This window comes from Mustela putorius, unplaced genomic scaffold (assembly GCF_011764305.1).
Source record: "Mustela putorius furo isolate JIRA1106 unplaced genomic scaffold, ASM1176430v1.1 tig00000450_pilon_pilon_pilon, whole genome shotgun sequence".
NCBI lineage: Eukaryota > Metazoa > Chordata > Mammalia > Carnivora > Mustelidae > Mustela > Mustela putorius.
The window spans coordinates 845,688-915,220 of NW_025421385.1; the positions used below are offsets into that span (position 1 = coordinate 845,688).

The 69,533-nt window shown below is 59.0% G+C and overlaps 1 protein-coding gene across 1 annotated transcript; it reads left to right on the forward strand.

The window, feature by feature from the left end:
• The first annotated feature begins 10,399 nt into the window (after positions 1–10,399).
• On the forward strand, positions 10,400–36,079 carry THBS2 (thrombospondin 2). Its single transcript, XM_004769620.3, has 22 exons — positions 10,400–10,853; positions 13,323–13,395; positions 14,822–15,378; positions 16,580–16,664; positions 19,194–19,390; positions 20,962–21,102; positions 21,595–21,691; positions 23,587–23,757; positions 23,963–24,139; positions 24,828–25,001; positions 25,409–25,536; positions 25,607–25,759; positions 26,165–26,383; positions 27,125–27,232; positions 27,847–28,006; positions 29,172–29,290; positions 29,888–30,122; positions 31,381–31,608; positions 32,022–32,293; positions 32,910–33,007; positions 34,145–34,284; positions 35,096–36,079. The coding sequence occupies exons 2-22, from the start codon at positions 13,344–13,346 to the stop codon at positions 35,101–35,103; spliced, it is 3,519 nt and encodes a 1,172-aa protein (XP_004769677.1). The 5' UTR covers positions 10,400–10,853; positions 13,323–13,343; the 3' UTR covers positions 35,104–36,079.
• The last annotated feature ends 33,454 nt before the right edge of the window (positions 36,080–69,533 follow it).

The window sequence follows — 69,533 nt, forward strand, 5'->3', positions numbered from 1 at the left end:
TTTTTATTTGGCCGTAGATGTGTATACTAGATAGAATAAATCTAAAGGAAGGTAAATACCTAAATATGAGCTAAATTGTAACATTTTTGTATAATGCTTGGTTTGGGTCTTGGATAGCCCAATACTTCCTTTGTTTTGCCCAATTTTCCTTTGACTTTGGAGCAGTGGCTTCATTTTTGAATAGGCAATTTCAGTTAAAAATATGTGTATTAGGACATCTGGGTGGCTCAGTGGGTTAAGCCTCTGCCTTCGGCTCAGGTCATGATCTCAGGGTCCTGGGATCGAGCCCCGCATCGGGCTCTCTGCTCAGTGGGGAGCCTGCTTCTTCCTCTCTCTCTGCCTCTCTGCCTACTTGTGATCTCTGTCTGTCAAAAATATAAACAAAAAATCTTAAAAAAAATATGTGTATTCATCCTAGGTTCTTTTTTAAAAAGCATTTATTTAAATTCATTTTATCTATTTATTCTTATTTAAATCCAGCCAGCCGACATACAGTACACCGTTAGCTTCAGACGTAGCATTCACTGACTCATGGTTGTCAGCCTGTAGCAGTACGGGCTCCGGGGCAGGGTTTCGTGACTTGTCCGTGGATTCACAGCCCTCGCCCGTTCTGTCCAGTACCATCCTTCATGCCCGTCACCCGACTACCCCATTGCTTTACCAAGTAAATTAATAGACCTCTAAAAATAAATTAATTAAGAATACCTCATGCGGATTTTCTCATGGCTCTTCAGAATGAATACAAAAAAACACTTTATAAAACTTTATAATTACAGAAATTTTCTATTATTTTTTTCTGTTTTGCAGTAGCTTGGAAACCAGACGGACCGTGTTTCCTTTTACAGCGTCAGTGACACCAGCTCTGTAGACCCATCTGTTGACCGAGTAAAACGGTGCCCTCCTTGCCATGGGTGGGCCGCATCCGGTCCGTCGAAGGCTCGAGCACATCAAAGGCAGGCCCTCCACGGAGTGACAGAGCACTCTTCTTGCCTGACTGTCCTTGAGCTGGGGCTTGGGCTTTTTTTCTCCTTCTGAACTTTGACAGAAACACAGGCTCTTTCTGGGTCTTGAGCTGCGAGTCTTGGTCTGGTCGCGAGACAGGAAAGACACCGGTCCTCCTGCTCCTCAGTCTGTGTAGACGGCTGGACCCGAGCTACCGGCTCTCCCAGCTTCCGCGGGGAGTCTGCAGACCCCGAGCCTGGCCGGCCTCCTCGCCGCGTGAGGGGCTTCCATGCAACAAATCTCACTCGGTGGTGGGTTCTGTTTCTCTGGGGAACCCTGGCTAACACACGAGGTCTGCCAAGTACTTTGGAAAATAATCCAAAACTGAGAAGAAAATAAGGCCCGTGAGCCTTTGGAGCGAGGTGGTGCGCGTCAGGACGTCTTGCAGAGCCAGGCCTCGCCCCTCCCTCGCGCCGGCATCGGACAGAGAGAAGGGACTGTCGGACCCTTCCTCGGGATTGCACTTTGCAAGCTTTCTCTTGCCCAATCCTGGGAGGCGCGTTTACATCTGTCTTGCTAGCTGGGGCGGTTTATAATTACTGGAATTCTTCTGCCCTTTTGGACTAAGCACTGAATTCCGTAATAGCACGGCGCACACATGCGGACGCCGGCTGAGCGCGGCACAGAGCCTCTTGGCCCGAGCGCTGCTCCTTTGTCTCCGCGCTCAGATTCCTGCCTAATTACAAAAAGATGCTGCAAATGTCAGTCACATGAATCTGTTTGTAAAGCCCCACGGCCACGTGTGCTCTCCCAGGACAGCCCACTGGTGATCCAGCACCACGCCGATTCCCTCCCGAAAGACACGATTTGGGGCAAGTGTGGGCGACCTGCTGCCATGAGGCCTCCCCGGCCGTGGTGCTTCTGGATCTCTCGGGCTGCGCCGGCAGCGTCCGCAGCGCTTGCGTCCTGCTGGGGCCCTGCCGGTTCCGGAAGGCCCGGCGGCTCTGTGGGGTGAGCATGAGAGCACGGCGGTGTGACGGTGTGACGGTGTGACGGTGTGCGGCCAGTAGGAGCCCTGGCCATCAGCGTCGCGCCCAACCACGCAGACGTACCAGAATCTCCCTCGAGAGGCGCGGAGCCCTTCGTTCTCGTTCTCGCGGCCCCACCGGACGCGCAGTCGTCCTGACCTTCGAGAAGGCGCACGGCTCTCCCCGCGCGTGGACTCCCAGACGGCTTCTGCGGGGGGCCACGTGTATGGCCCCCGCACGGAGGCCTCGCTCCCAGGGCTCTGGACGACCTGGGGGAGAGGAGCCCAGACGCCGCGGCTTCCCGGGGCGACCAGCCGGCTGTGCCCCTGCTCCCGTGGCGCGTCCTCCTCTTCATCTCTCTGCGTCTGCGTTCGCGTGCCAGCCTGGCTCCCGAGGAGCTTCCGGGGCGGGGGGCTGCTCAAAGCCGGGGCCTCCCCTGCAGCCGGAGGCCACCGTGATGCAGCAGGCCGAGGCGGGCAGCCCCCACGCGGCCGGGTCGCGTCCCCGATCCTTCCGGCGGCAGCCCCGGGGCCCCGCTGACAGGCCCACGTGCGAGTGCAGCATCTCCCGGGGGTTCTCTTGACTCCGCCGTCTGGTTGAGCTCACAGGAATCCCTCCTGCGGGCTCCTGGCTTCCACGGGGCCTCACACGCGCCGAGCTCTGTTCACTCCTTCCCCGGGGGGCCCCGCACCGTGTCCGAGCCTCTCCCGGCACGTGGCTGCGGCTGCCCTGCCTCCCTCCGCCGCACATCACGCCGCGTTCCCGCCGGGCGCTGCTCGGGCTCAGGAGGCTGTGTGCTTCGGGCCCCGGGATGGCGGGCCGGGCCCGGCCCATCCTCCCCAGACGGTTTCCTCCCGCTGCTGCCTCTCCTTCCAGCGCCCAGTTCTGTGGACGCCTCCGGGCGCCTTCTCTTGAGCCTCCCTGCTCTGCTGTGACCTGGGGATGACCGGCTGGAGGCGGGGTCCCCGGGGAGCCGCGAGGCCCGTGGAGATGGAGGTCACGCTCAGACGCCGGCGAAGACTTAGTCCTTCCTAAGGGCACCAGCTGTGTCCTTCCTTCCAGGAGGCGGGCCTGCACATGAGCGCGGGTCTGCTCCCTTGCTCCCGCCTGTGGCCGGCCTGAGGAGACCGGCTGTCTCCCACACGGGCCGCACTGCCGGCCTCGCCGTGGGCCGCAGCCGCCGTTTGGGCTGTCAGCCTTCCTTCAGAGACTTTCAGATCCACCTGAATCGCGTCCCAAAGCCCAGGGAGCGACCCCCACTGCTGAGCAGGAGGCGTTGGGCCTTGGTTCTGGTTCCCACAGGGGACTCGAAGGGGCTCTCTTGGCTCCTGGCTTTCCCTCGTGGTCTGTAAACTCAGCACCTTTCCGTCTGTCTGTCGGTCAGCGATCCTGGAGCCTTCCCCTGGGTGGTAGCTTCTGGGGGGAGGAGTGTTAAAAAGACAAACTTTTGCCCTCGGGGATCTTACACACGTACCTTGGAGGACACTTACTGTTTATTCGCGGCCCCAACATTTCTGCGAAGATGCTCTGTCTTCCCAGGGCTGCTGGACATCCTCAGGTCGTCTCCAGTATGTCCGAGAACCCCACCCGCCCCAGAAGTGGGACGCCTTCCTTCGAGACACGGCTGGGGAGACACAGCCGGGCAGGGAGGGCCGCAGGCGTGGTGCGGGCTGACCTAGGTGTGGCCAGTGCTGTCAACACCGACAAGTGACTGAACGTTTGACCCTTAGTTTCTGTAAAATATGGCTGGTCACACCCGTGCGAGGTTGTGTCGTGAGGTCTGAGAGCATGTACCTCCGGGACAAGGCAGGGGGCCGGCACACAGTAGGCACTTAATACAAAAGGACGAAACCTTTTTCTAGCCCCGACCCGCCGGCCCGCAGCTGTTCCGAGCCACACCGACCCGTCCGCCTCCCCCAGCTCACCTGGATCCAACGGGTTCCCTCACTGTCCCTTCAGAGCGGGCCGTCCCCCGGATGGTCCTCGAGCCCCGTCTGTCTTTACCTGGCCGTGTGCCTGCGGGTCCGGAGGCCCCGCTGAGGGAGGGACGCCGACAGTCCGTCTCCACCACCAGCAGCGGTGGAGGCAGCCCTTCCGCTGCTCCGGGGCCTCCGGTCCTGGCAGGTGGCTCCTGTCACCTGTCCTTATGCTCGCTACCGACGTCCCCCAGGCTACGTTACTGAGTCCTGTAAGAAGTCGTCCTCAGGAGGCCAGGGCTCCTTCCGTTGTCAGCCTCACCACTCCGTGAACACCTCGGTGGTTTCAGGCACGTGCTGTTCGTTCCTTCTACACTGATTGACTTAGCGAAAGAACAAGGGTACTAATTAATGATTGTCAGACACTCCCCTCTGACAGCACAACTCCAGGATAATCTGGATTCTGGATGAAACCAGCAGGGGACCGTCCACCTCTCCCCAGCTCACTGCGCCCCATGTCACAGCTGAGAGCGGGGACATCTGCACGGCCACTCGCTCCATCGCCTAATCGTCCGGTCTTCCCCCGAGCACGTCCTCCAGGTCGGGCTGCAGCAGAGCCCAGGCGGACGAGGCCTCGCCCTGATCCCCATAGACACCTGCTCACCTGAGAAAGGTGGGGAACGGCCCTCCTGCTTGCGGGTTGGGAAGGGGGTAGCAGGGCCTCCTTTGTGGACATGGGTCTACAACACGGCACCGCCTTTTTAAAAAAGATTTTATTTATTTATTTGACAGAGAGAGCGATCACAAGTAGGCAGAGAAGCAGGCAGTGGGAGAGGAGAAAGCAGGCTCCCTGCTGAGCAGAGAGCCCGATGCGGGGCTTGATCTCAGGACCCTGAGATCATCACCTGAGCAAAGGCAGACACTTAACCCACTGAGCCCCTGGCGCCCCAACACGGCACCTTGAATGGAGTCGGGGAATGGGTCTGAGCCACGTGAGCCATGGGCTGCAGGGGTGAGGCGGCCATCAGCACCCTCTGGGAGGGCCCCTCAGGGCAAGCAGGGCACCCCACGCTCACCGACTCGGTCGGAGGGCGGGCAACCCCTGCCGAGGGATCTGGTCCTTCCAGAGCCTCTCAGAGCGTCCAGAAGGAACAAGCACCTGAGCAGAGGGCCGGTGCCCCTGCATTTCATCACCCAGACGGCTGACCTGGAGGCAAGGGCACAGGTCCGGGAGACCCGTGGCCTCAGTCCTTGCTCCTGGCAGTGCCTCCTGACGGGGGTTTTTCCAGGTTGCTGCTGCCTGCTCTGCCCGGTCCCTGCCTCCAGAGCAGCCCGAGAGGTGCCCCCCCACCCCCCACCAAGAGGCCAGGGAGCTCTTGGGCTTGCTGCTGTTTTGGAAGAGCAGAGGGAGGGCAGGCAGGGTGGGCTTCTCCAGTGGTGGCGTCACACGGGGCACCTGGGCCTGCCTCGGGAGGAGGCTCTGACTCCGCGTGTTCTGTGGCTGTGCCCATTTTACAGGGCAGAAAGCCAAGGCCCAGAAGGAGACTCAGCAGCCTCCCGTCACGGGGTCGGGGCTGGAACCGGGCTCTCTGCCCATCCGGTCCATCCGATCACCTCTTCCAGGAAACGGGGTCTCCCCACAGCTGCCCCACTGCCTGCGTGCCCAGCGGGCCCATCCACCGGACCCCCAGCCCCCCATCCAGCATGTTTGTGTGAGTGAGTGCTCAGTACACGCCAAGAATCTAAATAGCCTGTGACCTCATCCTGCCGGCCTCTATCCACATGAGCTTTTTTTTCAGGAATTTTATCCTCCTGCTACCAACCCCGGGCGCACTCACACAGAACTCACATTCTGTGGTTTCTCCTGCTTCCCGGAACCCGCTCCCCCAGAGGAGGGCAGGAAAGCCCTCTGCTTACTCACGGTCCAAGGAGGGACTAAGAGAGAACAGATGCCTGGATCCGCGAGCTCTCACGCAGCCAGCAGCTTCCCGCCCCGCGTGTCACAGAGACCCGGCTGCTCTGGGACCTCGGTGCGCCCCCTCCCCAGAGCCCAGAGCCAGCACGGGAAGGCCAAGTGGTTCCCCCGCTCCCAGCCCTCGGCCCCAGACCCCCAGCTTCCCAGCGACCCAGGGTCCTCTCCGGGGTGGCCTGGAGCCCCCCGACAGTCACCAGCGTTGGCCCACCCCTCTCCTCCAGTTCCATCAGAATGGCCCGCTCTGACCTTCGGTGCGGAAAGGACGCTAGAGGCCACTTCATTCATTCATCTGTCAGTGCAGTCGCTCAAAGATATTTACTGAGCATCTAGTGTGCACCAGACCCTGTCCTGAGGTACTGGGCCGACGGTGACCAGCCTGCCGGGACGCGCCCTGCCTTGCATTGACTCCCATGTGTGGACTGACACCCCTACCCAGCCCCAACCCATGGGCCCCCCTGCCGTGTGGACCCCCCACTGCATGGACCCCCCTCTCCCCAACCTCCGGCTGCCATGTGGGCCCTGCGTGGACCCCCGCCATGTCTCCTGGGGGCGGGCTGGTGCTCAGAGGTCCCTGGTTGGAGCACTGCTTCCTCCTTGCAGTGCTCATTCCCCAGCGCCACGGCCACCTCTGTCCTCAGCCCCCACACTGGACCCGAGCCCGGGCCCAGGGCAGCCAGGTCCCTTGGGGACGGTGTTCCCGTCGTCTGAGCATGTGCTGCGGGAGCACAGCCCCTGGGCAGGTCTGGGGGTCAGGCCCCCACCCCTCTGTGGAGGGCGCCCCGGGTGAGGCCATGCCGGGTCTGCGTGCCTTCATCGTTTTATGCTTCATAATGAGCTTCATAATGAGCTCACGTCTCTGAGCTCATGTCCACGAGCTGGCCTGTCCCCACTCAGGAGTGTCCATCAGCCTGAGGCAGGCTAAGAAACCTCACTTTTGGCCAGTCTGGTGCTGGTCAATCTGGCCTGGGGCCCGATTCCAGAGCCGGCTCTCTCACTGGGCTCTGGTGCTCGGAGGCCTGTGGACTCCTGTCTCTCCTCTGCTGTCCCCGTGCTCCGTGACAGGACCTGATGACAGGTCACATTCACATACATCTTGAGGCAGACACCCACGGCTCAGACTTCCACCGTGACCAAGGTGTCTAGTCTTGAGGGAGGTGTGCGCGGCCGATGACCAGCTGCGGGACCTGGCCCGGGCCGGCCGCTAGGTGGGACATCTGTTCCCTTCTGCTTGCTGGCAGGGCGGCTGTGCACCTGGCTGTTGTTCCCGAGAGGTCCAGGCTCTGCAGTCCCCTGGGTGAGGCTGGACTCTGCCAGGTGTCCCTCCCTGGTCCATGAATCCTCTGGAGGGCAACCAGCCCCATCCCCTGCCCAGCGCCCGCGTCACGGGGGAAGCTCAGGAGACGGATCAGACTCGAGCTCTTAACCAGGCGACGCCACTTCTGTCAGCTGGTTTTCTGCCCTAGGCTGGGTCCTTTCCTCTTGCTCCTTTCTGTGCTCCCAGGCCTGAGGTCCTGCCTGGTCGGGTCCAGGTTGCTCAGACCTCTCGGGCCTCTCCTGGCTCCTCTGCATCATCTGATTCTCCAGGACAGGCTCTTTCTCCGAGCCTGCCCCCTGCACCTGCCCCTGCACCTGTGTCTCTTGACTCATTCATGTCATTTTCCCACCAAGCAGGGCATTCTAGAAACTTAGGCCTGGCCCCACCCAGTGTCCACAGAGAACCAGTGACCTCTCATTCTGACAACTCTGATGGTCATCGTAGACTCATTTTTTTAGCCCGTTGAGATCTTTTGCTCCATCTTCTGAAGCTTTAACCTTCCTGCTTTCCCGCAGTGGGAGTCTGCTTGCTACTCCCTCTGGGTGTTCACTGGGCACTGGACAGGCATGTTTGCAGGCCAGACCTGGAGGAGTGCCCTGCATGGTCCCAACCATGCTATTCTCAGATCAGCCTCCATGCTGTGTTCTCAACGTCAGATGTCAGCCTCCACTGAGCTTGTCTTACTGACGCAGACCAGAAGACCTATCTATCATAGGATGTCCACTGGCCGGGGGGAGGGGGTCCATGGCACCATAGTGAGACTTGGAAAATAATGACCATCATGATGGAAGTTTCTAGAGCCTGGCAAGGAATCTGGATTAGTTTCCTAGGGCTGCCTTAATGAAGCACAGGATGCTGGGGCTTAAAAATGACAAAAAATGTGTTGTCTCACCCTCTGGAGGCCAGAAGGCTGAGATCCAGGCAGGGCAGGACAAATCCTGCCTCCTCTAGCTTCTGACCCCACAGCAATCATGGGTGCTCTTTGGCCACATCTCTCTGTCTCTGCCTTTGTGCTTGCATGGTTCTCTCTGTGTCCCAATGTTCCTTTTCTTATAAGGACACAAATTATTGGCCTATAAGGCCTGCCCTACTCCAGTAGGGCCTCCTCTTAACTTGGCCAAATCTGCCAAGACCCTATTTTCAGTAAGTTCCTGTTCACAGCTTCCAGGTAGACACGATTCAGCCTCGTCTGGGCAGCTTTGGTTCCCCCCCACACTTCCTTAGATATACACTTTCCCCTATCCTCCCAAACTGATATTTTACCCAAGTCTCTATGGGGCTTCCAAGAACTCTTGGGCAGTCCTACCATGCCACCCACTTTGCTCTGGGGCTTCCCTGACACAAGTCCTCTTTGTCCTGTGAAGGCTGGCCAGGACCCTCCCTCCATGCACAGTGGGGCCATGGGGTCTAGCTTCATCCTGTCCCCAGCACCTCCATCACTTCCATCATCCATGGAAACATTCCCAGGACCTGGCGCTGGATTCTGCTCCAGCTCTGAGCTGCCTCTGCCCTATTTGTGCCAACTTGTTTTTCTCTTGCACACAATCAGTTCTCCCTACATGACCGGTCAGCTTGTGTCGTCTCCCCGAGAAGTCCGCTCGGATCGTCCCCTTTGGAAGATACCAAGGAAGAAACATTTTCTCTGTCCTCTCCTCTGAACATGCATCACTGTGTACGGGTTATTCCTCCTAATCAGATCTGAAGGTAGTCTTGCTGTCTCCTTTGCCCTGCATACTCCTGAAATGCTAAGAGGGCCGCTCAGTGAATGTGTGCCAAGTGAACAAATGGAAGAAGAAATGCATTCGAAGCATCGTTTGCTGACACAGCGGAGTGAGGTGTCTAAACCTGCGCTTTCTGGCCACAGATATGACCAAGCAGTAAGCAGAGTAAGATAAACCAGTAAATGGACAAGTATCCACCACAGATTCTTTAAGGGAAACCTGGTTATACATTCTTCTTTGGAATTTCAGATAACATTAATTTAGTGATGTAGTCTAGGTATTTTTTATTCAAATGATGACTTCAGTACCAACTAACTGGCCACAAGAAGATATGTCATCTTAAGACATACACATTCTGGGTACATCAGGTAAAAAGACCTTCAAAAAGTGAGGGATGCCTGGGTGGCTCAGTGGGTTAAGCATCTGCCTTCAGCTCAGGTCACGATCCCAGGGTTCGAGCCCCGGGTTGGGCTTCCTGCTCAGCAGGGAGCCCGCGTCTCCCTCTCTGTCTGCCTCTGCTCCCTGTTTGTGCTCTCTCTCCCTCCCTCTGTGCTCTCTCTATCAAATAAGTAAATAAAGTCTTTAAAACAATGCCGTGAGCAAGGATCATCATCATTCAGTTCCAATCTCCATCTCTACCTGCCCCATCCTGAAACACCACAAGAAGCTCCAGGAGCTGAGGCACAGCAGCCTGCTGTCTCTGGCCCCTCTGTGGCCCCAATCTGACTCCCTTAAACCTAGTGGGGACCCAGGTGAAGTGAATGTCGGGTCCCTCTTGATCTTATCTTGCTAATTTATATCTACGATGGCTTAGAGATAACCCCACACAGTCTCTTTAACATTCTTCAGTGGAAGCTTGACCTGTCCACTGCTGGGCACATTGATGCCCAGTCAGCATGACGGCTGTCTTCCCAGGACCAGCCCATGCGGCTGACCCCCCGTCACTGTTTCTGTCCCCTGTCCACGCTGCCTGGGGTCCACCTCTCCCTCCTCTGTCTGCCTCCCCCTCCTCTGTTATCACCTCCTTGGGACCACTGTCTACACTGCTGTGGGAGAAGTTGCTCTCTGGGGAGGGGCAGGGTGTCTGACGGCTGCCCCATTGTTATTCTTGAGTCTTTCCTCTGCGGGCTGTCCCGTAAGGGAGCCCATGGAAGCTGACGAGGATTTGTCTTGTCACTGGGGATAACGTGTCAGAGGGCTGTGGCCCCGTCCTGGGCGCTCGCAGGGGAGGCTTCCCGTGGGGTCCAGACAGCACACGGGGCAGGGTTTGGATGAAATGAATCCCCCCTCTCCTCTCTCTCAGTCATCGAGCTGCAGAAAATAAAAGTTTCCAACTTCTTGGGCCAAATTCCTATTTTGCACATGATAAATTAATTCAGCCATAGAATAACCTCACCCATACATCGACTCCTCCCCCCAGCACGCCGCTCTGAACCTTACTGACGGGGACCCGTCTGCTTACACAGCCCTTCTCCGTCTGGCTGATGTGAAGCTTACTTAAAACCCCAGAACTTGCAGACTTTCTCTTAAGCGAAAAGGGGAGTTCCAGCCAATCTTGCTGGTTGTATTTATAGCTTTTTATTTCCTGAGAGAAGACAGGAAAAGCGAGAGCTTGCTTTCCCCTGGCGAGGCTCCTCCTCTGTGGTCCCCAGCTGGAGGGCCGGCCGGGGCGGGGCGGCACCAGCACCCGTGTGCCAGGTGCTCGGAGCGAGTGTGGGATCGGAGGAGGATTAGGTCACTCCTTCGAAGGATGAATTGAACGTGCTTCCTCCCGTGTCGGACTGACAGCACCACCCAGAAGCCCGGAGCGTATAAAGCAGCGGCTGCCTCCGGGCGGCCAGTGCGGCGCCGACCCCGGCTCGTGTGCGGCGAGCGCTGAGTCTCCGGCTCGCCGCAGACCCCGGCCTCGGCCTCAGCGCCCGCCTCCAGCCTCGCCACAGCTGCCTCGCGGGCCACGTAAGAGCTTCACACAATTACTGAAAAATCATTGCATTGTCTTTACTTTTTGGAAATGGCTGTTTTGATTTCTAAGAAGAGAGAAGGGAAAAGCGCCTCCTAGATTGGCAGGGGGAGGTCCCCCCGCGAGCAGGGCTGCCGGGAGCAAGTCCCCGGAGCGTCCTGTCCGCCTCCTTGGAGGGCGTTGGGGCTGACGGTCCTTGCGGCACTCACTCGCGTGCCTGCCTGTGAGTCTGCCGCAGGCCCGTGTTTTCAGCTTCAGAGTAAGCGGCCCCCAGAGTTCGTTGTGGATGTGGGGGCCGTGCGGGAGGTGTTCGAGAAAAGTCCTCCTCAGCAGCAAGAGCACAGGGAGATCCTAGAGTCTGCGATTCTAAACATTACTAACTCAGAAGTGTCTTTGAATGTCACTAATGGGTCACGTACAAGCGCGTGAGGACCCTGGAATCCAGCTGTGATGCCAGCGGGGCCGATCCACACAGGAAAGTCTGCACCGTGGTCCCCGGAGGGGGCTGCTGTGTGGCCGGCGGGGAGGCTGTGGCGGGGGGAGGGGGCTCCTAGGTGATCGTGTCCCTCTGATGGAGGGAACTAGGATTCGCTCAGGAAAGTTATTGCTGCTTGGATTGCTGATGTAAAAGAATTTTAAAAGGTTTTTATGCGTTCTAATTACATTCTGTTGCAGAAAGTCTTTGAAGTCTTTCTTTGGAAAAATGAGAGCCCAAACCCAGTGAGTGTGTGGAAGTCAAGGGCCCGGAGAGGGCAGCGTGCGGCTGTGTCCGTGCTGCGTGTTGTTCGGGCCACAGCGCGCAGTCCGTGCGGCGGCTGTCCCTGCGCTCCTGCTCCTGGCTCGACCTCGTGAGATGAGATGCGACCCCCTCAGTCCTTTGGCCAGAGTCCCGATTCCGGCGACACTCCTTTTTTGGGGACCAGGCAGTTTGGTTTTGTTAGCAACAGAGTACAAACTGCTGACACCCAGGAAGCTGGGCCTCTAGAGCTTGAAAAAAGTGCCTTTTGGGGGGATCATACTTTGCCAGAGTCAGCCATCCACCTTGGTCTGCAGGGGACAGACAGCACACATCTGGTCGAGGGGACACGGGGGCCTTCTGGATGCACTCACTGCCGTTCACACTCGGTGGCAGGGGTCACTCTGGGTTGTCTAGAGTGCTTCCTTGTGACCTCGGTCCTTGGAGAACCCAGATAGCAGGTCCGGGCACAGCCGTCCAGGGCATTCAGCACACGCCCGTGCCTGCCGTGCCCGCCACGCCGCGTGCGCCCTTTACCGGGTGCACTCGCTCAGCTCGTTTCTCACAGTGACCCTGTCTGTGGAAGCTTCAAAGAACTGCTCTTCATTTGACAGGGGGCCTCAGTGGGGTAGGAGGGTGAGCAGGCCGCCCCCGGGGGCACGGCGTTGAGCCTGCCCACGAGGGCCCGCCGCCTTGCAGTGTGCGGCTGGAAAACAAGCCGGCCCACGGACTTGTTTGTGGAGAGGCTGCGTGCAGTAGAGTCAGACTCGAGAGGGGCCCCGCTCCCGGGGAACCATCCTCCACCCCAGGAACCTCAGCTTCCAGGTCACCAGATCCTTCTGGCGAGGGACGCTGGTTGGCTTTCTGCAGCCCTGAGAAGCTCATGAGCTTTGCTCTCCTCCTGGAGGAGACACTGGGGGCTCAGCGGGAAGCAGCCTGCTGCTGGGAGGGACCTCCGGGCCCCCTGTGCCGGGCAGGATGCTGGCGCGGGAGCACCAAGGCAGGGAGGGCAAGGGTTAAGCGCAGAGCAGGCTGCGGTCCAGCACTCCTGAGTTCTGGCCCAGCGTCTGCTGGCCTGAACCATGCCAGCTGAAAATCCTCAAGGATGGAAAAACAGGCCTGCAAGAAAATAGAACAGCCGAATAAAAGCGATTGCTAAGTGGAATGCTATTTGTGTGTGTGTGTGTGTGATTAGGATACACCAAATTAAATTTACTTCTCCTGCATGGAGTTAATATTTATTTTGCTTAAGTTATGGACTTATTTTTTTCTTGACTATTTACTCAAAGAGGTCTTCATAGATGATTTTCTAAATAATGCTGATACTTTCCTAAATTCATGCTTCCTGGGTTTAAGTCTCGGCTACACTTCTCACCAACAACATTGCTCTGGGCAAGCACTTAACTCTTTGGGGCGTTCATTTACCCATCTGTAAAATGGGCATGGTAATAACAGTATTTGCTGCTCAGGTCAGTATGAGGATCAAATAATATGAACATTGAGATGTGATTAGTTCAGTGCTTTGTCAGCACATGCTGGTCCAGTAGAAACCAGCTGCAGTCAGAAGTTCCCCTTCAGAAAAGCCAACTTCTTATCAAGCGTTTACTTTCCACAAATCCACTTGTTTTTGATTCTGATGCACAAACTGTCCATGTGAGTGAAAATCCCAGGCAACACGGAGAGTTGCCGCCGTGTATGCCTGTGTGACCAGGGTCTGCTTCCTCCGTAGGGCTCAGCTGCAGACGGCAGCATGACCTGGACGCTGGTGCTGCTCGCCCTCTGGGTCTCATCTAGCGCTCAAGGTGAGTGCAGACAGTGTCCCTGGTCGTCCGGGGCTGTTGAGTGCCAGCAGCTGACGTGACTGCCATTCCTTAGAACATCTGGAACCTCCTTCTCAATAAATATTTACTTACTTTTGAGGCCACATAATAGGAAATTACTTATTTTTGGAGAATCTAAGTATTAGAGAAAAATACTTTCTCCTTGACACACAGCATTGGCTGTGCACACTGAGCCTTTTCCCCCCACCTGCTGAATTTGTAACTGGAAGTGGCTGGTGCTTGAGAACTCTCTGCTTCCCACTTTTTCCCCACTTGAAAATGTATCATAAGTATTTCCCCACGTGTGTATTTTCTTACCACATGGTTTTGTGTAGTACGCTGTCGGGAGAGAACCCGGATATTTTTAAGGCCAATCTCCATCGGCATCATAAGTTTATTATCGTGAGTATAAATGACGCTGCCGGAAGTCCTTTTGTTAATAAATCTCTACTCACATTTGTGATTCTATCTTTAGAAAAAGGTCCAAAAGTAAAATTGCTGAGTCAAAGTTTTAAACTACTGTAAGAATTGTTGTCACGTTGCCCAATGGCTGTAGTAAGGGTCGTGGAATTCACAGTCGGATCAGCAACACTGTAAATGTAACGTTTGAACTTGCCACGTACGTAGGAGATGGAAAGCTATGCTTCCCCTAATATTTCTATTCAATTACTTTGAATTATTTAACCCATTTTATTTTGGGACGGTCTGATCACTTTTCTTTCCAGTCATTTGCATGGTGACTTAAAACTATTGACCTGCAGACTGGAGACCCGCCACTGTCTCAGAGCCATACCCAGAGCATTCAGTAAGACTCTCAAAACTACATCTGTGAAATAAATGATACAATGTAACTTGTGTAATCACAGAATATGCTTCTGCAAAGTAAAGAGATACAATGTAACTTGTATAAGTCACACGCTCTCTATAGGAAAGCAACATGTAATGTAATCCTAACAAGACAGAGGCCCTTTCCTTTGCAGGATTGTTTTCCTGGGCAATCACATGGTAGACACAGGGCCACACCTAAGCCTCCGATCCGGGGGTGGGAGAACAGGAGACAGATTCCAGAAGGTTGTGTGGAGCCTGACTTGGGGCAGTGCATCCTCCCCTGAAAAAGTCTGGCTGCGGAGCGTGCCAGCTAATCTAGACAAAGTGCTCGGCTTTCCTTCTGGCATGGGCTCCCGCTGTCTTGGGGCCTCGCTTTGGGAAGCAGCCCAGAGACAGAGGATAACGGTTTTACGTGAGAGCTGTCATTAAAGCCCTAGGAGAAAGGGGGGATCCGGGGACACTGAGGCTGCAGTGGCTCCGTCACACGTGACATCACGGTTTGCTCCCTGCCAGTAAAATGCCCTCTGGGCTTGTGCTCGTCCTGTTTGCTGGCAATCACTCTGCTCTGTCCCCACTGCAGCCGGTGCCCAGGACGAGGACATGGCCTTCGACCTTTTCAGCATCAGCAACATCAACCGGAAGACCATTGGGGCCAAGCAGTTCCGGGGCCCGGACCCCAGTGTGCCTGCCTACCGCTTCGTCCGCTTTGACTACATACCACCAGTGAACGCAGATTACCTCAGCAAAATCGCCAAAATCATGAGGCAAAAGGAGGGGTTCTTCCTCACGGCCAGCCTGAAGCAGGACCCCAAGTCCCGGGGCACGCTCCTGGCTCTGGAGGGCCCCGGCGCTTCCCAGAGGCAATTCGAAATCGTCTCCAATGGCCCAGCAGACACGCTGGACCTTACCTACTGGACAGATGGTACCCAGCACGTCATTTCCCTGGAGGACGTGGGCCTGGCTGACTCCCAGTGGAAGAACATCACCGTGCAGGTGACGGGGGAGACCTACAGCTTGTATGTGGGCTGTGACCTGATCGACAGCTTCACGCTGGACGAGCCATTCTATGAGCAGCTGCGGACAGAGAAGAGCCGGATGTACGTGGCCAAGGGCTCTGCGCGAGAAAGTCATTTCCGGGTACGTGTGGCAGGGTCACGGCAGCTGCGTGAGGCGGGTTGAGGGAGCTGGGAGCGGACCAGCAAGGGCCTCTCTTAACCTGATGCCTGTGCTGGCGCAGGTCAGGCCTGGCCTGGGAGACACACGCCACCGTGCGTGGACACACAGAGACATGCACATGCAAACGTCACCTGTGTATATGCACACGCACAGACCTACACACTCACGTGCACAATCACACGCATGCACGCACGCCACTGCACACGTACACATACACACACTCGTGCACACTCCTTTCTCAACCGCAGATAAGCAGAGGTGTGCTTTCTCACCTGTGCAAACGGTCACGGGTTTCCAGACGGAAGACTGATTTGATGACCGAGACATCAGTCCCCTTCGAACGTTCTGGAAATCCCAGGCTCTGCATGTGGAGTCTGCTGCCCGCTCCCCGTTTAGCACTGAGATGCTAGGAGATCTGATTTACAGCCGTGCTTTTTAAGTAAAGGGCTGTGGATTTATGAGGGGCTAGCTGCACGTTCGTCTTAAAATACATTCACGCTGAAGTAGATTTTGGAAGCTCTCTCTGTGTCCACAAGCGTCTAGAACCCGCAGTGGGGTCAGTGCTTTGCTCGCCTCCAGATCTGCCTTCTTGGGAAATCAAGGTGCTATTGAATTCAGTTTTTGGAGGAGAAGGCGAGCATCCTCACCGGTCATCGAACTAAGCCCTGGTGGCCGTCAGGGAGGTTCTGTGGGCCCCGCCAAACAAGCCGCTGACCCCTCACAGGGTGGAAGGCTCTCTCCCCTGAGAGAGTCCACATCTGTGAGTAGAGCACGGGGCTTGTGAGACCATTAGCCAGGCGCCGGCAGCCAGCAGAGTCCCCTGCAAAGGACGTGCAGCCCAGAGTGTCCGAGCGGACGTGTTTGGAAGACAGAATCACACACGCGTCTTGGGGCCACCCTCACGGCCTTCCCATGCGATCCCTGGTCTGTGCCGCGCTGAGAGCAGAGCCTCAGTGGTAACGGACACGGGACGACCCACGCCAGCACGCGCCAGCAAGCGGAAGCATGGAGAGAAACGTTCTCGCTTTTCCTTACATGTTTGTACATTATGGATTCATATTCTATGTCTTTTATATATTATGTAAATACCTTATGTGTTTAAAATGTCACCCAGCCCAGTGTCAAACGTTTGATGTCTGTCCGCTGCTCTCTTTCTCTCCAGGGCTTGCTGCAGAACGTCTACTTAGTGTTCGAGAATTCAGCGGAAGACGTCCTGAGCCAGAAGGGCTGTCAGCAAAGTCAGGGAGGTAGGTGTGTTTGAGCACCGCACTCCGCGTCTCCTTTCTTGTCTTGGATGGATTTCTACCATGAGGTGTGTGCATGTCTGTGTGTGCATGCGCGTGAGCGTGTGTGAGTGTGTCTGTGCATGTGCATGTGTGCACATGTGCATGCGTCTATGTGGGGGGCACTCGTGGGGATTTAAGAAAAATATTCTAATAAAGGGATTACTGTCTTTGAGTGAGTTTGCTGGTCAACTTAGACATGTTGACATCTGAAAATTTATAAACTGCCTGAAAGATTAATTTTGAATATATTTTAATAATCTAAAATAATCCATTTTATGTGCCAAAAAGCTGATCCATGCATTTTAACATGAATCCATGCAAACTTTCCAGTCTGTTAGTGGTGAAGACCACCTCTGCAAGCCAGCAGCTCTGGTGGCCGTGGTTAGCGGGGGCTTCTCACGCTCCTCACAGCTGCGGACAAAGCCCGAGGGAAACCTCCACACTGTGGGACCCACTGACATGATCTCACATCGTCTGTTCATGCCTGGTTGCATTTGCCTCCGGCCGTAACCGGACAGCCTGTTCCCGAGCATTTGCTTTATGAAGCTCATCCCGCTGGGGTCCGTAAACTCAGCATCAGTAAATCTTCAAAGTACCTCTGGGATGGGGTAGAGGCGCTGGGGCTCTGGGTGCATGGTGGACGGAATGACTCCCTGTAGGCTGGCCGCCCGCCCGGTCCCCCTTGTGGCTCCTTCTGTGAGTTCCTCTCACTGAGACCCTTCTTCGCGTCAGACGGTGCCGTCGAGGTGAATACCGATCACTCGCTCACGCTCGGTGGGTGGCATCTGTAGGGCAGGACGGCGGCTCTGAGACCCACGCTCCCCCGCGCTGGGGCTGGACCCGGCCTGCGTGGAGCTGGGACCCTCATGTCCGCCCTGCCGGAGCTGGACGTGCCGCTCCGCCCTGCCGCTCGGAGGCCGCGCCTCTACCGTCTGCACCTGCTCCCGGCTGGGCCGTTCACCTCGGTGCAGGAAGGGAATCCCGAGAGCCATGTTTGGCGGACGGTGAGGGGGGAGAGGCTTGCAGTGCCTGCTCCCGCCACACAGGCTCCCACGATAAGCCCCTCGTGCGTGGTACCTGCTGGGGCTCTGGCCTCATCCCGTGTCTCCAGCCTGGCTAACAGGCCAACTACCGGTCCCTGTGATTTAAGCCACTGCCTTTTGGGGAGGAACGTGCTTTTTCAGAAAAGACTAGGATAGGAAACAGACGTCTGATGCCAACTGCTCAGGAAGGTTCCACAGAGAAAGCAGAGTGGCTCTTGGGGTGTCCTGACATGGGAGCTGTGCCATGTGACGGGAAAGCTGAGCCCCACCTGGGTGTTGAGTTCCTGGAGACCCTGCAGCCTCCACAGCAGAACAAGAGGCTCCCGTCTGGGTCCAGGTCTAACCACAGGCAAGACTGCCGCATGTCTAGTCAGAGGGGGATGGACGCCGTGACTGTGGGGCATCCCGTCCTAGGGAGGTGCTCTGTGGCCTGTCCGAAATCAGGCGGCGGTGGGCCATGGGGTGCATTCCTGGACGCAGTATTGTTTTTAATCTGATACCCGGGAGCACTGGCTGACGTGTTTATGTTTTGGGGTATGTGCCCCTATCCAACCAACAAGCCGGGGGAGCTCCCAAGGTCAGGATTGTGGCAAGGATTTATCACAGCAATAAAATCTCAGCAGTGGGAGGCCCTGCAGGGCGACAGTGTCCATGAGGTGTAACTCAGCAGTGAGATGCTGAGATCACAGGGCAATTTACTCCTGTGACAGTCCTGTGCTGGGGGCCATGGTCGTGTCCAGGCTGGCCCGGCTCCTGCGAGGGAGAGCCCCCTCTCTGGACTGGCCCAAGCCTGTTTCCAGTTTGTGTCCCCACCACGTATGTCCTGTGGTGAGGACCCCAGAGGGTTTGTGTGGCTTCAGGGACAGCGAGGGGGTCCCCTGGTCGAGCGTCTGAGGGGTCTGCCCTTCCCTCCAGGGCATGGTGCGGGGCCCACAGAGAGAGGACGTGAGTGCGAGAGAGGCCTGGTGAGGTCCTGACCAGTAGGAGGACTGTTGCATCTGCCTCGATGCGGAGCAGGCGGCCCCAGTAAAGGGGGTTTGGGCTAGAGAAACGGGCTAGTGAGGTTGGGGAGCCGTGGATTTACCCAGAGCACGTGGTCGGAGGCCGGTCCGGCTGGGAATGGAAGAGACAGGCTGTCCCGGGAGATCGTCTCCTCCTGTCGGTCTGAGTCACTCGCGGGCCCGACTCCGCCAGGCGCAGACCGTCTCTGACCGTCTCCAGGCTTCCGCCTTCCGCTGCCACCCTGCTGCTGAGCGCCACGGTCGCGTGGCCGGTGGCCGTCTGTGGTGCTGCTGGCAGCTGTCCCCGAACGGGCAGAGTGCTGTTGGACCAGCAGGGCCGTGACGGATGCCGTGCTGTCATGTGTCGTTCTCGGGTGGACCTTATGCCGATGGCACCCCCTCCCCGTGGTCAGGCCACACTCACCGCCATCCCTGTGCTTCCGCAGCTGAAGCCAACGCCATCAGTGAGACCACAGAGACGCTGCACCTGAGCCCTCAGGTGGCGCCCGAGTACGCGGGCCCCGGCGCGCCCCGGAAGCCGGAGGTGTGCGAGCAATCCTGCGAGGAGCTGGGCACCATGATGGCCGAGCTGGCGGGGCTGCGCGTCGTCGTCAACGAGCTGCACGAGAACCTGCGGAAGGTGGTGGGTGCCGGCCAGCCGCGGCAGGGCCAGGGGGCAGGTGGGGGGCAGGGACCTCGGAATCCCAAAGGCCCACGGGCTCCACGTGCTCAGGACGGTTCTCAGCCAAGGGACACGCGTGTCCCCAGCAGACACAAGTTCCGAGGGCAGGGAGGCGCTTCTGTGGGAAGGGTGGGTGCAGTGGGGAGGGACCACAGAGGTCTGGGGAGTTAGGGTGTGGCCAGGACAGGAGCAGCGGGTGACCAGCACATCAGGGAGGAGACAGTGACTCGGGTGACAGCAGCCGGCTTCTCTGGGGACGTACCCTCTACTGGCTTAGGGGACGGGAAGAGGGTGGCGCCCGTGAGAAGGGAGGGAGCACTGGGGACGGTGCCGAGAGTCTGCCCGTCTGGGGGTGCCCGTGTCCACCCTCTGCCCCATAGGAAAGGGCCTGGGGCTGGGTCTGACTGTGGCCCAGGATGGGTGGGACCAGCTCCGTGTCCACTCCATGGGGAGGCAGAGGCAGTGGGCACGGTGAGGGCAGCTCACGGCAAAGGCTTAGCGCCTTCTGGAACCTTCCAGTGAGTCTGTGGCTCTGGAGTAGGAATGGAAGCAGGAGCGCCAACCGTAGCCCCACTGCCCCCCGTGTGTGGGGCCACAAGTCAGGGATTGGAGGCAGGAGCGTCTGCTTTGTGGGCCTCTCACCCAGCGAGGGGAGGGTCTTCTTGGGAGACGTGGGTGGCCTCGCTGCCACCGACCCTGCATCCAGGGCTGTCACACAAGCAGAAGGAGATGAAAAGGGCTTTGGGACAAGTTTGCTTAGCTTGGAGTTGGGGACAGGGACATGGATGACCTCCCAGAAACCTCCTGGATAGTGTGTTTCTGTGCGTTTTGGGGCAAGAGTGGACCCATGCCTTTCTTGTGATTCTCTTGGGGACTGTGACCCACGCTCCTACATGGGGGGGAGACACCCACAGCCCGTTGGCCGGAGGAGCACTAGAAACACCTATTGGGGGCGGCCCATGTCATTTTCACATACTTGATTCTGTCTAAAGCCTGTGGTCTTCCCCTCCAGTCTGTAATCCCCGAGACAGCAAGAATTAGGTGTGTCCTTGCCACTGGGCTTCAGACCAGGCCTGTCGCTTCTGCAAGAATGGGTGAATCCACATATTGACTGTCAGTTTTCAGTGGTGCTTGGCCGGCAGGGTCCCTTCTCTGTCCAGCACTGCCGGGCGCTGGGCCCCGAGTCACGGTCACACCCAGGGCTAGAGCCCTCTGGGCAGACGTGCCGAACAGTGAGCTGCAGACCATCCGTCAGTGGGGCGTCGGGTGTGAGCGGGACGCTGTGGAGGGCGATGGTGACAGGGCTGCTCTACGATTGCCATGACATGACCCTGCTTGGGGGAGGTTCCGCGCGGCCTGATGCCATCTCACCGAGGGGGCTGTGGCGCCCCACGCAGAGCCTTCCGCAGAGCCGGCGGCTCCAGTCTAGACCACAGGCACTCTCAGGTCACGGAGGTGCTTTCCTTCTCGTCTGTGGGCATGAGTGGGTACGTTGTATTTGTTGACACTGAAACGTTGCCTCAACCTTGCAGTCCAACGACAACCAGTTCCTCTGGGAGCTCATCGGCGGCCCGCCCAAGACAAGGAACATGTCCGCTTGCTGGCAGGACGGCCGGTTCTTCGCAGAGAACGAGACGTGGGTGGTGGACAGTTGCACCAAGTGCACCTGCAAGGTGAGACGTGGGGACGCGTGTCCTCTGAGGGCAGAGAGGCCTGTGTGGGTGGCCGCACTCCTGGCTTCCCTGGTGAGCCGCGGAACGTGTGCAGCCACGTCGGGAGACCCAATGTGGGGACCTAAGTGAGGCACCAGCCAGCCCCACTGCTTTGCACAAAAGAGATGAGCTCCAGGGGGTGAAAGACTATTTCACGGGAGGCAGGAGGCAGCTGGGGCAGAGCTGGCCGGCACCCGTAGCTCCGGGCAGCTCCATGGGGCCGGGGGGGCAGGTCACAGACCACATGGTGATCGGTAGGTAACTTGGCCTCTTGCCCTCGGGGAGCGCTCCCCCTTTCCACAAAGGGCGGCCTCGGGGGTCAGCAGCATGCCGAAACCGGGCCCTCCCGCCCCATGCACGGGCACAGCCGCCCCCCAGCCCTTGCCATCCAGCCCTCGCACTGATGTTTGCTCGTTTAAATGAGTGTTTCATGGACCCCTTTTTTGTCTGCAGAAATTTAAAACCGTTTGCCACCAAATCACTTGTCCCCCAGCGACCTGCGCCAACCCGTCCTTTGTGGAAGGAGAATGCTGCCCGTCCTGCTTCCGCTGTAAGTGCGCGCGGCGTGTGCCGCCGCCTGCCCACCTGTCTGTGCCTGCTCGCTGCCCTGCCTGCTGACCCGCCGCTGGCCAGGGCCTCACCCCTGTGAGCTGGACGTGGGGGAGGACGCAGGCCGCCTCGCCCCGAAGCGGTTGGCACTCACGGTCCGCGCTGACCAGGAGTCTGAGTGTCCTTGGAGTTCAGGCTGCCGTCCTGTCACCGGGTGAGGAAGTGGACTCAGTAGCTGCTGTGCAGGGATAGAGCACCGCTGGGAGCTGGGCACTGCGGGTGTCAGGGCAGCGTGTCACCCTGCCGGCGCACCCCACAGGGAAAGGACCACAGGAACAAAGCCCACCGGAGCCTCACCCCTCCCCACTGCTTACAGATGCACCCCCAGGAGCAGACACGGGGTGGGAGGGTGCCCACGGGCTGAGCCCACGTCTGTGGACAGCCCCTGGCCTGCAGCGCTCTGGGGAGCCAGGGTCCAGCGGAGGCTCAGGTCCTCACCCACGTCCTGCTGTGCCGTGTCGCCGGCCCCTCACCTGGGGGTGGTGGCTTTGCGTGGACGCCTTCCCAGGCTTCGCTGCCCCTGTGTCCCAGCCGGGGCAGCCCCGGGCAGCTGTCCCCCTCTCCTGCTGCTGAGCTCCGCCACATCTGTCCTTCTGGGAGCCACGTGGGCCCCTCTCTCCTTCCCTGTGTGAGCGTGCCGGCCACTCCGGGAGCGTCCGGGTTCCCGGAATGTTTGTTCTCTCACGGTTGCTCATCCTACCCTGCCTGGTCTGGGGCCTTGAGGCCGAGGTCACAGGCTGGGGACGCCCTGTAGGCTTTGCCCCCAGGGCCGCCCCTTCTCACGTGCCCTCTGGATGCAGCTGGAGAACGGCAGGGCAGTGAGGTCAGGCTCTGACACTCTGATTTGGGGCAAAATATAATTTTTCTGGGGCTCAATTCATTGTCTGTAAAATACGGGAGAGTTATGCCGCCTACTCAGGGTTAGTTTTTTTTTAAGATTTTATATTTTTTAAGATTTTATATTTTTTTTTATCTGAGAGAGAGAGACAGTGAGAGAGAGCATGAGAGGGAGAAGGTCAGAGGGAGAAGCCGACTCCCCGTGGAGCCGGGAGCGCCATGTGGGGCTCGATCCCGGGACTCCGGGATCGTGACCTGAGCTGAAGGCCGTCGCTCAACCCACTGAGCCACCCAGGCTCCCAGGGGTTAGTTTTATGATTGAAATGGACAGTGTCGAGGCAGACGGCGTGTGCGAGAGCCTGATGCGCCTTCTGAGTTGATACGCACCGTGCCTGGCGCGAGGCGGATGATGAAAACACGATCCCGAGACCTTATTCTCATCTGGTTTCCTGCGTTCTGGAATGTTGACCCCTTGCAGGGCGTGCACCCCGAGGACGATGCGGGAACCAGTGCGTTTCCTGTTCCCCGACAGGCCTCTTGCAGGAAGTCACTTACAGAAAGTCATCACTCAGAGGATTTTCTTTGCAGGAAATTACCTTTTTGTTTAACTTGTGGTGATTTAAATTGTCTGGGACTAAATTTGGTGACTTGTAATCAACCAAAATTGAAATATTTCATTACCAAGTGTCACTCAGCAACGGAGGTTAAAAAGGAAGCATGTTAAGTCTTAGTACGTCCCATAAAGCCCCGTGTGGACCTGATTTCAGACTCTTTCCTGTGAACCATCTTCAGAAATCCGTAGACCCCTTCCCCGACGCTGGTGGGGAGCGTGGCTCGGCGCGCAGACGGTAGACCCCAGGGCCTCCGCCGTGCTCCGCGGCGCACCCCACGCACCTGCCTTCCCCAGCACGCGGCTTCCGCCTCGCAGGCCCTTTGCGGGCCAGTCTGTCCCGTGGCCACCCTGGGCGAAGCTTGACAGGCCCTGTGCTTCCCACCCAGCGCTGGACGGCGAGGAAGGCTGGTCCCCCTGGGCAGAGTGGACGGAGTGCTCTGCCACCTGTGGCTCAGGGACCCAGCAGAGAGGGCGGTCCTGTGACGTCACCAGCAACACCTGCCTGGGGCCGTCCATCCAGACGCGGGCGTGCAGCCTGGGCAAGTGTGACCATCGCAGTGAGTGTCCAGGCCTCTGGGTGTCAGGGCTGCAGTGGGCATCGCTCTCCTGTGGGTGGGGTTGGGCGGGGCTTTGGGGACCCCTTAGGCTTGTCCGGGGGCTCCTACGGGGGAGGGTCCTTCCCCGGCCGCTTCTCTCCACTCCTGCATGTGAGCAAACGTGGGGCTGCGGCCGCCCTGACATGCGTGTCCTTGTCTGTGCCAGTCCGGCAGCACGGGGGCTGGAGCCACTGGTCACCTTGGTCGTCCTGCTCAGTGACCTGTGGCAGCGGCAACATCACGCGAATCCGTCTCTGCAACTCGCCCGTCCCCCAGATGGGGGGCAAGAACTGCAAAGGCAGCGGCCGCGAGACCAAGGGCTGCCAGGGCGTCCCGTGTCCGAGTAGGTGGGGCGACGGCTGGGTGGGAGCGGGTGCTCGCGGACGGTGGGGCGCGGGGGTCTGGGGCCAGGCCCGTTCCTGCCGGCGGCCGTGGGACCGGGCCCGAGCCATCGAGGCACCACCAGACCTCGCTGGCTGCATGCTGGAAGCGGGCCTCCGGGTGACTCCGGATGGCCTGCGAGCCCTGACCTCACCAGAGCCAGCCCAGAGAGACGACAGCTCACCCACGATTCAGGAAAACATCAGCTTGTACCGTGGGCACTGTCGCTGCGCGCCCTTCACCGGGGCCCACGTGCAGGGCCCAGACCGGTGGGTCTCAGGGGACGGCTGGCTCTGCAGCTGGACCGGCAACCCAGGGTGCAGGAGCCCTCTCCGAAGCCCCGGTCACGCCCTGCAGGACAGCGGCGAAACGGAGAGTGTGGGGAGCTTCCCCTCACTGCCGAGCTGTCCGTCGGAACGGATGCGAGCTCTGCCATGCCGGGGCCCTGGGCCAGCGGCCAGCTTCTCCTCACGGCATCCGTGTGATTTTCCAGAGGTGAAAACCACACCCGCCGACATCCCCGGTCTGCTTCACCCCGACTCAGTGCCATGAGCACGCACTCTTCCCAGTGTTCCAGCCCCACACGGGGACCCTGCTCTGTCTGGCTTAGGTCGCCTTCCCCATCAACCCTCTGTGCTCTCTGCCTGCAGTCGACGGCCGGTGGAGCCCGTGGTCGCCGTGGTCAGCCTGCACCGTCACCTGTGCCGGCGGGATCCGGGAGCGGACGCGCGTCTGCAACAGCCCCGAGCCGCAGCACGGGGGCAAGGACTGCGCGGGGGACGTGAGGGAGCATCAGATGTGCAACAGGAGGAGCTGCCCCATAGGTGGGTGTCGGGGGCGGCTCCGGACGCGGAGGATGTAGGACCGAGTGCAGAACAGCAGAAAAATAGGGAAGAAAGCTCAGCTCTGTGCACTCGACCGTAACTGCTCTGATCGCCGAGCTTATCTGTGTTTGCACATAGACACGGAGATGCGCGCTGTGAGGGAAACGTTTTGTGCTACGACAGCCGTCCAGGCTCCCTGCAGCCCCTGTACTTCACAACCCGAGGATCTATTCTTGAGGTGGCGACTCCGCCAGAAGCCCTGGCCCCCGGAGTAACTCAGTTTCCCTGCAGCGAGCCCCTCCTGATGCAGGCAGCACCTGCGTCCTTCTGCGAGGGGCTGGGGCGCGGTCCTGTGCTGACCCCGCTCCGCGTCCTGTGCTGACCCTGCTCTGCTTCCTCCCACGCAGACGGCTGCTTGTCCAACCCCTGCTTCCCGGGAGCCCAGTGCAACAGCTTCCCTGATGGCTCCTGGTCCTGTGGCTCCTGCCCTGTGGGCTTCCTGGGCAACGGCACGCACTGTGAGGACCTGGACGAGGTGGGTCCCTGCCCCGGGGGAGGGGAACTCACGGGGACCGGGCCGGGGCTCACGTCAGCATGCCCCGCAGTGCGCTGTGGTCACCGACGTCTGCTTCACCACGAGCAAAGCCCACCGCTGCGTCAACACCAACCCCGGCTTCCACTGCCTGCCGTGCCCCCCTCGCTACAAAGGGACCCAGCCCTTCGGCGTTGGCCTGGAGGCAGCCAGGACTGAGAAGCAGGTGAGGACCCCGACCCTTTGCCCTGGGGAGAGGCTGGAAACCCATCGGGGAGAACCTGGGTATTGCGCAGAGGGGGCGTGAAGAAGAGCAGGGGTGGCCTCCCTAGGGCGGGCAGAGGGCTATGGGAGTGGGAGCCTGTCCACCAGCCCCCCTGGACCACCCTGGTGGGTGCAGAGCACAGCTTTCCTGCAGGAACCCAAACGGACCAGCTCGGACATCATGCCAGCGCCGCTCGGAAGCCGCTGGAAAAGCCTCCAGAGCGAGCATTGCCCCGAGGGTCTGCATGCCTTCCCGGCACCTGCTGAGGGTCCCCGCTGCCCTGCGCTGGTCCCCGAGCACCCACCTCACACCCTGCTTGGGAGGGGTGAGGTCCATGTGTCCGAGCCATGTGGCCCTTCCCCACAGGTGTGTGAGCCCGAGAACCCGTGCAAGGACAAGACTCACTCCTGCCACCGGCACGCGGAGTGCATCTACCTGGGGCACTTCAGCGACCCCATGTACAAGTGTGAGTGCCAGACGGGCTACGCGGGCGACGGGCTCATCTGCGGGGAGGACTCGGACCTGGACGGCTGGCCCAACAAGAACCTGGTCTGCGCCACCAACGCCACGTACCACTGCATCCGGGTGAGCGCCAGGCACGGCCCCAAAGGTGCCCACCCACAGGCTCCTGGGCTTCCTACCTGTCCAGGAACCCCCATTCGGGGTGGTTGCGGCTGTTCGGACGTGACTCATGGGTCCACACGATCGGGGGCTCTGGGGTTGTGGCGGCGTCCTCTGCTCGCTCCCCACGGCTCCCTGTGCCAGAGAAGGCTCATGTTTCACCGCATCTGTGGGACGGGGGGCCTGGGCGTGACGGTCCTGGGATCTTCGCTGGCTCCAGCTGTAGCCCCGGGGGTCTTGGTCTGTTTGGAGGCTGGGACTCCTGTGGGGACACAGACGGGGACACAGAATTGAAACGCAGCTCAGGTGTGAATTATGACATCGCTGGAGTGAAACAAAATGAGTTTTCTAAGGACGCCAGTTGCCCACTTGTGTGAAGAGCTGACGGGGACGTGATTTGGACTCTGTGATGGGAGCTGGCATCACGGGGAGGAGGCGGACGCGGCGGGCTCAGCCCTTCTCCAGGCTCTCAGGGTGGCGGCTCTCCCCCTCTCGGGTTTTTGCTCTCTGGTGCTGTTTCATGGGGGTCCCGGGTGAGGGATGTGAGCCTCCCTGTGTGGCCACGCTGGCCACAGGATGTCGTCTCCAGTACAGCCTTGCCGGGCCGATGACAGCTCCCAATCTCCGGGCGACCAGCTCTGTGCCCACAGCCTCACTCCCCCGCCCCCGCATGTGTTCTCACTCGTGTGCGTTCTCTGCTCGCAGGACAACTGCCCGCTGCTGCCCAATTCCGGCCAGGAAGACTTCGACAAGGACGGCACCGGGGACGCCTGTGATGATGACGACGACAATGACGGCGTGGACGATGAGAAGGTGAGGCCGGTGGGCGGCTCTGGACCTCGGGGTCGGGTAGCCAGGGAGGGGAGCCTCGGGCCCAGGCCCCCGGACACGTCTGTGAGCTGCATTCCCGCACACGCAACCCGGCACTGGCCGGGCACGGGCCGCAGGTGCTCTGCTGGGAGGCCAGCGGGAGTTGGACCTCTCGGTGGCTCAGAGGCCTGCCCGCCCTCCTGGGGGAGCCGGCGATGAGCGCGGCCATTCCCCGGCGAGTGACGGGCCGTCCCCGCAGCCGGGACGCTTCCTGTGGAAACTGTTGCAGGACGCGAGTGAGTCTGCGTGCACACGGGCGCACAGCGCTTGTGGAACAGACCCCCGCGGCTCCTCATGGCTCCGCCACATCCGCCTCCCACCGACCCACGGACCCTTCACCACCCGCCTGCTCACTTGCGCGACGGGGATGCGTGGGTTCTCACCACGAGCCACACTGTGTGTCATCGTTGTCGCAGGACAATGTCGGATGCATCAGTGGCCACCCAGTGACTTGGTGGCAGTGACGTGTTGGCTGGGGCTGACTGCGCCGTCCGCGAGGGCCGCTGCCCCTCCGGCTCCCGCGCGGGATCCCAACTCCTGCCCTTGCCCTTCCGTAGGACAACTGCCAGCTCCTCTTCAACCCCCGCCAGTTTGACTACGACAAGGACGAGGTTGGGGACCGCTGTGACAACTGTCCGTACGTGCACAACCCCGCGCAGATCGACACGGACGACAACGGAGAGGGGGACGCGTGCTCCGTGGACATTGATGGGGACGGTCAGTCCTGCTCCTTGACGTGGACACGAGTTCCTGAGTTACTGTCCCCCCACGGGTGTGGCGTAAGCCGGCCGCTCCGTGTGCTGGCACCGGATGAACCGTGATGAACCGTTCTAGCGGCAGCTCAGCCTCACCCAACCCGTCCCTCCTGGGGTCAGTGGGGGTCGCCAGCCTCAGGACCTCCCTCCTAGAACCGCAGACACGGTGACTTCCTTCTCGTGACCCAGGCCCCAGCCCTGCACCCTGTGTCCTTCCCACTCATCCCCATCAGAGCGCAGTCCCGTCTCCCAACAGATCGTGCCTCTGAGACGTGTCGGACGGCAGCGCCGGCCCCCTCTCCCTGTCTCGGGGTATCCCTCCCTGGCCCTTGTTTCTAACAAGTGATGAGCTGGCCGTGGGGAAGCTGCCGGGGGTCCCCCAGGCGTCAGGAACTCCAGCACCTCCCGCTGGCACTCCACCCGAGAGGCTGGGGCCCCGGCAGGCAGCCGTGCCGACGTCTGCAGGCTGGGGCCAGCGGGTGCCTCTGCTCTGGCCGTGGCCGGACCCGCCAGCCCTTCCTGGGGGTGCGTTCTCGCTGCCCTCTGCATCCTGACCCCTCGGGCCCGCGTGGTCCTGGCCGGAGTGCCTCGGTCTGTCCTGTGTGTCCCGCTGACTCAGCGGCTGTGCTCTCCAGGGTTTTGCCAGCAGCGGACGGGGTTGTGTGACCCAGTGTTCTGTCATGTCCCCGTGGCTCCGGTGCTGACGGGACTCAGCACTCGGCACCATGGGCGGGGGTCTTACGATGAGGTATCGCGGGGAATCGCTGGCCTCGGCCTCTATCGCCTTTGCTCCGCGGAGCAAATGGTGACGGGGCGGGAGCGTGCCCCAGGTCAAGGCCTAGGGGACGGGAGCGAGGGAGACGGTCCGCATGGTGAACTCAGCTCGCCGTGAGAACACAGCTTCTTGTCGTGCCGCGTTGCCCGGAAACCTCCGCGAGCGGCTCTGGTTCAAACTAGGGGGATCTGGACTTTGACAGGAAACCTGACATGTTTTCCCACGAATGCAGTTATGGCTCCACTTCACCATGATCTTAGATCCTCGTGGTTAAATGGATGTTTGGCTCTGAGTTGCTCAATGCAGTAGGAAAAGCTCGGTGCTCTTTTGTCTTTCCCTGGATTGCCCACAGACGTCTTCAACGAGCGGGACAACTGTCCGTACGTGTACAACACTGACCAGAGAGACACGGACGGGGACGGCGTGGGCGACCACTGCGACAACTGCCCGCTGGTGCACAACCCGGACCAGGTAGCTGATCTCATGGTCCATCCGCTGAGTCTGCGGGCAGCGCGGGTCGGGGGTCTGTCCCTTGTGGACAGTCATGTGCTTGTGGCTGTCCGGCTGCTGTGAGAGCAAGCGGCGGCACCGGCGTTTCAGCAGTTGGACTGAAGCCGTCACTGACCCGAGCGTTCACTCCCGTATCTCGGTGGCCACAGGCCAGATGCCCGGCGTCTTCCGCCCTTCCCGGCGGAGCCGTGCCTCCCTCCACTCATCTTCCTTTCCCAGAAGCAAGCGGGGAATCCGCTTCTCCTCCAGATCTGCCCTTGGAAGACGCAGTGAACAGAACGCGTCGTGGTCGGGCGTGGGCTAGCCTGTCGCAGACGTTGTCCAAGAGGCACTTGGTTCTGTGGCGTTAATTCTTTCCAGTCCTCTTCCCGTGACGTGAGCCTGTGGAGAGCTGTCGTGGCGGTGCAGTGTCCTGGCGCTGCCCCCGGTGCGGATAGCCCTCCCGGGGACACAGCCGCGCGCGCATGAGGCGGCCCAACCCCAAGGTCCACGGGACCCCCAGCCTGGCGCCCCACGCGCTGGGCAGACACTCAGCGTGGGTCTTGCTCTGTCCCCCAGACTGATGTGGACAACGACCTCGTGGGAGACCAGTGTGACAACAATGAGGACATTGACGAGGACGGCCACCAGAACAATCAGGACAACTGCCCCTACATCTCCAACGCCAACCAGGCCGACCATGACCATGATGGCCAGGGCGACGCCTGTGACTCAGACGATGACAATGACGGGGTCCCCGACGACAGGGACAATTGCCGGCTGGTGTCCAACCCGGACCAGGAGGACTCAGACGGTAGGCGCCTCAGCAGGGAGCCCCGGGGGCCACGTCCGTGGAGGAAGTGGGGTGCTGTGCTCTCCCCCGGGAGAGCCCGCCGGGCCAGGCCAGGCTCCATGTGCCCCGTGCCTCGGGGCGGCTCTGCGTCACAGCTGTCGGTGGTCTCTGCAGAGAGGCCCCGCGACAGGCAGGACGAGGCGGGGGTCTGGGTCACGCCGTGTCGCCTCCTGACGGTGAGGGCTGCGGTTTGCCATGGACAAAGCAACAGACAACGGAGGCTGTGAAATATCAGGAAAAGGGGCAGGTTTTCTGGGCAGCTAAGCCCACCCAGGGAGCTGCAGGGGGACCTGGGACCCCGGGAAGGTCTCCAGCAGACAGTGATGTGCACGCTGTGCCCAGGGCTTCTGGGGGAGCGTGAGAAAGTGGTGGCAGGTGTGGGAGGCGCTGCTTGGCCTTCCAGAGCGGAGATGGGGCGGGGGGCGTCTGAGCCACGGAGCAACAGGTGCACAGGGACGCGGGGCCTGGGGCCGGCTCCGGGGGTCCCCTCCGTACCCCTGAGCCATGTGCCTGATTCCTGCGGGACACGAAGACCTGTCTGGACCCACGGCGCTCGCTCAGGCCACCCCGTGGTCATGTAGGGGAGGAGCCGGCTCGCAGGAGGGCTCAGGGCTTCCCTGTGTCCTCACGTGAGTGTGCTCGCCTGCGCCCGTCGGCGGGCCACGCACCGCTGGTTTCCAGAACGTGACGGGAAGTTAGCTGCACGCGGTACCTTTTTCTCTTTCCGAAGCAATTGACACTCACGCGCGCTAGTGTAGGAAGCGGCCGTTGTCCTGGGGGCGGTTGTGCTCACCGCAGACTAGCCATTGCGGGAGCCATGGGTCCCCCATGAGCAGCCGGTGGTCTGGGCCCGCCGCACACCCCCACCCCTTCCACCACCTCGCTGGACACGTTGAAAGAAACTTCCAGAAAAAATAAGGTCGTACGTCCCCAGGGATAGTCATTTGTAGAGTCAGAACTCTGCTTCCGATGGGAAGATTAGGGGCCGGACGATGAAGAAAGGTCGTGACGGAAGTTCTATTGGACCGCAAGCCGCGGTGGTCCAGTGACACCCCCAGAGCCCGCAGCCCAGGGCTGCGCGGGGACCCTCGAGGGCTGGCCGGGGCTGCCGCACACGGTCACCGCTCCACGGCGCGTCTCCTCGAGCTGTGAGGACGCGCCAGGGAGGCGGGCGGCAAACCCTCTCCCCCGTTTCTCCTCCTGCTTGTGCCGGCGGCAGGCGACGGGCGTGGGGACGCTTGCAGGGATGACTTCGACAACGACAGCGTCCCCGACATCGACGACGTGTGCCCCGAAAACAGCGCCATCAGCGAGACAGACTTCAGGAACTTCCAGATGGTGCATCTGGACCCCAAGGGCACCACTCAGATCGACCCCAACTGGGTCATTCGCCACCAAGGGAAGGAGCTGGTGCAGACGGCCAATTCGGACCCCGGCATCGCTGTCGGTGAGCCTCGCGCATGGTCCTTCCTGGCTCCTGGGGACGAGGTGCCCACGGAGCAGGCAGGAGGCTTGCGGGGGGGGCGGTTAGGGCGGTCTCGCGGGAGTCCCCACCCTTCCATGTCGGCCTAAATGGTCTTGCCAAGGGCCTGGGGAGTCACATGTTTGCAATCTCACATCCAGGATGCCATTTTATGCTATGGATTTGGTCTGTGAAGTGCTACATGACACAGCACGGCTCCGCCAGCATCTAGGACGTGGGATCTGAGCACGTTAAATGCCCCCGCGTCCGAAGCGGCCGAGGCACGGAGCCGCAGTGGACCTCGTCCTGTGCGCATCCGCGGGTCCCAGGCCAACCTGGCATCTCCCCACAGGCTGTTTCCGACCCAGTCCTGTGACTGAATGTTTCCTTGGCACCAGGTTTTGATGAGTTTGGGTCTGTCGACTTCAGCGGCACGTTTTACGTCAACACCGACCGGGACGATGACTACGCCGGCTTCGTCTTCGGCTACCAGTCCAGCAGCCGCTTCTATGTGGTGATGTGGAAGCAGGTCACGCAGACCTACTGGGAGGACCAGCCCACCCGCGCCTACGGCTACTCCGGCGTGTCCCTCAAGGTGGTGAACTCCACCACGGGGACCGGCGAGCACCTGCGCAACGCTCTGTGGCACACCGGCAACACCCAGGGTCAGGTGAGGGCACAGGCCACGCCAGGCCAGGGTCAGGTGAGGGCACCGGGCCACACCGAGCACTGGCCCCTCAACATGGCCTGCGGCTGCCGCGTTCTCTACGGAGCAGGCTCTGCCCCGTCCAGAGTCGCCCGGCCACGGGGCGTCATCCGCTCGGACTCACCAGTCCGAGCTACACCAGTCCTAACGCTTTCCTGCGCAGACCCTCCCTGCCTGAAGAGGCCAGGCCTGGCGCTCTGAGAAACGTAGCTGATGCTCCTCTTGTAGATTAAGTCTGTCATTTCTACCTTCTTCTAGAGAGAGGGAGAACCCGGTGTTCAGTTGAGGTTTTAGCCCCAGGCCTCGTGTTGAGGCAGAGGATGCAGGACCCGAATCCCCGGCTGGCTCTGGCCCAAGCGCCGGCGCTCGGAGCCCGGGACCGCATGGCTTCCCATCAGGGGATCCTGTCCAGGCTGGAGATTTATGCAATGAAACCCCTCAGACGGCAACGTGGCTACCCGAAGACCGGGGTGGGGGGGGATTCGCTTGCCCAGTAACGTCTTTATTTCGCCTTCGGTGCCGTGGGACCGCGGTCAGGACTCGGGTGCCCGCTAGACTCGGGACCGGTGTGTTTTCCCAGGTGCGTACGTTGTGGCACGACCCCAAGAACATCGGCTGGAAAGACTACACCGCGTACAGGTGGCATCTGACCCACAGACCCAAGACAGGCTACATGAGGTGAGTGGGACTCGGGACCAGCCCGTCCCCAGGGGACGCCCCTCCGCGAGGAGGTCTGCCTTTGTCCCGGGCACATCACAGGCCTTCCTCCCCCGCCCCTCCCGGCACACCAGTTACGGGGAAACGCTGAGCGACGGAAGCGGAGAGCGTTAAACTTGCCACGTTCATGGAACTCAGAGGAAGAGAAACGACTTTCCTCCTAATGAACATTCTGGGCAGGGACAGAGTATCCATCGTTATGATGTTTTAAGGATTTTATTTATTCGTCAGAGACAGAGAGAGCGAGCGAGCAGGGGGAGAGGCAGAGAGAGAAGCAGGCTCCTTGCAGAGCAGGGAGCCCGATGCGGGACTCGATCGCAGGGCCCGGCATCATGACCTGAGCTGAAGGGAGACAATGATTGAGCCACTGAGGCGTACCAGAAAGTGCAAATTAGCTGCTTCTTTGCAAATGTACCTTCGGTCTCCTTCAGAGAACAGACTGGTGTTTCCGTCTGACCCTGTGGACGGCCGCATTTAAAGCCATCACGGAACCCTCACACGGGTCAGGCTGAGAGGATTTTGCTCTTTTGGCGTGACAGTGGTTGTGAGTGGTTTGGATTAAAACAAATATGGATGATTTAAATCAGGTGTTTGTTTTCTCCCGAAGTTAAACTTGGCTAGAAAGTGCAGGACTGGGCTGGGTTCTTCCCAAGGGCTGGGAGCAGGAGTCTGCGGTAGGAGTGAGCGGCCCGGGGCAGGGGCAGCCCAGGCTGGCTGTCTGGCCGCCGTGCTCGCTCGCCCGCGGGCCGCCTTCCCGTCAGGGAGGCCTCCACGCACGCCGTCCTGCTCCGGGCGTTCAGAGATAGCCCCGTCCTTGCCGCCACGAGGGCCAGCCTAGCGGTGGGGACAGCGGGCACGTGGCGTCCGTGCCAGGGCAGGCTGTGGTGCCCCGTCAGTGCGGCCTAGAAACCGTGCCCCCGCCGTGGCGGCTGTCTGGCTCCAGCCATGGGGACCGAGAGGCCCCGCTGAGGCCGAGGGGCCCGCTATGGGGGACGGCGGGTCTTGGAGCCGTGACCTGTTGCTGCTGGGGGCTGGCGAGGACGGAGCTGACCCCGACCCGCCGGCGCTCACCCCCGCATCCTTTCTCTCTGTTTGCAGAGTCTTAGTGCATGAAGGGAAGCAGGTCATGGCGGACTCAGGACCCATCTACGACCAAACCTATGCCGGCGGGCGGCTGGGGCTCTTTGTCTTCTCTCAAGAAATGGTCTATTTTTCGGACCTCAGATACGAGTGCAGAGGTGGGTGAGAACCTGGCCGCGCGGCGGCTCGCAGCGCAGGGACCGGGGCAGGGACGCGCACCTCAGCGGTCCTGTCGTACAAGCAGCGCGCTGGGCCGCGAGCGCCGGCTCTGTTCCGGCGGCCCGGTTGCTTTTCCTTCAGTGTCTGTCCTGAATCGAATGCTAATTCCTTCGGCGGAAGCAACACGTCCCAACCCACCGGCTCGGCCTGTTCATCATCGTATGTCCTCTGCACATGCTCTGGACCACTAAGGCTGTTTTAGGCTGCGACCTTGCTATGGAGGGGCGAGGCGGGAAGGAAGGGGGGAATAGGGAGGGGCAGGGAAGGGGGGAGGCCTGGACGGGAGGGGGAGGAGCGGCGGGAAGGCGGTTCGGGCAGTTCCGAGTCTAGGAATAGATTTGAATCACAATACGGCAGACCTGGAAGGCTGCCCCGTCCGTCTGTCCGGGCGACCTGCACCTTCATGAGCACATGAAACATTCCCTCCTGCTGATGAGGTCAGGGAGGCTCCAAGGTGGCTTTCAACCACCCCACGCTGGAGATCCTCATGAAGCGGGAAAGGGAGCCCGAGGGCGGCGCTTCTGGTGTTGTGGTGTCTGTTCCGCTCTCCCTCGGTCGGGCCGTCTCTCCAGACGTGACGTGTCCGCCCTCCCTCCCATGCACACATCGGAGCATCCGTCCGTCCGTCCATCCGTATTGTGGATTTTTTAAAACGTACGATGATACTCAGGTTCCAGGTAGAACCAAATAAAAGGAAACCAAGCCCGCGGTCCGGCTGTCCTAATTCCACTTATGGCTGTTTGCTTGTAGACGTGTGAGCGGAGCCTGCCGCACCTCCAGAGACGTACTGTAGACGCTGCGCCCTAGACCCCCAGCGTGCGGCTGCTTCCAGCTTCTCTCTCTTCAGCAGCAGCTCCTGTCCTCGACCTTGACACTGAGGGTCATGCACCGTCATGGACCCCGAGCCCGCGTGCCTTCGGAGGATCCGTGTTGAAGGTGAACGGGCAGCCCACTCCAGGAACACAGCGTGGGGACACGCGAGACATTGTGCAGTGACCATGAGCATGGCATTACATCGTTTTTTCCTTGTTTGTTTAAAAAGAATGACGTTTACATATAAAATGTAATTACCTATTGTATTTATGTGTATATGGAGTTGAAGGGAATATTGTGCGCAAGCCACTATCATAAATTAAGCAGGAGAAACATTGCTATGTGACTTTCAGTGTTTGCCATGTCCGTTCCAGTAGCAGGCAGCCCCATCCGGTCGACCCCAGAGACGGGTCCGCCGGAGTACGGCGAGCCGTGGGGGCAGAGAGGTCGGGAGACCCGCCACACGCTGGGGAGCCAGCTGTCTAATCGGCACGTTAGCAGTAAGGAGAATGAATGAATGCCCTTCCCCCACACCCCTGCCCACAGCAGAAGCCCCTGTCCGTGGCAGAGAGGGGCAGGTGTACCCGAGAGGGGACATCCGGGAAAGCAGCACGAGCACGGGTCCCAGTGGGGGTCCGGCAGAGCCTCCCACCCGACGGGCTTGAGCGACCTCCTGGCCGGCTGTTCCCTGACTCTGCTCTCTTGTTGCTGGGATTCCTGCTCAGCCCCCTTGCCCGTCTCCACTGCTGGAGCACTGACCAGCAGACGGACGCCTCCGCCAGGACACCTCTGCCGTTCAGTCCCGTTCTAGGCTTTGAAACCGGCCAAAGCGGCTTACCGAATCTGGCAACACTTTCCACTAAGGTTCCCGTTAACAGATGTTTCCTTAATATTTATTAAAAGACTGTTGGTGCAGCTTCATTTGCCAATAACTTATTTTAAATATATCACGTGACACATGTTGCATGATTTCTGGGAATAAGGGTGTAGCACATCTAGGATAATATAAAAATCCAGTTACCACAAATGCCTCCCTATCAAGATACAAGCTTTACCCGATCACAGTATTATGGTGCCGTGATAAAGCTTAACACGGGAGAGAACACGTCACTGCTCGTGGGGAGTTTATAGCGGAGCCTAAACGACGCTGCGGCCGGCGGCCGTGATTCCGTCTTTGTGCTCGTTGCCGGTCGCTGTACATGGGATTTAAGACTCGGAGCGTTAAAGAAAAAGCAGCAGCAAGCCTTGTCAGATGCAGCCGTTAACCAGTCATACGAGTGTCGTGCATCACGTGTGTGTCGCACGTAACGTGCGTAACTTACACAAATTCGCGTGTGTTTGTTCTTTGCCTTAAATTGCACGATCTTTCCACAGAAAGTAACAATCTCACTCCACGTGAGGGGCTTGAGAAGAGAACTTGGTCTTGTCTGAGGCAAGTCCTGCTCCCCTCTCCGCTGACCGTGCCCGTATGTCCGTGTATGCTAGAGAGGACGCACAGCTTTGGTCCCGGCGGGCACATTCCATTTGATAAAGTCGCGCGTTGCTTCCTTCGAGGTGGATTTTTTGTTTTGCTGCACTTTTCTGTGGAGCCGCGTCCCCAGGACAGGGGCGTTGGAGCTCGGACTGGACGGGACGGTCACGGAGGCCGCGGAGACCGCCGTGTTGGCGTCCCTAGCCAAACAACACGGCGCCGTGGGAGCCGATGTGAATATTTAGACTGTACCACAGTTTTTTGGTATATTATTTATGTTTTTTTGAACACATTTCTCTTCCAGATTGAGGACACTTCATTCTTTCTGCCAAAGACTGTAAATACTTATTTATTTGTTCACATGGTCAACATTTCACCACGGAAACCCTGCATTTAGCTAGAGCCTCATTTTTATACTTTGAGGATTAACAACAGGAAATAAATTGTAAAAAGGTTTTCTATAAATGAATCTCTCTCCCTTTTTTAAAAAGAAGTAGCAGGGCCTCCAGTGGGGTGGAGGGAGCCAAGCCCCAGCAGGGGAGAGTTGATGCCTTGCCCCCCTCAACGTGAGCCCGTTCTGGTGAAGGTCTCCCCTCTGCCCTTCCCAGGCGAAGGTGTAGGCGCGGGGGCTGCGTGGAGGAAGCGACTCCACTCAGGGCCAACCTCGCGGGTTCCATCAGCGGCCAGAGCGGAGCACAACCTGGTCGCCGGGCGCCCCTTCCCTCCTGGCGCTCCTCAGCTGAGCGGGAGGGCAGAGGCGTGCAGTGGTTGGACCGGAGGGACACTAGCGACACAGGAGCCCCCTCCCCCACTGAGCAGCCGCGTGTCTCCGAGCAGCTCCCGACCCAAACGAGAGAGGAGCGCACGTCGGTCTGCGCGGACACACACACACACACACACACACACACGAGCTGCGCTCCAGGGCGGGACTCGTGGGGTTTCCCAGGGTTTCGGGGAGGCAGGGATGGGGCAGAGGCGGGAAGCACGCGTCGGAGCAACCAGGTGCCGGCAGGCTGTCTGGGGACGCGGGGGGGACCCTGCTCTGATCTGGGAGGTGAAATGGTGATTTTTGTGACACAAATGTGCAGGGAGAGACCAGGTCTCTGTACCTCAAGTCAGGGAAGTGACTCAGGCTGGTCTGCAGGGGCCTGGCGGAGGGGCTTAGCACATCTGACTCGAGAAATCAGAACGATGCATCTTGTGCGGGTGCTCAGGGGGCTGGCATGCGGCTGAGAGGCGTCTCAACACACGTTGTGTTTTATGATCGATGGTGGAAGTCCACGGGCTGCTCCTCTCCCTGTCCGAGGCCCCTGGGGCCCACCCTCCTGGGACCGAGGGTTTGTGATCGACAGGAGCGCGGCATCGCTGAACCGGGACGCGTCACGCGGAGAAGCTTCCCGTGTGGTCTCTCATTCCCTTCTGGGCAAGCTTCCCGCCTGGCACAATGCACGGGTCTCCGACGGGCGGTTTGTTCTGGAAGGAGCTGCCCCTGCAGGGTGCGGTGCCCACGCCCTTGCTGCGTGCCCGCCGGTGAACGAGGCAGTGCACAGCCTGACTCGCGAGGATCCGGAGGGGGGTCCGATGGTCAGCAGGGGACACGGTTCTGGGACAGAGCCCCGCCCCTCACCGCCACCGGCAGCCGGCCGCTCCTGCTGTGGGTTCAATGGGGCCTTCCTGGGGTTTCTGTGGGTTTCGACGTCTCAGGCAGGGTTTGCTCCGTCTGAGTTTCTCCAAGTTGAGTTTTGGCCCCGGCAGCAGAAGAGGCTGGGGGCTTGCAGGGAAGCCACGCACTGCCACGCACGCCCCCACGCACCGCCACGCACACCCCCGAGGCCCGGGTCCAATGGCCCACCGTGGAGCCCAAACCCAGCGTCCGCTGTGCAGGGTTCTGTGAAGGGCGGAAAACCGTCAGACAGATGGGACCAGGTTCCAGCCTGGAAACCCAGTGTGGGAGGGAACAACCCTGGACTTTTGGCGACAGCCCGAGCCTGGCCAAGCCTCTTCCCAGGGGAGGGACTTGTGGGGTGTGAGGTCTGCGGATGGGAGCAGACATCCTCAGCCCGGCGAGGGCCCGTCCGTGCTGGGGAAGCCGGGGGGCCCTCCTGCCAAGGCATCTGGGTCTTGAGCTGCCAAGTGTCCATCCACAGCTGCCAGCTGACCCTCACAGTCCTTGCACAGGCGGGCGGCCCGGCCGCTGGGCGGTCATGGGGCCTGGTAGCCGCAGGCCTGGCTCGAAGACTATTTCCAGCCCCCCCTCCGGGCAGAGAGCGCCGGAAAACTCCCACCCCTTCCAGACATTGCTTTCCCCCCAGAACGGCGGTTTCTCCCCAACACATCAAATGCATTGTGAGGAGTGACTTTTTGACTCCCCAGTGTCCGGCAGATGCCCTGAGCCGACACCTCGGCACCATGGCTGTAGTCAGGACATCGCCTGGATCACAGCTAGGCCCAGTGCCCACGGGTGGACACAGCACGGTCAGAGTTGGGGCCCGCTGCCCAGGAGGACCGAGGAGGAGGGAGCCCCCAGCTCCCGGCCCTGTCTGCCTGCCTACCTCATGCCCCCGGGACACATGGGGACTCACCTTCGCGCTGTCCCAGTGGGTTTTCTCTCTGCTGTAACTTTACGTTAAAAGGACAGTCTGACTGCAAGTTAGCTGCACGCATCCAAAAAAAAAAAAAAAACTGAGTAGAAAGAAGAAAAAGTGTTTGCATAATAAAACTTAATTACATTTTATTTTATATGGTATTTCTTCACTTTCAGATTGCTGATTATTATTTTTATAGGGTTTTTCTTTTATCCATGGATTTATTTTTCTATTTGTGAAAATTGCTTAGTTATTCTGGGGACAAATTGCATGTAATCTTTCCTGCTTGAAGATGGAATTATTTTTCTTTTTGATATGGTTTCAGGAGCAAATTACATTATTAAACAAGACATTTATATTAAATGCGCTACTATATGTTTAATGTGGGATATTTCAAGCGATGTATTTAAGGTTGCATTGAATATTATGCACACGCTCCACCTCATGAGGACAGGCCTTCCGGAGGGACGGAGGACGGTGTCCTTGGACGTCGTCCCGGCGCAGGTAAGAAGCCCGGCCTCTAGCTACTCTGCAAGGAGGGGCAGGAGCTTCACGTCAGGAGGATCCCCCGACTCCAGAGTTTCCGTCTGTGTTTGGGGAGACTCAGCTGGGACTGAGGCTTGTCCCGCACCAGGGGACAAGGACGCAGGTTTGCAGGGCCCCTCCGGGGAGCCTCTGTGCCACGGGCTGCCTTCCAGGCTGTCGCGTGTCTCTTGTTAAAGGGACCGAGATCTGCTCCTTCTGGAACCCATCGCTAGAATGCCATAATGGCTCATTCAAAGTCTTCTCAGATAATTTCTTTTTTCTTTTTTAACTCCCAAGGTCTTTCTTTTCTAATGCCATGTCTTTCAGAGGTTAAAAAATGGGAGCACACCTTAGTTTTTTTTAAAAGACTTTATTTACTTATTGAGAGAGAGAGAGAGAGATCACAAGCAGGCAGAGAGGCAGGCAGAGGCGGGGGAGAAGCAGGCTCCCCGCTGAGCAGGGAGCCCAATGCGGGACTTGATCCCAGGACCCTGAGACCGTGACCCAAGCGAAAGGCAGAGGCTTAACCCACTGAGTCCCCCAGGCGCCCTGTGCTATTTATTGCTTAATTAGAAGATCCATTGCTATGGAAAGCAGCATGGTGGTCCTTCAGAAAGTTAGACACAGAGATGCCATTTGGTCCTGCTAGTTCACTCCTGAACACACGCGGCAAAGACCTAGACACAGACTCAGACAAACACTCTTCCCCGGGGGATGCCCGGGTGGCTGCACGGCTCCGAGCAGAGCTGCCCGCAGACAGCAGGCAGCCCGTGAAACGCAGTCCTGTTGTTCTTCACGTGGAATGTTACTAGCCTCAGCCTGGGAGATGCTGGGACACTTCCAGCGTCGCATCCCACGTCAGGCAGCCCATGGCTCTGCAGCCCTCGTGGCCACCGCCATGACCCAGCCATCTGCGTGTGTCCGGGACGGCATCTCTAGTCCCCTGAGCCTCAGGTTCCCGTCTTTTATGACAGCGGTAACATTCCTTACGGGGTCACTGCTGGAATTAAAGGCTATTAAAGGCAGTAGCAGTGACCGAAACTGGGCATGAGGTGATTTGGAGAAGGGGGTTGGTGAGAAGCGACCGGGAGCCTGCGGGCAGGAGAGAGGTACGTGCCCCACAGGTGGAGGACGTGGACTCCGAGAGCCACGGGGGAGTCTGGAGGAAGAGCCGGCGCCCGGAGCTGCCGAGCTCGGAGCCAGCATGGGGAGCCCGAGCCCCGGGCGCAGGGAACTGGGCGGCACTCCCTGCAGGGGCTCTGCGGGAAGGACTGGGCCCCGGGCTCACGGGAGGGGAGTCAGCCACCGTGTGAGGTCGCCCTGTACTTCGGCTCTTTCTCAGCCCGCAGGACGGCCGTCAGCGGCCTGGAGAGCTTGGGATCTGGGCCTGACCTAGAAGATCCTGAGCGGGGGAGGAAGACCCACAGAAGGGGTCTCAAAGCAAAGACCCCGGTGGCAGGGAGCGAGCCTCCAGCTTTGTCTCGCCCCTCACACTGCTGTCTGTCTTATGAGAAAAAGTGCAAGCTCCCACCAAGAATTCTTAGGACCAAATTCCTAAAAGAACTGAAAACAGGAGGGGGTCTGGATGAAAACTCTCCAGCCCTCGCGGCTGTGACAGGTGACTTGACACGGGTGTGCACCTGCTGGGTCCCCCTGGGTGCTGCACGGACAGACAGACAGGCTTCACAAATAGCCTTCTGCGATGGAACCTCTTTCCGAGGAGAATGTCCTTTGGGTGTCGGCAAAAGCAGAACAAGGCCAAGGAAGACAGGACGGCTCGGGGCTCGGGGCTCGGCGGGGCTCAGGGCCCCTCTCCGCATCTCACGGATGATCTATACCCCGGCCCTGGCCAGCCCTGGGCAGGTGTGGGAGCCGAGGGCGCTCTATGCGTGGGAGAACGGAGCTGGGAGCCGTGAGCCCGGGATGGGTGAGGCGGCCAGTCCAGAGGCTAAACTCCCCAGGCAGCAGCCTCTGAAGGAGATGCAGAAGCTTCTCAGAAACACCCAAAAGCTAACCAGAATGTCCTGGGCGTAACCTTGCACAGGAATGCATTGTAAAAGTTTCAATGTGTTCCTCTGTAGGTTGATTTGCTGAGAGATGACTGTGCTCTTGGAAAGAGGGTGGTGAGTCGTAGAGCCTAGAAGAAGGGGCGGCGGGGAGGGAGGCTGGCCGCGGGGCCGGCCAGCGGGCTTCCCGGGAAGCAGGCAAATGCCCAGACGGCCCCATCCTCCGAGGACCGGGCAGTCATGCTGTGATGCTTATCACAATTGGGTGGTTACAGCTTTTATGATAACAAAAGATTAGTTTCCTCGGGTTGATTCTCTGAGAACCAAGAAAACTTTGCAATTGGGCTTTGTCTTAGCCGGCTTGCCTTGAAGCGGAGCGTGGCCACGGGCGTGGATGAGGTCATCTGTTTTGGAGGGTGGTTCTGGGAATCTGGACCGGGAGCTGGGAAGTGAGAGGCTTAACACCCACACCCAGAGTGCGAATCACTGTGGACACCCCAGCCCAGCAGTCCCCAGGCTGTTGGAGGAGCCAGATGGTCCTGGGGAAGGAAAGGAGTCGGGGCATTTGTCCAACTCCTGTCCCCTGGCCCTGGGTGGCCCTCACCTGTGGGCCGATCAGGAAGAAAGGGTTCGCAAGGGGCTCAGGGCAGAGGTCATCTGTTTGGCATGCGGGGCAGGAGGGACGGAGGCAGCCCAGGGGCTGGGGCTCCCACAGCGCAGGTCCGAGGGTGTGGCCGCAGCTCAGGTGTTCCTGTGGTGGGGACAGTTCTGCCCAGATGGTCCGTCCCGGGCAGGACGGGGCATGTCCAGGCATTCACAGAGCAGCGGTCCTCCAACTGTGCTCAGTCCTTCACCCCGGTGCCTGCCCGGGACGCGGCCCCCGGGGCCTGCCCAGCCCTGACAGCGTGCCCTGGCGTCCAAGCTCGGCTTCTGCCATGTTCACCCCGAAGACTGGCCTCCCTTGGGCCCAGCTTAGAAGTCACCATTTAGAGTTCAAAATAACATTTTCCACTGTGTGCTGGGACTCCTGAGGCGCAGCCTGTGTCTGGGAGGGTCCTGTCCCTGGAGGGCCCCATCTTCTGTTGTGGGGTGCACCGCCCGCGAAGGAAGCCCCGGGCCCGTGGTGGAGCTGTGCCGTTTCGGCCTTCCTCCCCCGTCTAGCGCCGAACCCCGATCCTGACCCCATGTAGGCGTGGCTGCTTTTGCAAGATCTGGGGACTGTTCTAACAGAGTCACCAGGTCATAGAGCTCAGGACCTGGGAACACTGAGTGGGACTCGGCGGGGGACCTGGAGCAGAGTCCCGTCGCCCTGGCCTGGTCCCCTCTGTCCTGCGGCAGCATCTGTTCGGCCTTGCCTGAGCCCTGCGGATCGCTCCCCCGGGTGACCGGCAGAGCAGAGAAGGCCTGGTGTCCCTGTGCGTCTCTGCAGAGCCCTGGCACTGGGGGAGGGGAAGCCAGTGGCCCTGAGCAGACAGCATCTGCCCCGCGGGGCTGAAGGAGCAGGATATGGGGAGGCGGCGCCTCCTCAGATGCGGAGGGTGAGATCTCACACACACACACACACACACACACACACACACACACGGGCCGGTCACGGGCTTACGTCCACAGAGACGGAGCGTGAGGATGAGGGCGGCCTTGGGCCAGTGGGAGGACGTGTGCCGAGGCCGAGAAGGGCCACGCGAGCCGTTCCCGCACATGTGCCCCTGAGCACAGGCCTTCTGTCCTGCCTCCCCACGGGAGACGGCGTCCTTGGGCAGCGCCTTCCTGATCTCACTGTAGCGTTAATGAGGGCCCGGAGCTCAGAGAATGGTCCAGACAGGCCTTCGGCCGGGTGAGAGCATGACCCTGGAGGCTGAGGGAGGCAGGGGGTCTCTGTGGGGTCTCTGCCTGTTCTCCCAACGCCCCCCACCACCCTCCCGCTGCTTGTCCTGCTTGGTGGCAAGGTGAGGAAGGGAAATGCCTCTGGGTGCGGCGACGTTAACCTGAAAATGCCACTCACTTAAGGAAAGGAACTAGACATTGCAAACCCTATTTTCTCACTTAGTTTTAATAACAAATGAGCTGGTCCAGGAAGACGGAATGATCTTTTTCTGTAAACGGGGGCCTCAGCGGACGCATTAAGAGACTGTGCGTGAGCTTCAAGCAAACGGGGGGGGTCAGGATCCCTGATTCTGCTCCCGCGGCTCTTGGGCTTTTACCCTTCCTGTGCGTGACCATAAGCTACCTTTCATAGCTTTGGGCTCTTGGGCTCTTGACCTTAATGTGGTGTTTCGTATATTCTCTAATTTTTAAACTGAAGTAGTCTTCAACATCTTAAGTCCAGAAACCTTAGTCAAGAAAAGCTCAAAACCCAGAAATAGCTATGATATTACTTGCCAAAACATGACTTAAAAAGCATTTCTTTGAAAAAAAAACAAACAAACAAACATTAAGTCATTTGTGGTTCCCTTAATGGCTAGTGAGAATACATCTATCTTTTACTTTGTTATAAAATGTAAAGTTTCAACATTTACCTTAGATAAGTAACATAAAGATCCCACTTCCCAGAAAAGAGCCACTGGGATGTGCCAAGCTAGGAAGAGCCCAGGTTCCTGGGGCTGATCGCCTGTGACCTCACACAAGGCTCCCCACATGCAAACCCAGACCCTTGTCTCCTCAGCTCCACTGCTGTGGGAGAGCACCGACCCCCGGGGCCTGGCCAACAGATGTGCGTGCCTGGGGTCAGGGTTGGTGCGGGGCTGGGGGGACTGGCCATGTGGGGTGACCCAGGGTGCCACGTCCAGCTTGGCCTGAGGAAGGCTTACTGCACGTGTGGGAGCGTGGGGCAGACAGAACCAGGAAGGTAAGCAGACCCAACAGAGGACAAGCTGCCACACACGAGCGTAGAAAACCCTCTGGGCACAAGTCATAAAGGGACACGTGTCGTTCATTCCCTCTGCCCTCCAGCAGCGGCATGTCGGACCCTGCCTGGGAGCCAGGGTCTTCGTGGGTCTTTCGCTCTTTGCACCAGAGAGAAGAGGACCTCGTGGAGCGGACTCACTCCTGTGAGGGGATCCCAATCATCGGCGCCGCACGAAAAGTCACAGGGCGACGCTGGCCTGGACGCGCGGGCCGTCCTGCAAGCTGACTGCTGCGGCTGGCGGGCGCCGTCGGGCCCTGTGTTTGCCCACGGAAACGGCAGTGAAGTCTCACGTGCTGGTGACAAACGTGTGTTTTGACCTCATGTAACAGTTTGGCTCCTGACGCCCCAAAATGAAACAGTCTACTGGTTCCGCCTTAAACGTGGTTGTGCTTTGCAGTTACTGAGTGTTTCTCGTCTGGTCCCCAAACAGACCCCCACCCCTGTTCTCCTCAGCCTAGACAGGCTGGAGGGGCCGGTCCTGGGCTCCCAGGGCCTGACCTAGCAGGGCTGCTAACTCTACACGGAAAGGGACTTTATTTCCTAGCTGTAGAGAGTGAGAACAAAAAACTCAGCAGGTTCTTCAGTCCCCTAAGTGTGTCTCCAAATTTGAGCAAGGATCTGGGGCTGGTTATCGTGCACGGATCTTTTTGTGTAAAATAATTGTGACTGCTAATATTTGGATTTTGAAAGCTTGAAAAATATCTTCCTCATTTTCTCTTTAATTTCTTGTATCGCTACACTACACACAGTGACAGATGGAGGGAGAGGGAACATTGTAACAAAGCAGTCGACGCGCAACAGTAGCTTCGCGGGGCTGCCCGTCTGCGTTCACGAGCCGTGTCTTCTCCCTGCTGCAGTGATACGACCCCAATAACCCCAGATTTCGTTGGTAGGAAAAACCCCGTGTGATCCGTCTGTCCGCACCACCTACCATGTTGTTGACACTCTGGAACACAAAGGCTATCAGTTCAACGGGTTAGACCAGTCCTGGTCCCACTGAGATGGGCTTATGGTTTCCCACAAGCAAAGTGTATGCTCTAATTTCAAGGCTATTACGCGTCAACAATGCAAAGGAATATTTACGACGTTGCATTGCAAGTATGTGTGAACCTGTCCTTCACTAGACCGAAGTCCATCAGGGACAGGGACCTTATTTCACATATTTGTACGTGGAGAGATATCGGACGTGAAAACGGCTCTAGTTACCTTGAGAAAGCAGGTTTGGCTGAAAGGGCCTGTGTTCCGTGGGGGGCTCGGGGAGACTCAGCCTTCTCAGCCTGCCGAGAATAGAATACCTCCCCCCAGCTGCTCTAGGAGGCTCTCTCCCACATGGTCTGCGGGCCAAGCTTCTCCGTAAAGCAAGAGGAAAGACTAAACCTCTTGGTTTTTCTTCAGATCATCGGATGTATGATGGAAATCACTGATGTTGAAATGCAGACTCTGCACGTACGAGTGTTTTTCCCTGGTTGTGAAGCCCCAAACCAACGCTGAGAGATGAGTGGGGCGGGGGTGGAGGGGGGCCAGGAGAAAGAGCACGAATGTGGCATCTAAGGTCGCTGCCTGTGGGCCCTCTGAGCCTTGGCTGAACGCCTGTCCCTTGGGCTGTGCTCAGGAAGCTTCTCCGAGAAGCCGGAGGAGGCTCGGGGGCGGGCAGCTCGGCCTGCGGACCGACATGGGCTTGAGTTGAACGCCTGGTCTCGAGTTTCCCCCACGCCAGCCTGGGCAGAAGCTGGTACAAAGAGTGGGGTATTTTGGCAACCAGGTCCACTCGGTGCTGTCATCAGTGGCGGGACGACACAGACACAGGTTGGATAAAGGAAGCATCAAGAGGCGGCGACAAACCTACCAAATTCCATAGATCTCGTCTCTGACGGCAAAGCTGTCTGGCTTGAACGCAGAGCCGGAGAGGTCCATGCCCTAGTCACACCCCAGCCTCAGAAAGGTCCGGAGGCCGGGGAAACCCGGAGACAGCCCCGTCAGGGAAGGCCAAGCAGCGTCAGGCCAGCGCCGTGCCAGCGCCGTGTCGCACAGATGCCCTGACCCAGCCGTGGACCCTGTAACTCAGTCTGCGGAGTCAGAAAGCCGTGAGCACCAGAGCAATGAGACGGAATGAGCTCGTCCACGGTCAGCGAGCCGCAGCACCGTGCATCGTGCTCGGGAGCTGCCCCCGCTGTCCGCCAGAGCGTGCGGTGACCACCCAGGGGGATGCAGGTCTGGGGGGTTCTGGCCGGGCCCAAGGCTGTGCCCCGTGTCACAGCCCAGTGGTGATCTGGCATCGTCCATGCCTCCTGTCCTCAGCGGGTGGAACAGACTGCCCTTCTGCGTGCGGACGCCAAAGCACAAGGATCAGACTTTCTGGGAGAGGTCAGCGTGAGAGAACCCGTCAGCACGTGCCGCTGGCCATCCAGAGTGGAGGAAGGGTCCTCTTCCCAGGAGTTTACGGTCTTTATGTTTCTCGTGGTAAAGTGTGTCCGATGTAACTTTTCTGAGGGCGAAACACCCTGGGAAGCAGAACTTCCTTTGTGTGACGACAGGACACAGGCTCCGTCCTTCCCCAGAACTGCTGTGGGCACAGAGGACCCTGGCGGCTGCTCGTCTCTGAGCCTTTCCTTCTTCATCCCGACTCGATTCTCACAGATCATGGCTGAGGGTAAGTGAATGCTCACCCGGAACCATGCACGCCTCTTGTGAAACGTGCCACGGCCAGACTCCACGTGGCGTCCCTTTTTATAAGGAAAGTCTCAGAAGGTGGCCTCCCTTGGAGCCACATCCTAACTTAGGGCACCCGGAGAAGGCACTGGTGTGGCCTGCAGACTTCCCCGCTGTGCCCACCACCCTGGTGCCTCACCTCCCGCGTCTGCCCGCCGCGGGCCGGGGTTCCGCCTCTCCTGCAAACCCTCCCTTCTCCACCGAACAGCTGAATGAGCTCTTAAAAACTGAACTCTGAGGGTGGTTCTTACTTAAAGCCCTTTGGTGAGTGTTGTTTTAGCTCAGTTCCAAGCCTTGACATGGGACAACACTGAGGAAGCCATGGGATGGCTTGGGTCTGCTCAGATGGGGAGGGGGGAGGCAGCCACGGTGCTGAGCTCAGTCCTTGGGCAGGAGGGGTGGATTCACTGGGGCTGACACCTCTAGGCAGGGTGGATTCACTGGGGTTGCTGTCCCTGTGGCAGTGACCCGGCACGAGGAACCCCCTGAGCAGGTGCGGGACACGGAGGGACCTGGAGCTGCCTGGGGGGTCAGGATCCTTCCTTCTGTCACAGCCTCTCTCCACCCAGAGGCCCTCGGGCCCAGCCGGTGGGGCCCACGTGGCTTGCAGTCCCCAGCCAGCATCACGCCTCATGCAGCTGACAGGTGGCCTGGCTGAAGAGGGAGCCGAGGAGCTGGGACCCCGCACAGTCACCCTGCTCTGCCGTGAAGCCAGGCTGGAAGTCGCCACCCCCTGGGAGATAGATGTCCCGCTTCTGGGTGGGAGCAGCCGCGTCTCCCTCCCCCTGCTGTGCATCCCTCCGTACTCTGACATCAAGCCGGCTCTCTGGCACCTGAAGCCACCCGAGAAGACCCTTGAGCCCAGAGGCTGGGACCTGTCTGCCAGGTGTCTCCCCAGGTGGCCAGGGGCCCATCTGCTGAGAGCACTGGGACCACACTTCCAGAAGCACCCGTACCCTCAGGAGCCCCACCAGCATCCAACAGGGTGGGTGACCAGGTCTGTGCTAATTTGGGAGTTCTGGGAAGGACAATCATGGCGAGGAGGGAGGGGGTGACTGACTCTGGCTTCTGGGGTGGGCGGGGAGACTGGGGTGTCTGCGGAAGCCATGCTTGAGAGGCATCCTGACAGCGGAAGGGACCACCAAGGACACCCGTAGGCACCGAGGAGGCTCAGTGGGTACGGCTGTGGGAGGTCAGGATGGGGCTCACACAGACGCCGGCTGGTCCTCATGGAGGATCTCCCCCTTGTGTTTGACAAGGGGGCAGAGGGAAATAAGAGTGACCAGCAGGAGACAGGCTGGGCTGAGCTGCTGGGGGTGGAGTTTCTGTCCCTTGGGGCCCGGAAGGGGTCGGAGAGATGCGCTCCAGGACCTGGCACGAGCTCGCTGGCCGGATCCTTCCTTAGAAGCTGTTTCTATTGAATGAGTTCCCACAACTATTAACTCAGCTTGGAAACTGCTTGCAGAACGTCTGCAGGGTGATGTCGGGGACTGGTGGGCGCAGGAACAACCTGGGCCACAGTCACACACGACTCGACCCCATTAAAAGGAAGTCTTAGGCGGTGTTTACTGAGAAGCAGTTCTTCCCAGCTTCCCAGAGGAAGGATGGGGCCTGGAGTCTGTGGGGTGTTTCAAACGCCCTGAGATTCTTCATGAAACGTCCCCTGAAAAGCTTGTTGTGAATCTCTGCAGACCTTCCTCAGGAGAGAAACCAAATCCGGAGGATCTGCGCAGAAAACGAAGCCACTGGAAGACATTTAGGGGGTGTGGGAGAAGCTCCCCGTCGCAGGCACACACCGGGAGCCTCCCGTGGAGCAAGGCGGCCGCCCTGGGGCTCCTCTGTAACAAACGGCCTTTACTATAAGGAGGAGCTTCCAGCGTCTTCACGGTCGGCCCGGCCTTAGCTGGGAGGCACGCCCGTGGATTCCAGACGGCTCCCCGGAGGGGAGGGCAGGCTCCTGGGAAGGGTTAGCACCAGAGAAAAGAAGAGATCGGTCTAAACAAAAGAACTTGTTACCACCAATTTCCATTTCATATCTTTCCATATCAACATTTCCAAAGATGGATTCTTGCCACTGAATCCTGTGATTCTTTGGTAGGAAATTATTGATTACTGATTGATGTTATATTTGGGGGATAACCAATGAGATCAGTACTGCCATTTGCTGTCCTCAGGCATCAGGAGCCTCGGAAGAGCGTCTCCTCTTCCCTTGCGCTCACAGCATGGGGACGGCCGTTGTCACACTGAGACTTCCCTGTGGAAGGGAAGGACAGTCTTCCTCCCCCTCTGCTGTGGGCTGGGCTGCCGGAGTGACGCAGTGTTTTTTTTTTTTATGATTTATTTACTTATTTCAGAAACAGACAGACCATGGGTGGGAGGGGCAGAGGCAGAGAGAAAGAGAGAGAGATGTCAAGCCGACTGCACTGAGCGCGGAGCCCAATGCAGGGCTCGATCCCATGACTTTGAGGTCATGACCTGAGCTGAAACTAAGAGTCCACTGAGCCTCCCGGTTCCCTGAGGCAGTTCTTAAGCGGAAGCACCAGAGTCAAGAACATTAACATCAGGATATTGACAACCAAACCCTAATAATCAGTCACACAGGTGTCACACACACCGGGAGCCTCGCGTATTAATTAATGTACCTCGCCAAAACCCATGACGTAGTTTTGCTAATTTTATCGACTCAGAAGTGCATTTCGTGGCCTCACGATGGCTGCTCAGAGCCGGGCTGAGGCTCAGCCAGGCCCACTGCATGAGGAGCCGTGACAGCTGGGTCTTCTGCCCTCAGATCTGGGTTTCATCACAGGGTTTCCCACGAAGCACCTAACTGATGCCTCTCAGTGGGAGATGTCCGCCCGCAGACTCACAAACCCCGAGGCTGGGCTGATAAACATGCCATGGGCGGTCATTCTCGCTGACCAAATGCAGAGGAACGAGGGAACGAAGGGGCGGCTTCCATAACTGGCCCTTCCAGAATTACTCTGACAGTGCCCCCTGGACCCCGGTCGTGTTTTCGGAGAGCGATCAGTCAGCATTAGGCTGTTTCTTTCTGTCTGGTGGAATAATCCTGAATGAAAATTCCCAACCCCTTGAGGCCGGGTGGGAAGATCTTGTGTTCGTGATCTGCTAGCCTTGTCTCTCCTGATGTCCTACAACATTTCTTACTCTGTGAACACAAAATTGGTCATTGCAAATCACTCCCAATCCCTTGCAAACAAAATTCCAAATACTATCACACTGTTTGCACAGACGAAAAGGAGCCAAGTAAGACCAACAACAAACAAGTGATCTGAAAACATTTTGGCTCCCAGCAGAATAAAGGTTTTGTCCTGCTGGTGAGCAAAGGTGGGGTCCAAGAGCATTTCAGGGGACGGAAGTAGTAGGACCCACGTGCTGTTTGTTTGTTAAAGCCCTTGCCTGGTGACACTGGGGCAGGACTGACCTCTGTCCCCAGGCCCCACAGAGCCCCTCTCCGGGAGGAGCTGAGCCCAAACCCCCAGGGCCCCAGGGCCTGCGACGACACGGCTTCATCTGACCAGCAGCGTGCCCGCCCTCCCCACCTCTGCTGGGTTTCGGAGAAGTCAGATTAACATGGACGTTTCCTGGTCACAGGAGACAGAGCAGGTGGAAGCTTGTGCTCGTCGCTGCGTACTGAGCACACGTCGACCGCCCTACCCAGCACGTCGGGGTGGCCAGCTCCTCTGACGGGCAGTCCCCGGTGTGTGTCACAAGCTTGTACTGCTAGAGCCCGGGAAGCCATGGATGGCCGCTTCCAAAACCAGAGACTTCCTGTCACGTCTGCCTATCTGTGAGGCAGAAACCCAGCGTCCATATCTTCCGTCCGTTATAGAAAGATCAGTATTTCAGGATTCTGACCCAACTCACTGCCGTTGTCGAGAAGGGTCATATGGGTTTACTCTTATCTCGGACCCCAAAAATCTACCCTGACCGCCGACTCCCAAATTACGTTAGTGCGCATGTGCTGTTTCGGTTGACGACAAAGTTGAGCAGGGTGTGCCCCTGGGCGGGCTTGGGGAGCACTGGCTGTGCCCGCCGGTCCCTGTACGCAGCCGTCTCAGGGAAGAGCCTCTCGTACAGTGGGGCTAACACGGTCGGAGAACGGGTGTGTCGACGGCAGGAGGGACACCCCGACTCCAGGGTCGGCACTCGCACGCTCACCGGCAAGCACATGTGTCCCGTGACCGTCACGCGAGTGTGACGCCCTCCCCGAGGAGGGGACGTGGGGCACTTTGCCAAGAGCAGTGGGTGACTTGCCAAGAAGAGACCCCCCCCCCGTAGGTGCAATGGCCCAGAGGCTTCCGGTAACGTGCAGAGAAACACGCGTGCTCGTCAGGGAGCAGCACTCGCGTGTGCGGCTGTCACTCTGACTCCTGACCGTGCCCCCTCGGCTGTGGGTCCCCCCGCACGTCGGCTGCCGGGTCTCCACACGCAGCACGTTCTCCCTCGAACGAGAAAGTGCTCGTTGCTTTGGGCTTGTGAGGAAGTTATCTCCTGTGAGATCAATCTTCTGGCTAAAGATTCTCAAACATTCACGTTTGCATTTCTGCATTAATTAAATTAAAAGGGAGCCGGTGTCTCTGAAAATGCACATCATCTCAACTCATGAGGCTGCTCCTAATTATGGGCCATGTTCCTCTTCCTCATCGGCAAGGAAGAGAAACGTCCAGTAAACAGGCAGATGGCCGCTCGACCGCGGGCCGAGGGGACGATATCAGTAGAGGTAGGTGTCTTGCTGTTACTCTTTCCTTTGCCCTGTGGGAGTCCCACGTCCCGTAACCGTCTGTCGCACGCAGGGCAGCACGTCGGCTATTGAAACATAAAAATAACTAGAAACAAAAGACGAGATTGTGACACACATTCTGTTCCTTCACCCCCTCGTTGACATAAGTTACCGCAAGTCTGCCTGTGCTTCCAACATGGTCCCTTACTTGGTTTCAGGCCGAGGCGCGTCCCACTAGCGGCCCCCAGCTGTAGCAGTCTTACGGGTGGACTGGACAAGGGGAGACGGGCTGGTCCCGGAGGCAGCAGTTTGGAGGGGTGCAGCGTGGAGGGACCTGCAGACCCGAAGCCTTCTGTCTCCTTCTGGAAATCCAGTGAGTTCCTCAGAATGTGTCCTGATAAAGATCAAATTGTATTGTTTTGTCAATTCTTTAGGAATGTCTCCGTCTTCGTAGAGCACCTGTCTCCTTTCCAGTGTTCTGCTGTCTTTTCTTCTCTGGAGTGTCGGGAAGGGGTGGGTGCCGGGCGAGTTTGGGCAGCAAAGACCCTTCGTGGGATCCCGCAGACCAGGATGGAGGGCGGGAGGGGAGGTGGGGCCGGCGAGGCCACAGACCCGGTGGTGTTCTTCTCGCTGGAGTGAGCGGCCGGGTACTGGAACGGAAGCTTGGATAATCCCTACTGGTTTTCAATGGATGGAGAAGAATTATTAGCTCAACACCGTGACCACCACTCACACCGCGTCCTGCGGCACGTCTGCTACAACAGACGGCCCCGTGGGGAAGAGTGGGGACCCTCTCGGAGCTCACCTCTCAAGCCAGAAGTGTGTGCAGGGGCGTGCTCGCTGGGTCCCAGCTCGCTGCTGGAGGCTTGGGCGCACGTTCCCAGACTGCGCAGAACCACAAGACCCTCCACGTGGCAGACGGGTCCCCGAGTCACAAGCAGGGCACTAGGTGAGCTGGTCCTGACCCCGGTCTGTGGATCCGGGACTGTGGGCCTCACCATTGGCGGTGCCAATTCTGGAGACTGAAACAACAGATATTCCCACAAAAAAGAAAAATAAACGGGTTGTTTGTTATCCATTATTGACTAAACCTGAAGTTTTGTAGGAAACTTTCTGCCCTGGGCCCTCCTGGGAGCCAAATAGGTCTGAGCCTCCCAGCTGTGTGGCCTCAGGGCGTCCCCGGGGCCTGTGGCGTGAAAGCAGCAATGGTTCGGTGGGGAGGGGGGTCCTGCTATTGTTCTGTTGTTCCCCAACATTGCAGACTTTGTGGGTGATTGAGAGGGCCCGCGGGGACAGCCATGCCCAGCGCTCATCACAGAGCCACCCCCGGGAGCATGCCGTGCTCTGTTTTCTAAGACCCACAGGAGCAAACCCCCTTGTCAAGGCTATTGATCAAACTCATAAATAGTTCATGCTCATTCTGCCTCCACCCGTGGTCCACGGGGAGCAGGAGATGCGGCTGCAGCAGGAAGACAGGGACGTGATTCTACCCACAAGCGAGACAGAATCCGGGCTGCTGGTCCAGAAGCCCGTGAGCGGGTTGCGGTGCCTGGTGGCCGGCAGCCGAGTCCCGGGAGGTCTGCGTCCTCCAGAGGTGGGGCAGCCCCCCCGACCCCAGGGCGACAGAAGGTGTGTGGGGGCAGGAGGGGACATCCCTGACTGTGCAAGCTGAGCTCCTCCGGGGACCAGGCACCGTGCTGCGGCCTCGCTCCGTCATCCTCTTGCACGTCCCGGGAAGCAAGCTCTCAAAGCAGCCGTCATTACTTCTCAGCACCAAGGAGACCGAAGTGCTCAAAAGAAAGAGTCGTGGCTTCTGGATGGTGCCGTTGTGAGAGGTTGGGGATTTCTACCGTCAGGACTATTTGCTGCGATCATACTCGGTCGTGGGCTGGACACCACGCTCGGGGGTCCACACCCGCCACTTCCACGAATGCTTGAAATAAGAAAGGACCTAAAGAGCCTGCGTCTCTGTAGGGAGCGGCCTGAGTGGTTGGGAGGTGGGAGACCTGGTGCGGTTACTCACGACTCGCGCCATCCTCAGCCGCACCCCTCCCCGCCGCCTCCAGCTGACCGCACCCACGCCCGCCGCTTCCCCGGAGCAAAGCCGAGCTCAGTCCTCGCCACAAACTGTTTATCAAGGAGACACAGAAAAGTCATTCAGGAATTGGTCTTGACGGAATATATTTCTTTCTTCATTTATCTAAAGGGGAACTTTTTTTTTAAAGAGTATGAGAGGCTACAGATGTGGCCTTGAAAACCAACAGCAAGATGATATATTTTCAGGTCAAAAAATAATTTGAGCTTTTAAAATATAAAGTATAGGCATCAGCCTGAAAGTATAGTTTTGCCGGACGAAATTGCCGGGTTTGCCTATTCTTAACTCATGTCGCAACATGAAACCAGCTTCTCTTTCCACTTGGGGACGGCCGACCGATGGCCTAGGCTGCCATGTCCCCCAGGCTGTCCCGAGCTCTCTGGAGAGGCGACCTGAGCAGAGCCTTGGGGAGGCCGGTGGGCGACGTGAAATGCTCACCGATCTGGCATCTGGTCGCCCGCCCACCACGCCCAGCTTACCCGCGTGCGAACCAGCACCATCTCTCCTGGGGGAGTCACATGCTGGGCTCCCTGGGCGCTCGCTATCAGAGCCTCCTGTTCACCCCCGAATAGAACCTTCCACTGCTGTGTCTGCGCGGAGGCCCCCACTGCCCTCGGACATCTGCGTTCCCAGCTCCTGTCCCGGACCGCCGCGGAGACCTCAGCCTGCCCGCTCAGTGGCAGCTACGCTCGGCATCTCCCACGAGGAACGTCCTCTCTCCCCTCCCCCAGCCGGAGCCCGTTCCCGCCTCCCTCACGCTCACCTTCTGTGGCCGGGGCCCCGCCACATGGCTGCCTGCTCCCCTCCTGGGCCTCCTCAGGGCTCCTTCCCCATAGGGCCCGGGGGTAAGGCAGGTGTGGGTCCTCCTCACGTTCCTGTGGTCCCCTGGGGTTCGGCAGCAGCGTCTGTAGGGTAAGCACGTCTCCTGCTGGGACGGAAGGTACGGACAGGTGCCCTTGTTAAAGGCTTTCTGTCCCCGCCGCCTCTGCAGGCAGCTCCCGGGGAGCCCGAAGCCGCTAGCAGCTCTGCTCCCCGGCGGCCGTGTGGCGCGGTCATTCCTTCTTCTGTGCTGGGTCTTCGGGGCCGGGCTGGTGCTCTCTCTCCACACCCGACCTGTGGTCCTCCTCACAGGACATCTTGGAAGCCTTCGTCCTGTGGGCACCTGCCAGCGCCTTCCAGGAGCCACGAAGTCGCTGTCCCTGAGCGCTCAGAACAGTTCCGGGAAGGGGCGGTGGGCTCGCGCGTGTGCACCAGGGAGCACCTGGGAGCGACCCGGTCTGTGAAGAGCGTGAAGCATGGTGGTGGCACGGACGCGGCCGACGGGGCATCCGCAGGGCGTCTGGAAGGAGGCAGCTGGGACAGGGGTCAGCGCGGGCAGCAAAGAGAGGCCAGGTGGGGCGAGGAGGGGCAGGGACCGAGGCCCACGCGGGCGGGTGTGTTATTTCAGGAGCCGAGCTGTGGGGAGGCAGGCGTGCCGTGGAGGAGCACTCACCCGGGAGCACATTGGGTCTTCCCGGAACGTTCGCTCACGCTGATGGAGAGATCCCTTTCCCACTTTGTGGCCCATGGCATGGTCAGTGGCCCCAGGTCGACCTGTTCTGAAGTCCGGGGCTCTGGGGCTGTCCCTGCTTCAGGCCAGGGGGCCGGGGGGTCACAGGCTTGCTTTCTGGCCCAGGATCCCCGAGGATTTCTGCACATTTTCCTTCTCTCTGGGAACAAAGGGTACACTGAGTGCAGCCTCGGGCGCGTGGCGAGGCTAGAGCCCAGCGCGGGGAGACTGGGCGGGCTCCGGGGCTCAGCCCGAGTGGCACCATCCTGTAGGGGTCTCGCTCACCAACCACCTTAAGACCCGTTTCACAAAAAGTTAAAAGTTGTTCCTCTGCGTCTGCGGCCAGGATGTCAAGTTGCTGAGACAGGCTTGGGTCCCGATTCCTTTCTCAGACTTTGATAAATCACTAACTCACTTGAAATATTTCAAATACTCTTTATTTTATACTTAAGACATTCTCCTAATGCTTTAAAATAGTCTTCCCATGAGCACACGTTCCCTTCTGCCCAACGACACCAGGCAAGTCACCCACAGCCCTGGCCCCACCCAGAAGGATGCCATGGGGCCTTCAGCGGTTCCCCAGGGCTCTGGTCTGGGCTTCATGCTGGACTTCGTTTTTGCTTCAACTTCCAATGTGCTATTTGCCTTGGCCGCATCCAGATGCCGATAATAACCTATGATTATTTCCCACCTTGTGATTCCCAGTTTGCCAGAACTCTTGTGGCGCTGGTGAGAATGACCTAACGGTCTATTTGGGGACACAGGAGCATCCACCGTGCCCCCAGACGACTGCCAGGCTCCTGGGAGTCTGGGCATCTCGGGCCGCACTCCTCCGTCAGAGTTTGCTCAGTGTCTGAGCCAGACGGGGAGACACTTGCCCTACGGCTGCGAAGTCGTAAAAACACGTGCTTCGTCCCCAAGATCTCAAATCGAGAGGCAGGGGCACCCCCTGGCTGGCCTGACCTTAGCCGTGGGCGCCGCTGGTGTGTCCTCCAGTCTGGGGCCCAGAGCCTCCGTGTCTTCGTAGCGGTGCCATCAGCACGCCTGGGACAGCTCGCCCCGCTGGAGGGTCCGTCCCCTTGCCGAGAGCCTGCAGAGACGAGCCCTCAGTGGTTGGGGTCCTCCCCAGCATGTGTGGGCGTGTGCTCTCCCCTCGAGTGAGGCAAGAGGGTGCTTAAGTTTCTGGGTGTGAAACTCTGCCGACTGACCATTTCAGGGTCGGGGGCAAGTCCCTCCAGCTGTGTCGTCCAGGACTGGGGACGGGGATGGGGTCCAGAGGTCCCAAGGGGCCTGGAGACCGTTGTCCACCCTCTGAGGTGTCTGTAAGACGCCCTCTGCGACCTCAGTGCAATGGGGTCCCTCTAATGGGCCCGCCGCCGGTCCTCCCTGGTCCCAGCTCCAGGCCAGTCTCGGGGCCGTGTGGAGCCCAGGCTGCTTCCTGTCCCTGCCACCATCCCGGGGCTGCCTCAGTCCTGTGTGCGGTCCGGACGAGCCGCCATGGCCAATCCCCAGAACCCAGACTGGCCGTTATCCGAGCTCTCTCTTCACGGCCCCGCTCTGCTCACCCACACGTCCCTGGGGCTGAATTTTCAGAAACAAACGTGTCAGAGCACTCCTGCAGGGACAGGCTCTCACTGCTCCTGGCCACACAGCTGTCCCGCATGACCCCGTGCGAACAGAGGTCAGTGCTTCTACCCCACAGTGACTCCTGGAAGGTGTGCCGCGCGGTGTCTTCTCAACCGGGAGCTGCAGGACACACATGGCCAGCCGTGTGGGACAGACAGCAGTCTCTGCGCTGGGCGGGCTCACCTCCGTCAACGCCTGCCCTCCCTGTGACAACGCACAGCTGCTCGGGAGGCCTGGTGGCGGGCGGGCAGGCTTCCCGCGGACAGCCAGGGAGAGCGCCACCAGCTCTGCCCACTCTGTGTGTTGGCGAGGCTTCAGGGCACAGAGCTGGCACCGCCCTGGGCAGGCATCCTGTCCGAGGGTGAAGATTGGCACGTGCAGGGCACAGTGAGGGACAGGGAGGAGCAGATGTGTGCTGAGAGTGGCATAAGGCAGCGAGGACTGAGCTTTGACTTGGGGTGTTTGGGTGTGACCCCTTTTTGGTGTCCTTCTGTGATGCTCTCTCTTCTCTTGGCCTTGACTTTGCAGAAAAGTTGAGTCTTGGTTGTTGGGAGGCCTCTGACTTCTCTTCTCAGCTTGTGGGACACGAGGTCTGTGCAGCTCGGGCTCTGGCTCGGCTCGTGCAGTGTGGATAAGCTGGGCTGCCCAGGATGGCCACCCGAAAGCAGCAGCCACGGAAGACCCGTGGGCAGCTGCATGAGCAGGAGGTGCTCTGCACGGTTAGCTCTGTGTTCATGAGCTTGCCCTCCGAGGGCTAAGCTTTAGGATGTCATTGTGCTCTTGAGCCACGCACCAGATGCAGAGCCATGGGGACAGTTGATGGCTCTGTGTGGATAACCCTGGAGTTATCACAGTGGAGCGGTCCTCTGAGAAGTCCGGGCAAACGGCGCCCCGAGCCCCGCTAGGACGTGCCGGCACACAGGCCTCTCCCAGCCACACAGACTAGATGCCAACAAGTAACGAAGAGGTCTTCATTAGCCACGTCTGGCCCCACTTCTCATGGGTCACCCAGTGAGGGTGTGGAAGCGGCTAGCGTTCTGACCAACGCTGGCTGGCGTCATGCTTGAGCTGGAGGAGGGCACAAGCTCGGTTAGAACGTCTCCCTCAGTGGCCGCCCTTCTCCCGTCTGTTCCCAAACACGTGTCTCTAGAATCGTCCTTCGGGTTGGACACCAGTTGGAGGCATCCTCTGCAGAAGGGAGCCGGCAGGGCAGGCAAGCCTGCCAACTCCTCCAGGGGACCTGGTGGAAATGCGGGGCCTCCAGCTGTGAGAGTGTCAGCGGACACTGGAAACAGCCTGGGTTTCCTCATTTTCTAGGCCATGCTTGGGTCTGAGAATACCCCGTGGCCTTCAAAGGCACAGCTGCACTATTCAGTTATTGCAGTAAATCCACACACACACCCTTTTTAAAAAAGATTTTATTTATTCATTTGACACTAGAGTGAGCACAGGCAGGGGGAGGGGCTGAGGCAGAGGGAGAAGCAGGCTCCCCTCTGAACAAGGAGTCCGGCGTGGAGCTCGTCCCAGGATCCTGGGATCATGACCTGAGCAGAAGGCAAATGCTGAACCGACTGAGTTACCCAGGCGCCCCCACCCCCTTTCCTTGACCTATCGTAGGTTAACCTTTTCATTGTAGGTTAACCTTCACCTTTTTTCTTGGCGGAGGGACCAGACAACAGGGGAACGTTAACACTGTGTTGACTTTAGCCAGCCAACCTACCTACCAAGGAGCAAAGACAGGCTGAGCCACGTGGGGCACCACTACACCGTGTTCAAATGCACAGGCTGCCCTACGGTCTGTGTGCACAGGCTGCCCTACAGCCTGCCGGCTTCTCAAAGTCTTTCCTGGCTGGTCTGATTCTGGCTGAAGCCTCCTCTGCCTGCTTAAATGTGGTTTTTCCATAGAGATGGCTCAATAGAGGATGGTTGGATGGAGGGTTGGATGACGGACAGATGGATGACGGACGGATGTCTATATCGATGGATGGACAGACAGAGAGATATATGGATGGACGAATGGTTGGGTGGCTAGAGAGATGGATGGACGGATGGACAGATGATGGATGGTTGGATGGACGGATGGACAGATGACGAGATAGCGCTATGGATGGGTGGAGGGAGGGAGGAATCTAGGTAGGTGTGGACGGGCGGGTGGGCCGGGACGGATGGGTGACGGGTGGGCAGGAAGTGTTTTCCCTTTGCTCCTGCATAAGGGGCAGTACTGTGGTTTGTACGTCCCATGGTTTCTACATAACTTCTCAGGAAATGGGTGATGAGAAGGTGCACGTTTATGTTCTCATTGGTTCGTGTCTCCAGCTGCATATGAAACACTGTCTACGTGATGGTGACCACTGCTGCCGGCCCACAGGCCGCTCTGAGGTGTTGGTTCTTGAGAGAAACAGAACCAACGGGTGCGCATAGATACGTATTAGAGGAGATTTGTTACAGGAATTAGCTCATACGATTAGGGGGGTGAGAAGCCCCACAGCCTGTGCCCTGTGAGCTGGAGACCCAGGGACACTGGGTGCAATTCCAGGAGCGGGGGGAGGCTGTGAGCCAAGAGCACCGATGTCCGAGGGCAGGACAGGACAGTCAGGCCAGCCCTGCCAGACCGAGTGCGGTTCCGTCTTGTTCTCCTTCTGTGCTCTTCAGGGCCTTGGTGAGACAGGCCCACGTGGACGAGGCCCCCTTCGTTGGCTGCCCAGTCAACTGACTCAAGTGCTCCCCATTTCCGGAATCACTCTCAGAAACACCTGGAAGCAACATCTCATCAGCTTCCCCAGTCCTGTTGTGGACACGCACGTAAGATGAGCCACCACCGGGGCCCGGAGGGGAAGAGCCCACGAGGGCTGTCGTGCCACAGGCATGAGTGTCACCGTGCCACGGGCCTTAGTGCATGGAAACCTGCCGTCCGTCCGTCTGCACCACTGTCCCTTACATGGCCTCAGATACGGGGACGAAGGAGGGGCGTCATGTTCGCCACCCACCGAGCAGATCGGATCCGCACAAATGAGCTTCTGACAGGTTACGCTGTCACGTTTTTCAGCTGAGGAAAAGAAACAAGGAACACACGGTTACGTTTTCTGCTTGTTTTGTTTTTAAGGCAACACCAGTAAACTGATACACTCTGACCGTCCACGGCCTACATTCTTTCACAAAATCAGAAGTTTATGGGAAAACTGGAGTCACCTCAGACGGGATTTATTTTTGTGACCTTTGGGTACAGTCATGCGACAGGAATATCCCGCTGGGTCCGCATGGAGTAGATGCCTGACACGCCAGAGCCCAGGCCCACGTCAGGGCCACGGGAAAAGACGAGGGGCCACCTGACCCTGCCCACCACGGACGTTTTCAAGAAGAGATTGGAGGAGAGTCCAAGCAGCGTCTGCTGACGGACGGTTCACGTGATGAGGGCCCGCCAAGGTGACCTCATTCTGCCAGGGCCGGGACGCCTAGAATCCCGCGACGTGAACACGTTTCTACCCACGGCACGCCAGCGACTCCCCAGTTCTCATCTCCCTGGAACGAAGATGACTGAGAAGCTTGGTTTAAGAGTCGGAGCATGGGTCATTTTTATGAAAACACCGTTTTCATGGGCAGGAAATTGATTTTTGTTACTGTTTTCAGTAAACAGAGGAGTAGGCTGAGGGCTTCTCACAAGCCAAGGGCACAACAGGGTGTGAAACAGGCGGATCCCAGCCCTCCAGCGGGCGGTCGCCGTCTGTGGGCCGTGTCCCACGTCTGGCCACCAGCGGCTGCCGTCGCCGGCCTGTCCTGACCCCTGACGAGGCCACTCTTCCTCCTTGACCGCTGTGTTTCTTGTGACTCTTTCGTGTCTTGTGGAGCACATGGCACTGAGCCAGGCCCAGAATCCGTTGTCCTCTGCTTAGTTTTTAAGAATGGACACAAGAAACAAACATAAGACTTCTAAAAAATGCGACACTTTTAATTTCTCAAACAACCTGACACGTACCCCAATGTTCATAGCAGCAATGGCCATGGTCGCCAAACTGTGGAAAGAACCAAGATGCCCTTCAACAGATGAATCGATCAGGAAGATGTGGTCCATATACACTATGGAGTATGATGCCTCCATCAGAAAGGACGAATCCCCAACTTTTGTAGCAACATGGACGGGACTGAAGAGATGATGCTGAGTGAAATCAGTCAAGCAGAGAGAGTCAGTTATCATATGGTTTCACTTATTTGTGGAGCATAAGGAATAGCATGGAGGACATGGGGAGATGGAGAGGAGAAGGGAGTTGGGGGAAATTGGAAGGGGAGGTGAACCATGAGAGACTATGGACTCTGAAAAACAACCTGAGGGGTTTGAAGGGGCGGGGGGTGGGAGGTCGGGGTACCAGGTGGTGGGTATTAGAGAGGGCACGGATTGCATGGAGCACTGGGTGTGGTGAAAAAATTATGATACTGTTATGCTGAAAATAAATTAAAAAAAAAATAAGGCAAACCCTAAACCACAAATCCCATTAACTTTTGAGTGAATGCTCCTTTGAAAACCCCATGATCAGAAAACACAGCATTATTCCTACCGAGTAACTTCCAAAAAGCTTTAGTAGAAAGACATGAATAACGTCATTTCAGCAAAAGAAAAAAAAAGTGGTTTCTGTTTCCTCTCGTTCTCACGAGGGCATTTCCGAGGGGGGACGTGGTCTCTAACCTTGGCACCGCCGTCCCCTCGACGTCGCTTCTCTGCGCTTCTGTCCCCTCCCTCCGTGCACTGACTGCCTGGAGTGCGGCGGGGTCTGCTCCAGAGCCCCCTGGGGAAGGGGTGACGGACACAGGCTGGGCGCGGCCGGACCCCTGGCCCACATCCCGTCCGTGCGTGGCTGGCTGATGGGGACACGTGCCCCAGAGCGCCACCCACGCCCCAGGCCGCCTTGCCCTCCTGGGCGGCTGTTGGGGTGAGGAAAGCAGGCCGTGGCCACGCTTGGCCATTTCTTCCGTCCACTTTTCTCTGTGACTCATAACAGGTCACCAGGGAAAATGGGCCCAACATCAAAGACAAGTGTCCGATGAGTCAAGTCCATCCAGCGTCTCTTCTGGAAACGGGACGAGTCCATCCAGCGTCTCTTCTGGAAACGGGACGCCGTCTCTTCTTGGGTCTCCAGGGCCGGGCTTTTCCCACCTGACTCACGCTGGCTGTGGCGATCTTCTGCTTTCCCCGAAAACTATGCTGCAGGGGCCGCCACAGACAGAACGGAGTCCTGGGGCTGTGCCACGCGTCCCAGAATCGGCCACTCCCCTGGGGCACCGGCTTCCGGGAAGAGGTCCCGGAAAGGGGTCCCGGGCCTCCCCTGCGGGTGCTCTGCTCTGCGCCCTCAGGCTGGCGGGAAGGCACAGTGCTCAGGGCTCGCGCTCTCCTCCTGACGAGACAAGCCCGGGTCACCTGGGTCAGACACACCCCGGCCGCAAGGCTCTGGAATCTGGGGGGGTCACGCTCAGCCCACGCCTGTGTGTCCTCACGGGCCACAGGCTGTGTGGCCACATGCTGGCTCCAGGGATGTGGGGTTGGGTGCCCGCAGAGCGTTTCTCCTGCTCCTTTCCTATCTGGGTGAGGGTCCGGCAGCTGCTCTTTCTGGCCTGGGGCCCCCACGTCGTGGTCTCGGTCCTGCTGGGAGCCCGCCCCAGACGCCCCAGCTCCCCCCCCCTCCCGCCGCCCCTCTGCTGGGAGGCCGCTGCCTGCCATCCTCACTCCCGGGTCGCGTGGAGTCCCCTTCCTTACGTTCTGGGATGACCAGGTCTGGGCATCACAGCCCCCGACGGACGTCTGTCCAGACGTTTCTGTTCTGCGGACCGGCGCTGGCCCACACGTCCGGCAGGGGAGGCTTGAACTCGTTGCCCTGTGGGAGAACAGCGGAGACCACGTTTGGGCAGAGTCTGACGCTGCGGTGCGTGCGCAAGGGGAGGCGGTGGGCTGGCGGGAAGGAGCGCGACGGGAAGGGGACGCGCCTGGGCGCATTCCGGATCTCAGCATCCGTGGGGACAGGGGCCACGGCGGCTGATGCACGACACTTCCCCTCCTGGTCCTAAGCGGCAACACAGCGACATCGCTAGGCCACGTGCCTGAGTGTGGACGGCGGTGTCCAAGCTGGCGGGCTCCCCGGGCTTCAGCTGCGGTCGGGGGGGGGGTCCTTCGGCACCCGGTGGGCGAGGACTGCCGTCCCTCCGAGCGGGCCTGTGTGTCCACGGAGCGTGCGCGGCTCCAGGTGCTTCGAGCTCAGCGGCGGCGACCCACCGCTGTGCCGCTCACAGTCCACAAGCGGGCACCGCCGGTGAGGAGGCACCGAGGGCAGCACAGTGTGCGGTGGCTCAGAAGGCTCTGGGCAGACCCCCCAGGGGAGGAGGGGAGAGCCCCGTGTCGGGATGCTCGGGGGAGGCCGGGAGCCGCCCCAGGGAGCCACTGGGGTGAGGTGTGAGAGGGGGTGGGGGTGTCGGCTGCCCCAGGGCCCGGACAGACTCAGATGGACCGGTGGCTGGACACACAACACCGGCCATTGCAGCCGTCAGAAGGGTGAGCTCCCTGGGTGGGGGGGATGCGGTCAGGCTGGGCCGGGGTCGAGGCCGGGGCAGCTGGTCTAGAAGTGTCCGCAGCAGTTTGGGGGGCTTGCTGCAAAGGGCAGATGGGAAGTAGCTGGTGGACACTGTGGTCCAAAGAAGGTTCTGCTCTGCTTTGTTTTGTGTGTTAAAATGGGACAGATAACAGCATGCGAGCTTGCTGACAGGAAAGTCCAGCAGAAAAACAATGAAGCGGGGGAAAGCAGTCCACGTCCGCTGCAGGAACGCTGTTGCACAGGCGAGATCAGCTGGTCCGGGGCCCACGAGGGCGTTGGCTTTGGATGGGACACGGGAGTCACCGCGGCTGCCAGGACGGAAGGTGGCTGGGGGTGCGTGGGAGCCCCGGCTCCCCGTGACAGCAGGCAGTGAGGACGGGCAGCGCCAGCACGGTGAGGAGGGCGGGGGGCGGACGGGGCAGGTGGGGGCCCAAGGGCCGGGCCGGGGTTGCTGCTTACTGCTCCGTGTTGGGAGGCCTCCCCAGCCGCGCTCCGGGCCGTGAGGACGGACATGGAGCTGAAGAGCGCGGGGTTTAACCAAACAACCCAGGCGAGGTCCGAAGCGTTGTGAGCGCAGGGAAGGAGGCGTTGCAGGAGGCTCCACGGAGCGAGGTGGGGAGACTGGACAGCAAGGGGACGACAGACCCACCCTAAGAAGGCGACAAGCTGGAGGGTTGGGAGCTCTCCATACGGCCAGGGGCTGCCGGCGGCCTCACCTGAGGGACTGAGCTGGGACAGGCAGAGGACACAGGGAGATGGTGCAGCTGCGGCGACGGTCCCCCAGCAGTTGGAGGAGGAGATGCCGAGTCTGGGGAACCACAAACCAGGGCACGGGGACGGGCAGTGTGTGCATCGTGTCTCCACCAAGCAGGTTCATGAGCCAGCGCTGGGGGGCCGCCCAGTCGGCTGGTCTTGGCCTGGAGCTTTAGCAGAAATGAAACTCTGGTCCCACAAGGTGAGTCTCCTAGGCTCACAGACAGGAAGAGGCCGGTCCCTGTCCTGGACGGAAGTGAGTCTCCCCCGAGCTCCCAGGTGAAGCCCTGAGCCCCAGTGCCACCGTACTTGGAGATGGGGCCCTGGAGGAAACTACTAAAGTCCAGGGAAGTCATTAGGGGGTCCTGATCCGACAGGTCTGGGGTGCTTTCGAGAAGAGGAAGAGGCCAGAGTTCTATTCCTGTTCCCACAGGCCCAGGAGGGGCCTTGGGAGGACGCGGCGGGAAGGTGAGGGTCCGGCAGCCCAGGAGAGCCCTTGCAGGAAGCAGGCCTGCAGACCCTGACCATGGACTCCCCGCTGCCAGGAGACACGTCTGGTATTTCAGTCCCCGGTCTGGAGTCCTCTGTCACGGGGCCAAACTCACTGAGAGAACCCCTGCCTTCTATGCCGGGAGGGAAACCATCCCGTCTGGTCAGCCTGGGACTTGGACCACAGTATCCAGGTGACCTTGCCACCTTGGGCTTGGAAAAAGAGAACTCCTCGAGGCCTCCCCTGGAACGTCCATGATGCTCCCAGCTCCAGCTGTCAGCAGCAGTGGCCACGGGCGGGAGGCGTCTTCTGGGTCCTCTGCCTGCTGACCCGTGAGCGGGCTCGTGGTCCTGCCGCTCCGAGGAGTTGGAGCCCATCTGTGTCCTCGCTTCTCTACTCTTCCCCTGGTCATTGCAGAGAGCAGACTCTTCTCTCTTGATCGTAAAATCTGGGACTCCTCAAGCTCCTGCCGGGATTCGTGGGTGGTGGGGGTGACTGCTCGTCACACACGGGGCCCAGGACACTGCCACGCCCTGCCGAGCCCAGTGAAAGCTTAGCTGCTTCAACGAGGGCCCCAAAATGGAGGTTCCTCAGCTGGCTCTGGGGGCGGCACCCTTCCGCAGGAGACCCTCAGAGCTGTTCCCTGGCAGCGTGTACGAAACCCCACCCCCAGCCCCGCAAAGAGGTGACACAGATGTTCCTCCTCAGGGGTCACGAGGACACGTTTCCTGCTCAGTCCTCGCCCATAAGGGCTTTGTCGCTAGCCTGCCAGGTGTCACTTCTCTGGGAGGCACACTCTGGGGGTGGCCACACGTCTGCCAAGAACCAGGGTCTGTTACGACCCAGAAGGGGTGCTGTTGGGCAATGATGTGACACAGGACACTCTTCTGTCCTGGACAGTGACCCAGACACTGCTCCTGTGGGGTCTGCTCCGGTTAGGACCAAGGTGGACAATGGCTGCCCAGCCTTCAGCTACAGCACAAACGTATGGAGGGTCAGGACAGGCCCTGCGCCCAGGCCCTGCTGCGGGGTCACGCCCAGGACTCCGGGAGCGTCTATGCGCTTCTGGAAAATCGGCCCATGTGGCTGGGTTGCTTTCCATGAAATTGAAATTTTAATTTCCATGAAAAACATTAATGTTAATTGCTAAACAACTTCCAAACTTTGGTAGTGAGGTTCGCTCTGCATTTCCGGAGCTACTGCTGGACTCTGGACTTCTGTCCCTGAGCCTCGCATGGCTGGCCCGTTCCTCATGGCAGATAGAAAACCACATCTGAGGGAGGCACCGGGGGCCGCTGCGAGCTCTCACACACTGTCACGTGCTGGGGCCCAGCCATGACCCCTGTGCCCCTGCCCCGTGCAAGCTGCCAGCCCCGGCACCAAGCGGCTCACGGGACGAGCCCGGGACACGTCCCCCCGAACAATGGGTCAGCCTCCGGGCGTCGCGGTGGAAATCCGCCCCGGACACGTGTATCCACAGGCTGAGGCTGCGGCTGCGGCTGAGCCCGGCTGTCCTCCCGTTCCTGCCGGAGGCCACTCCGCTCCCCAGGCCTGGCCGCCGCGGCTGCCACGTTGCTCAGAACTTCTGGCAGCAGGAAGCCCCCGTCGGCTGGCGCCGCCCCAGCCCGGCGGGAAGTCTCCAAATGTGCATTTGTTTCCTAACAGACCAAAAATCCTTGACTCCAGAATGATTTCCAGGAATTACAGTATAAGAACTTAGTATGTGAGATTTTAATTTTCTTCCTAAAAAAATAAAAATGAAATCAAAGTAGAAGAAATCGGCCTGAACTCAGCACATTCCATTTTGCACGACGAATGCCTGTCTTCCCACCGCCCGCCTCAGGTCGGGGTCACGGGCTCTCTGGCTTCTCCCCGGGCAGGAAGTCTGGGAGACGGGGTGCAGCTGGGTGGGAGGGTCCGGGGGGCTCCCTGCTGGCCACCCGCCTTCCCTTCTTCATGGGGCACTGGCAGGGAAGCCTGGGAGCACTTCTGACCGTGGGCATCAGGTGGGGGGCTGATGGCCTGGGCCCCAGGGAGGCAGGGCTAGCAGGCGGTGGGCCTGATGTCCTCCAACCCTGGTGGCACCGTTGTGCTTTGCTGGCGGGCGGAACGGACATGGCTGGAGCGCATCCTGTCCATCCTGTCAGCCCTGGTCCCGCAGTCCCTGCAACGTCGGGCAGGCCCTGTGCCCCTCACAGGCGTCCTCGCCTGGACGGTGGCCTCACTGTTCCGAGGTGAACTTGTGAGCACATGATATCGGCCGTCCGGGGAAGAAGCCCTTACAGGCCCATGAGGCTCTGTCCCCACGGTGTCCCGGACCTCCCCTCTGGCCTCTGCGTGCTCTGTTCTGGAAATCACCAGAGATGCTCCTGACTTAGGGTGCTGCACTGGGTCCCCGATTCTCTGCCCTCAGCAAGCTCCTGGCATTCCCAGTCTGTATACAGGGACTTCTCCATAGACCTATGTGTCTCTGAAGCCACCGCCTGCCCCACTCCCTCCCTCGGTCCCCTCTATCATACCTTCAGTAGCGGGTTGGCACCATCTTGCCATTCTCCACTGAGGACTCCCTTCTGCTCCTCACCCCGTTTCCCCTCTCCCCGCCCCCCTGAGACTGGGAGTCTGTACGGGGTTCAAGTGTGTTCATTTTGCTTTCTTCGCTCACAGATGTCTCCCCAGAGCCCGTGTCGAGCCCAGCATAGTAGATGCTCAGTAAATACTCGGTGAGTGAATAAATTTAGGGAACATGGAAGCCCCGTGACAAACCTAAACGGGCCGGTTTCACCAGCCAATGCAGGTGGTTTGCACATGAAGGCCCTTGGAAGATCTTCCCTGAACTCTCTAGACGTTCACCTTCCCATGACACCAGTCAGGAAATGCGACGGGCAGATGTTCCTCTAGCAGTGTGAACGGCGTGAAGACACGACCGATTAACACAGCTGTCTGCACCTTGCAAGCATTTCCTGTGAGCTGTTTTATGTTAAAACATGGTTTCAGGAGCAGCTAGCAGGATCTGAGACCTCACTGGCATCCCACTGCACGAATGGCCAGTTTGGGGGTCTGCAGGGGACAGAGTTTTCCCACTTGTGAGGCAGCCCACTCACCCCACCCACTTCCTCAGCAGATCTCTGGCCCAATAGAGTGAGTCCCCCACTCCCTCTGACCCCCTAGTCCCTGCACAGAGCTCAGGCAGTCTGGTGTCTACACCCCCATTCCAGGGACTCTGGGGTCCAGTGCTAAAGGATGGGTTTCCCATCTGTTCATCCCCACACATGAATATGTTCTTAAAAATTGGAATTCAGGGGTGCCTGGGTGGCTCAGTGGGTTAAAGCCTCTGCCTTCGGCTCAGGTCATGATCCCAGAGTCCTGGGATTGAGGCCCGCATCGGGCTTTCTGCTCAGCGGGGAGCCTGCTTCCTCCTCTCTGCCTGCCTCTCTGCCTACTTGTGATCTCTGTCTGTCAAATAAATAAATAAAATATTTAAAAAAAATTGGAATTCAGTTAGCCAACATAGAGTACATCATCAGTTTCAGATGCAGAGTTCAATAACTCATCAGTGTCCTACGACACCCAGCGCTCATCACATCCTGTGTCCTCTGTCATGCCCATCCCCCAGTGACCCTCCCCCCCCCTCCAGCAGCCCTCAGTGTGTTTCCTAGAGAGAAGAGACTCTTATGGTTTGTCTCCCTCTCTGTTTTTATCCTATTTTCCCTCTTCCCCTATGGTTTTTCTTTTTGTTCTTTAGATTTCACATAGGACTGAAATCGGGTACTTCTGCTTCTCTGACTTCACCCAGCATCATGCTCTTTAGCTCCATCCACGTTGCTGCAAATGGCACGATGCCATCCTTTCTGATGGCTGAGTGGTATTCCATTGTACGGACCGCATCTTCTGCCTCCATTCTTGTGTTGATGGACATCTTGGCTCCTTCTGCAGCGCGGCTGTTCCCATACACAAACTCAGGACTTAATCGGAGGATCAGATCTGCTGAGAATTGGCTCTGTGCACCTATCTACATCAGTGCATTTATATTTATATTATTATGCACTTGTCATGAGCTTAGCATCACGTGACTGGCGGGACAGACCTGCTCTGAAGCAGCGGAGAGAAACTCACACAATACCTAGAAGAATCATCTCATTCCTTCTGTAAACACAGACAGCCTGGGGCCAGACTTGTAAAGAAAATACACAAGATGAAAGAACAAGACCGACAGGAACAAAGACACATAATGACCCTTCCAAACAACACAGAATGTAGAGGAAAGCAGGATTTCACGTACTGGTAATTACCATTCATAGAGAGACTCGGGGTGTCATGGAGATAGTACTCTCTGGAGATACAATATGCT

Excerpts from the sequence above, each read along its gene's own strand:
- THBS2 (XM_004769620.3), top strand. The coding sequence starts at position 13,344 with ATGACCTGGACGCTGGTGCTGCTCGCCCTCTGGGTCTCATCTAGCGCT. Across the intron at positions 21,692-23,586 it reads CTGCCCGTCCTGCTTCCGCT|CGCTGGACGGCGAGGAAGGC; the intron begins GTAAGTGCGCGC and ends CTTCCCACCCAG. Across the intron at positions 26,384-27,124 it reads CCACGTACCACTGCATCCGG|GACAACTGCCCGCTGCTGCC; the intron begins GTGAGCGCCAGG and ends CTCTGCTCGCAG.